Genomic DNA, 57529 nt, shown 5'->3' on the forward strand with positions numbered 1-57529 from the left:
GCTAATAAGAATTAAACTTATTTTAAAACCTATCATGATTCTATCTCATCTTCGCACGCTACTTCGACAGGTTTAAAAGTAATTTTCTAATAAAATTGTAAAATATGACGTGTTTGACCCAAATATAGTCGTTTTAATATTTTTAATGTTTGGAAAAAGGCGGAGTAAATAAATGATTAGTAAAAATCCATCGTTAAAGGTGTAGGTAGAAAACGACATATTGAACGGGGTCGTTTTTATTGATTGAGTGGAAACGAAGAAATTAAACACAGGAAATGGTGAAAACAGTATTTGCTTCCAACTTCTGTGAGATCCATCCACCTGAAATGGGTGAAGCCATGCATTCAGATCTCACTCACAAACTCTAATCTCCCTCTGACCCAATCCCTCTCTTTCTGAGATCTCTTCCAAATTACACGAAAAACCAAACCGAAATCAAAGAATTGACAATTCAAATTAAGAGAAACAGAAGCAGAAGGGGAAGAAGAAGACGATGTATATGGCATATGGATGGCCGCAGGTCATCCCACTGGAGCAGGGTCAATGCCCTTCTTCCCAAAAGGTCGTATACCTCAAGGTCATCAATCGCTTACTGCTTGTTGTCTCTCCCTGTCACCTTGAGCTCTGGAGCTCTTCCCAGGTATATTTTTTGTGCATATATGTGTGTATTTTCAGTATAGTTTGTGTGTTTATGTAATTGTATGGGGTTTTTTCTGTGTATCATTTTAGTGAGATGGGTATTTGTGGTTATTGGGAATTGGGTGGGTGTTGGGAAGATATATATGTGCAGTGTTCAAATGGGTAGTGTGCATTTTTATTTAATTGAGATGGGTTTTTGTGGGTTTTGGGTCTATGTGAATTTGTTAATTGTTGACGTGAGTATTGTGAATTTGGGGGGTACTTGCATGCATTTGTGAAACTATACATGCATATATCGAGATGTGTATGCGTGTGCGTATATTTGAGCTTTTTTGTGACATTGTTTTTTTGCGTTTTTTGGCCGGTGGGATCCAGCATAAAGTGAGACTGGGGAAGTACATTAGGGATTCGGATTCAGTGCAGAAGGAAGGTGAGAATTTGCAAGCTGTGTGGAGCCCTGATACAAAACTGATCGCCATTCTTGTAAGTATTCCATTGATTTCACATGTAATGATGTACCAACTTCACATGCTTTCTTCTGTATGCATGGATGTATGTATGTATGAGAACAAGTGCTATAATGTGTCTATTTAAGCATACATGTTTGCAATGTGAAAGGTCCATGTTGAATGGTCGCTCCTTCAGGATCGTCACTACTTGTGCAGTGACCACGATTTGTTGAGTGTGCATGTCCACATTTCACCACCTAATAGGAAATGAACGTTAAGTAGTTAAACTGATCAATGCCAATTTTGTGGTGGACTTCAGTTTCTATGTAGTCATCAAGTTTCACTAGACGTATTAGGATATGTTGAGCTGAACTTGATTCCATTTCGGAAACATGTTTCTCATATGCGCAATTTACTTTTGTCTTCTTTTAATGTCGTTTAGCTTAATCTTTTAGGGCAAAGAATTATTGATTATGATTATAAGATAGCTGTCAATGAGAGGCGTGAAGAGTGATTTATGAGAGTACTTTAATTTTTTATGCACCATTTCCTTTTTCTGCGTTGAACTCTGAAACTACATTTAGTTGTTTAAGCTTATATATATGCTTATTTTTTTGTTGGCAGACATCGTCTTTTTTTCTTCACCTTTTCAAGGTACAGTTTACTGAGAAAAAGATACAACTAGGAGGGAAGCAACCCTCTGGTTTGTTTCTTGCTACTATATCTCTTCTTCTCAGTGAGCAGGTGCCATTTACACAAAAGGACTTGGCAGTGTAAGTATTATTCTGAATTTTATTTTGGAAAAGTTGAGTTATCAATATTAATGTGTGAGTGTCATTTGGATAACATATAAATTTAGAGTCCATATAGTTATTCACCAAATTTAAAGGATTTAGGTACTGATCAAATGAAATGAGTCAGGTAATTTCTATTGTCATTTTAAATAAATGCATGAAAATACCCTGAGGAAGGTTCTAGTCTCCCAGATGTTTGAATACAGTTAACACCTTTCACCTTTTACTCCCAAAACAGAAGTTTGAATAAGAAATATGACTTTTCTTGGAGATAGATGCATGGATAACTCAAGAATCTGCATCACTAAGGAGCTCATGTTCAAACATGCTGAAGTTGTATTATAAATAAAGATATTTCTTTGTCAGTTGATGAGTGTCATAGTTGTCAACTTATCCTTGAATGATTATGTAACATCATTGTTATATCATGATTCCAGCCTTCTTTCATAATAGCCGACTCTGTTTTAAAATTCGTTCTGACCTTATTTCTTAGAGTTACATTTAATTTTGCATTTAGGTTTGGGTGTATGATGTTGCCTATAACAACACATGAAGCCCTTTATTATTATTATTATTATTATTATTATTTTTGTTGAGCAATCTTGCAAGCTATTCTTATTGTTGGAACTTGGAACCATAATTGTTTTTCTTCTAATGTGTCTTTTTGCAGGAGCAATATTGTAAGTGATAGCAAGCATATGCTACTTGGACTTTCTGATGGATTATTATATAGCATCTCCTGGAAAGGGGAGGTAAAAGAAATATGCATTAGCCATCCTGAAATGTGACAATTTTTGTTTAGGGAGTTGATAGTTACCTTCTTTTTGAACAAAGGTTTTGAGCAAGATTTTGTTTTTATGTACAGTTCTATGGGACTTTTGAACTTGATCCATTTCCGCGCGATGGCAGTGACGTTATCTCATCACCACATTCTTTAGATAATGGTGTTGCTTCTAAAGGGGTTTCAGGAACTGTGGTTTCTAATCACAGCATCTCCCGGAAGTCTGCTATTATCCAGCTGGAGCTTTGCTTTCCAATGAGGTTACTATTTGTGTTATATTCTGATGGACAACTGGTGTCATGTTCTATAAGTAAGAAAGGCTTAAAGCATGCTGAATCTATTAAAGCTGAGAAAAGATTGGGGGTGGGTGATGCTGTCTGCGCTTCAGTAGCTGCAGAGCAACAAATCCTTGCTGTTGGTACCAAAAGAGGGGTTGTGGAGTTATATGACCTTGCGGAATCTGCATCACTGATTCGATCTGTGTCTCTGTATGACTGGGGGTAAGTATAGGATCTGAGTATAGCCAGGGGTGGAATATTTTGGTAGGTTTGAGTTTCACCTTATCAGTGGCCACCATTTTATTTTTTGAATAATTCTGACTGGGGGTAATTAAGGTACCAAACTGTTAGAAGTTTGATGGTAATGTAAATTTCAAATTTAAATATGTGTAGTAGATGACCTGACCTTGTTATTTTTCAGATATTCAATGGAAGACACTGGTTCTGTCAGTTGCATTGCTTGGACACCGGATAATTCTGCTTTTGCAGTTGGGTGGAAGTTAAGAGGACTTACTGTTTGGTCCGTCTCTGGTTGTCGTTTGATGTCAACAGTCCGTCAAATAGGTTTAAGTTCAGTATCTTCTCCAATGGTTAAGCCAACCCACGAATGTAAATATGAACCTTTGATGGCTGGCACCTCACTGATGCAGTGGGATGAACATGGATATAGGCTTTATGCTATTGAAGAACGATCTTTGGAGAGGATTATTTCATTTTCCTTTGGCAAATGTTGCCTTAACAGAGGAGTTTCAGGCATGACATATGTTCGCCAAGTGATATATGGTGATGATCGATTGCTTGTTGTGCAGTCTGAAGATACTGATGAGCTTAAAATGCTACAGCTTAACCTTCCAGTTATGTCTTTAAATCACATTCTTGATATATTATCCTCATCTGATGTTTTATTAATTGGATGAAATATTATGTCTTTAGTCTCTGATGAGAGTTTATATATTATTATTATTATTTTACATTGGTCCAGGTTTCGTATATCTCCCAAAATTGGCCAGTTCAACATGTAGCTGCTAGCAAGGATGGAATGTACTTAGCAGTTGCTGGTCTCCATGGGTTAATCATATATGATATACGATTGAAGAAGTGGCGAGTGTTTGGCGACATTACTCAGGAACAAAAGATTCAGTGCAAAGGTTTGTTATGGATGGGGAAGATTGTTGTTGTCTGCAACTACATTGATTCTTCTAACACGTGAGATTCCTACCCATATTTTCAAATGATAGTATAGCCATACGAGATTGTTTTGGTTTTCAACTATGTCGTAGTTTGTTTTGGTGGTTGAAATGCCCATGGACCTACCTTGGTGGTGTCCCCTGCGTTGCCTATTATGCCATTCATAAGTTGTGTCTGGGTTCATCTCTAGTATACTTTTGTTTTTCGTTTTTGTTTTTTCAATTATGTGCAGCTGGATATAAATAATGTAAAAGTAATGTACAATTACAGGTATGAATTGCTTTTTTATCCAAGATATCACCTTGATCAGAGCTCGCTACTTTGTCGAAAACCATTGCTTGCTAAGCCAATGGTGATGGATGTCTATCAAGAGTATATACTTGTCACATATCGCCCATTTGATGTACACATATTCCATGTGAAATTATTTGGTGAATTGACACCTTTCAGTACTCCAGATTTGCAGGTAAAGGAATGCTTTCTAGTTGTTTTTTTTGGGTTCCATTGGATACGGTACTATTTAGAGATGGTTGGGCACACATGATTTGATTTGCACACTAAATGAGAATAATTTAGTGAAATTTATTCTTCATACATTTTTAAGTGATAAAATGACAAACAGCTTTCTACAGTACGAGAACTCTCAATTATGACTGCAAAGAGCCATCCTGCAGCAATGCGTTTTGTACCTGATCAGCTTCCAAGAGAGAGCATTTCAAACAATCACACTTCTAATTCAGATCCTTTATCAAAGGAGCCTGCAAGGTATGTGCTCTTCAGAATGATTTATAGAGTTCTCTGTAGACACATGCCTCTGAGTAAATGCCTGTTTTTCTAGGTGTTTGATACAGAGAGTTAATGGGGAGCTTTCACTTCTTGATTTGGATGATGGGCGTGAGAGGGAGCTTACTGATTCTATTGAATTATTTTGGGTTACATGTGGTCAATCAGAGGAGAAAACAAATCTTATTGAGGAAGTTTCATGGTTAGATTATGGCCACCGAGGAATGCAGGTGATGAACTGCTATTATGGCTTTCATACCATACTGTGTTTAGCTTGATCATTTTTGAGCTCTCTTCAGAGTAATGTACTACTCTGATATTTATTCTGGTTGGAAGTTTCTTTTTTCAGGTGTGGTATCCATCTCTGGGGGTTGATCCTTTTAAGCAGGAGGATTTCTTGCAGGTACATATGTATAAGAAAAGTGTTCTCTATGTTGTGGATTGTTGGCAGATAGTTATACTATTACCAGATATATGGAATTGGTGCATAGAATGTTTAGGTATTTATTTATTATTATTAAAAAATAAAAATAAAAATAATATCTTTCCATTTCGTTTCAATGCCCGTTTATGCGTCCTAAGTCTTTATATTTGATAACTTGTCTTGTTCATAAAAGAATTCAGAACAAAAAGTTGGGTTGCCTTTGTTTCTTGAAGATATTGATTTTTATTTCTGATTGGATGAAGCTTAGTGGAACTTAAAATACTCTGGCCTGTCCTTTTTCTCTGATTGTTTAAATGACTCAGCATCGTTTTTTCAGTTGGATCCGGAGCTTGAATTTGATCGTGAGGTATACCCTCTGGGACTTCTTCCAAATGCTGGTGTTGTTGTTGGTGTTTCCCAGAGAATGTCATTTTCAGCCTGCACAGAGTTTCCCTGTTTTGAGCCAACTCCTCAAGCTCAAACTATATTGCATTGCCTTCTAAGGCACCTCATTCAGGTACTAATTTTCCTTTTTCTTTGATTTTGGGGTGACCTTGAATTTCTAGACTCACAGGCTACTTTTGTGACCTCAAGCCTTTGGCATTATCTGATTTTCTAGAGGAAGGTTGCTTAAATCTTAAAGTACTTTTTTGTGTAAAGTTTTCTCTGCAAATAGGTTGTATTGGGTATATGATTTATGTTTGCTATGCACTTCTGAACTTTTGTTGACCAACTAGGAAAATAGGTAGACTTTATGAAATCCGCACGGTTGGTGCCTCGAGCCTTGCAGTTTATCATTTCATAAGCTATAGGAAAATCGGAGTTGTATATTTGATACTGGTTGGTGTTATTAGACTTCTTTTGAGCATTTGTGAGATATGTTTGATGGAATATTCTTTTGACAAGCATGGGTGGAATATTCTTTTGACAAGCATGTGATGGATTAAGTTCTGTGCTTGGTTTAAAATATTCTTCTTGGTTATTTTGTTTCTGTATGCTAGAGGGACAAAAGTGAGGAAGCTTTAAGGTTGGCCCAATTATCAGCAGAAAAGCCTCATTTTTCTCATTGTCTGGAGTGGCTTCTCTTTACTGTGTTTGATGCAGAAATATCCAGGTATGTCTTTTGAGGGAAAACAAAATCAAAACTGCATCTAGCTTAAGGACTTGCATCAAGTCTCCTGTCAGAATGACTAATTAGCTTTCTTGGAACCCAAAATTACTGGGGATTACTTTTTACTTGGTTTCCTAAGAGAACCATCTTAGAGTGGGTATAACTACTGCTTAACTGAAAGACCTATAACAGTGGGTCACATAGTGGGAAGCAGCCCACTCATCCCTAGCTAAGGTAGGAACCAGGAAAAAGAGCAAGTTATGTGGTATGTTTATTATCAATGACTTGATGGCCTTGATGAGATGTTTTCCTCCTCTTGAATCGATTATGTTTTGAAGAAAATTTAGTAGAGTGTAAGCCCATTGAACTTGGTAAAATGAAATGATTGATAATTGAGAAATGAATTATTCTAGCTGAATGAGTAACTTGCAATTGATTGTATAAGGTGTTTTGGTGACTGGGGTACCTGGGTTTGTTCCCTAGTGTCCTTATTTTCAGATAAACTTCGAGTTCCTTTTGCAATACATTCATGCTTTCGATGTGTCATGGTCACTTGCTGAAGTTTGAATTCCACTATATATTCTCATTAGTCAATTTTATGTTTTTATGTAACTATTTGATCTATTTTTGGCCATTAACTATTTTATCTATATGTTAGTCACTTTGCATGTCTATTTGCAGTCAAAACGCAAACAAGAATCAGATCTCTGTCCCTAAATATGCAAAGAATTCCACTCTCTTAGAGAAGACCTGTGATTTGCTCAGAAATTTTCCAGAATATTTTGATGTGGTTGTCAGTGTTGCAAGAAAAACTGATGGTCGACATTGGGCGGATTTGTTCTCTGCTGCTGGGAGATCAACAGAGTATATTTGTTTACTTATCTGTTTTTATTCTTTCCTTTTCTTTTTGCTTTTAAGTAACATTACTTTACAAGCAGTGTTTATTTACCTAGAACTTCTGTAACAAAGAAGATAATGTTGAGGTAAAGCACTTCTGCAAAAACATTTCTTTTCTTTTTTCTTTAGAAGTGAAAAAGGAAAAGCTTCCACAAATTATAGATGCCCTGGAAAATGATTTATATATTCTTTTGTTCTTTCTTTTTTAACCCCGTTGGTCTGTGAACCAAATAAGATTTGATTTGAAGATGATGTTTGAAATTTATTTGGGTAGGTTTTTTACTATCATATTTACCAACTGCTGATCTACTGCCTGGAAGCTTTTTAATCATTAAGTTGTGACTGTCTTTATTCTGTTTTTCAATTTCCAGGTTGTTTGAGGAATGCTTCCAACGTAGATGGTACAGGACTGCTGCCTGCTATATACTTGTAAGATATTGGATGGATTAATATTCTGCTTCAGTTTCTTTTTTTTTCCTTTGACGTTTGACATAAGTTTTCCCTTATTAGGAGGATTAGTTAGAATTTTCCTCAGTATAATTATGAACTTGCACACTTTTTGTTATGACTGGGAGTGCAGTTTAAGTGTGACAACCGATCAGTTCAATTGTATTTGCCTCGGTGTTGTTGAAGAGTAGAAAAATTTGAAACTTGCTGCTCATTATTGATACCATTTTTGTATGGGAAGAATATACTAAAAAGTGGCCAACCTGTGATGCTTATGCGGTTCTATTAATTCATATTATTTTGAATGTCCCAGGTGATTGCTAAGCTTGAAGGTCCTGCAGTCAGTCAGTATTGTGCTTTGCGTTTATTACAGGTAGATGTTTGTAGTAGGTTACTTCTTTGGAAGTACTTCTCTTACTATTGAGTGTGTATCTCCATGTGGTTTCTTACAAAGGTTCTCAACCCTATGCAGGCAACACTTGATGAATCGTTATATGAACTCGCTGGGGAGCTGGTATCTATATGGTCAAGTTTATGTGCTACTTTTTAGTTGCAGCAATGAAAGCTGTAAAAGGTGTAACTAACTTTGTTTGACTCTTAGGTGAGGTTCTTGCTAAGATCAGGAAGGGAATATGAACAACCATCAACAGATTCAGAAAGACTATCTCCCAGATTCTTGGGCTATTTCGGTTTCCATTCTACTTTCAGAAAGCAGTCATTGGATAAGAGGTTGGTGCACACTTATGTAATGTTTTGCATGTCGTGTACCTAGCTTGACCATATGATGGAGACTAACCAGGCATTCCTTTGGAGCAGCACCTCATTTAAGGAGCAGAATGCACATGTTGCGTCGGTGAAGAACATCTTAGAAAGCCATGCTAACTATTTGATGTCAGGCAAAGAGCTTTCGAAGCTAGTTGCATTTGTGAAAGGCACCCAGTTTGATTTGGTGGTAAGATAAGCTTGCAGTTATTATTAGGATGATTTTGTTTTTATTGTCAAGTGGTTTTAAATTCTAACAATTTATTACAGGAATATCTTCAAAGAGAGAGATATGGAAGTGCTCGGTTGGAGAATTTTGCTTCAGGGCTGGAATTAATAGGACAAAAGGCATCAGCATCTGAAACTCCCTTTGTTCTAATTTTTTTTTCACTTTTTTGTTAAGAAATGAAGCCACATTGTCACATCTTACAGAAGTTGCCTTTTCACCACTTACTGACTGAACAGTCTTCTATGTTTCCAGCTCCAAATGGGTACGCTGCAGAGCCGGTTTGATGCAGAATTCCTTCTGGCACATATGTGCTCTGTCAAGTTCAAAGAGTGGATTGTTGTCCTTGCAACTCTTTTAAGGCGAGCTGAGGTATAATTCACTTTATTTCTCACAAATCTCTGACATATGATAAGCAGGCCAGCATCATTGGTATGTGTGTGCTCATTTCATTCATTGTGAATGTCAATGATGGGAAGGTCATTAAGAAAAAGTCATTTTTCGCTTGAACATTGATACATTCTACAAACTAAAATAACCATAATAGCTAGTTCTGAAGTAGTCAGGGTACTAAGACCCTTTGACCGTGAGTGATGCCAACTTTGTAAATTTTCCTCGATCTGCCTTTTATTTCCTTGTGAAATTTGTACAGGTTCTATTCGATCTTTTCCGGCATGATATGCGGTTATGGAAAGCATATAGCATCACCCTGCAGGTATTTCTTGGTTAAATGCATTGTCCACAATAATTGCCATATGTGTCTCTTCATTGATGATGTCCTCTATTGATCTATGCTTTTCAGTCGCATGCCGCATTTTCTGAATACCATGATCTTCTTGGAGATTTGGACGAGCAACTTTCATCCATTGCTTATGAAGAGAAGTGAGGTTACACTTGTACCTGTAAATCTGTTTTCTGCTTGACAACAAATTGGTGCTCATTCAGTAGCTTTTCTCCATGAACATCTTTGTTTGCGGAGTAACATGTCGATCAGATCATGTAAAGATCAATAAGCAACTAACTCAACCTGCTGAAGAGCCAGATGAGGAGCACTGAGTAGACGCCGAAGGTCTACCCAAATACAATTTTTTTATTTATTACAATAATCAAATTACTGGCCTCGCTGAAATTAGATATTCTTGTAGATAAGGATGGCTGGGAACTTCTTGTTAGGGAGTTCCATGCAAAGTCTTGCTCGGAGGTTTTTGTTTTAGTTTTCTTCATTTATCACATTTTGTATATTTTTTTTGGCTAGTATTACAAGGCTATTTGTATGAGTTTTTGTTTTGGTAAACATATGTATGAGTTTTTTTTTATTCGGTAAACATTTATGAGTTACTTGTGTAGAACCCGAACCCACGCTCAATATTTTGCATTTTTTTTTTTTTTTGACAAAGTGCTATTCTAAACTACCCTAATCTATGAGAAGTAGAGAGAAGTAGAGGGATTCGAATTTGGATGCAAGAGGCGAGCGTATTTTCCCAGCCAATTTGCCTAACTCATGATATTTTGCATTTCTAAGCAGAATATTTTTGAATACTTTATACCTTAATGTCCAAGAATTTAATGTTTTAATTTCTAAACGGAAAATGCTAAACCTTGCTTGGCCTCTGGAGTCCCAAAAAGTTGGCGATTGTTTGAAATTGAATATAAAAATTATCTTGGGATAGGCCATGAAACTCGGAGTCCCACGCGTATCTAAATTTACTACTATGTTTTGTTCATGTTAAAATATCCTCCATTTTCATGCAATTATTCTTTCAAAGAATAACTTGTGAGTCAATTATCCGATTTGTTGAAGTTGAGATTTTCAGTTTTGAATATTCAAGCAAAAGAACGACCAATAAATAAATAAAGCCAGAACACATTTGCACTAATTGCATTTTATTGCTGTACTGCCAATTTATAAATTTACAACTACCATCATGAAAACTAAGAAAAAACAAAAGAGAAAAGAAATTAAAAAAGAAAAAGAAAAAAAAAAAAGACATAGGCAAGAAAAAGAAAACACAGATTTCACTCATACATTCATCCCTTGATGATGAGTGAATCACCAGCTAAAGCTGATGGACTCAAAATGCACATTTTCTACCAAACCAGATGAGCAAATGGTTGCAACCTCATGCCTCAGTTTCTTAGGGCCACTCACAAGAACTCCAACACTTGATCCTTTAAACTCGAATATCATCTCTGCAAAAATAAAAGATTTCAAAAATAAATAAATCAAGGATAATTTCTTCAGCTCAGAAATAACAAATATAAACCCTTTATTTTTTATTTTTTATGTTGAAGTAAATATAGGTGTTACAATAAAATGACTTACTCTTGAGGTCTGGTCTTCCACCATAGTGCACATTGGTTGCTTGGGCAAGAGACTGTTGGGGAAGGCTCTCCAATTCTCTGTCAGCATTATAAAACTGTGATTCTGGTGTCCCCGTTGGTGCTGGCCCTTCCATGTTCTGAATCTGCTTATTTTGCATAGCATTCTTTTTCTTGTTCCAAAAAACTACTGCACTAGCTGTTGAGGCTATGGCTACACATATAGTCAACATGTTCAGCACAGATCTTAACCAATTCGCAAAAATGGCGTTGGAGTTGTGATCGATTGGGTAAATGTAGTAGCGCGTAATGATACCAATCAAGATTAGGAACATGATGAAGGAGGATGCTATTATGAGGGCAAGACAGAGCCAGTGATTTTTGCCTAAAATGGGTGACATGGGTGCATCAGTTGCCAGGGGCTTGAACCATATGGCTCTTAGGGGCTTTGAGCCATCTGTTTTTGGTTCTGTCTCTCTTGTCACGTAGGCCTCAATTTGGAGCTCCAGGTTGGACATTTCAATTGAGGTGCTGGACATGGGAAGAATGAGGTCTAGCATGGTGAGGTCCAATGAGCTTTTGAAGGCACAGATTAAGACCACTTTTGGAACTCTGCATTTGAATGCTGTGCTCAACAAGAGGAGCTCTCTGATTATGGAGATGAAGGGGGTAATTCCACTGCCTCCACTCACCATCACAAGGGTGTCATGCCTGCAAAAAGATATCATTCCTTAAGTGTTATGAATTGGGATTGTTCCATATTAAGTATCTAATAAGAACGCGACTTTTGAAGTATGAAAGATAGTTAAGTTGAGGATAATATCAGTCCAACATAAGGAAATAACTATTATGTTTCATTATGGTGCAAACCTTAGAAAATGAGTTGAATCAGGTCCATAAGGCCCTTCAACAGCAACCTCAATCCGATCAGTAGGAGAAGGGGTTGATACCATTTGGTAAAGCTTCTTGGTCCAGCTTCCTTCAGCTTTGATGACGACGCTAATATTTTCGGGTTCCAAACTACTGTTGGAAGTCACAGTGAAAGGATGCCATTGCATCTTGGAAATACTAGGCACATTTATGAACATGACGCTTGTAGGATTATATTTCAGACCTACCAATATAAAACACAAGAAAAAAAAAAACATTAAGTACAGGATAACAAATCATCATAATTCATAATAAGTATAGCCCATTATAGATGTTGATTTAGTAATATCTTATGTTGTTAGATCGTCAATTTAGTAATACCTTATGTTGTTAGATCGTCAATTTAAACTACACATTCAAATGAAAGTTTATATTGTCTCGCAACATAACATGTCAGACTCTCAATTTAGAAAGGGACGTATCAGTACTTCGAAATCTTTTACCTGGGCTCTTGGCGAAGTTGAGTTCTAGGGTTTCACATGGCAAAACTCGTGAGCAGATTAATCGAGCTCTTGTTCCGGATTGCAAGAATCTCAAGAAACGATCAACCAAGAAGAGGTAGAAACCAGGGAGCATAATGAAAGCGTAGGACATGCCCACATGAAGGATGAAGAAGATCATGAAGAGGATGTAAAGGTAATGAGTGTAGAAGAAGAGCTCAAAGATTTTACGCCTAATGCGAGGGATGGCAGTCGCCCACATGATCAGTCCAAAGAGCAAAGATAGCTCTCCAGCTATATTTGATATCCCAGTTTTGTCCCATTGCACCATCTGCATTAAAACAAACATGTAACACTTTAATTATGGTATATATAAAAAATCTACATGAATGGAGGAAGTCATAAATCGGGAATCAGGGAACTAGGAATATGAGAATTAAGGAATTGGAATATTGGATCAACTACTCCCCTAGTTGTTCAATTCCTAATTTTAAAGATATTGAATTACAGATTTTAAAGTGGGAAGTAAGAATTAGAATAATTCCAATACTCATTCCTGATAAGTAAAGGTGCTAATAGTTTAATTATTTACCTCCGAAATTTGACCTGTGGCGGCCCAATAGATGATGTAACAAAGGCCATGAGCTGTGAAGAGGAGCATGACTAGGTGTCCAAGCCATATATGGTATTTGATGCTGCCCTCGGAGGTGAGGCCAAACAGTGCCAGGATTGAAGACCCTCGAGCCACTGGGAAGAAAAGAAATGCAAGGCATATGTTCCCAACAAGGCCTAGCCTCAGTGCTGCACTGTCCAACTTAGATTCCCATCTGCCAAACAAAACCAAAACACCAAATACAAAATGAATTAACTAATTAAACCCTAATTGTGCTATTTACTTAATCTCAAGTTTTAGGAAATTATAATGTTACATTTTTTCGTGGTTCTTTGCTGCTGATTTTGGGGTGATTTTGGCAAAACTGTTGTGCAAGTATGTTGAGAATGACCAAATTAAGAGTGCAATGAACATGATGAAGAAGGCCAGCTCTATGCCGGAAACAATTCCTAGGGGGCCTTTTACCAGCATAGGCTTTTTCCATACGGCAAACCGATTCTTTGTGCCATTGCTGCTGCTGCTGATAATTAAAATCCGACAACGAAAGGAAAACAACGTTATACATAATCGAAACATATCGAGTCCCAGACTATGAATTTAAACAACACATTCATGCAAGAACAATAAGCTTCGATTAATAGTCCAAATTCACAGTCTGATAAAATAAACATTTTCCGTGCTTGGCACATGCCACGCACCTTTCCATTTTATAATCGTTCAACTTCTTTCCCAGATGGAGAAAGACACAACCCAACAGCGCAAGGAACAAAATGGGAAATGTGAACATCACAATATTTGAACCTGCAGCAAGTAACACACAGATACGGTATGATTATAAGCAACCTCCACCTAAGAAATTAAACCAAAAGCATGCAAAAAGATAATAATTAAGATTTTAATCACAACCTTCTGACCCCAGATAGGTACTTGTGTTAGTCTTCTGTCTGATTTGAAGCCGCCAAATTTGAGAATATGTGTTGGTGGGCATCATGAACCAAACAAAAAGAGACCCCAAAAACACTACAAAAACTGCTAGCAGCCTTATTGCTGCCCTCATAACATGAATTCCTACATGGGAAGGAGGTGATGAACTTTTCACAACCTGAGCATCCATCTCTCTCTCTCTCTCTGAGTGACTCTTAGAGAGCTCAGTGACTTAATTAAACAAGTTTAATTCTATATTAAGAAATGTCACTGAGAATGGCATGTATTTATAGGAGAGAATGTGTTATATTATAGAGTAATGCAGATAGAATCTAAGGCTTTGGATTTATGGAAGAAGGCATGGTTCATGTCCCTGGCTAAGATAATCCGCTGTTAAATTTGTTTACACTAAATTGCTGACGTGACACTTCACAAGTTGGGGTGGGGTGGTGATCAAACTGATTTTATTTTCAAGTCAACCATATCTGCAAGGGTCATGCAGCTTTTGACGATTGGTTAAGAAACCCTAAAAGGCAAAACACCTTGTGTTGGGTGTGAAAGGGGTGTTGTATTGTAATTTGCAAACACGTTTTTTAATGCGATATTATTATTTTTTATTTAAAAAAAGTCTAAATTTGTAATTGAAAATAGTGCTCTCAAAAGGCATTTTTTGGGTTGTTTCTTTTTGTTTTGTACATTATTCGTGTACCAAAAATTGGTTAAATTCCTGACCAAAACAAGAAAAATTTGTGGTTGGAATGAGGTAAGATGGGGTTGAAGCAAGAGGCAACGTGCCTTATGGTAAATTTCGTAAGGCAGGCTTGTGTCTTATGTGTGTATTGAATGTTTCAGTGGCTGATGTGTGAGGCTGTGAGAGGGGGATGAGTAAAACTCCTGTGTCACACACATTTTCTTGATAACTATTACTATTTTTACCTCATGTTTATCAGTAATCCAAGTGGTTACAAAAATTAGGTATGAGTTTAGTAACAATAGCACACATATCTCGGAATCTTTTAGTTACGAAAACATGGATTACCAAACCAAAACCCTCGATTTGTAAAGGATCTCCAATTTGATTGGATTTTTTTTTCTTCAGAGATTATGTTTCAATAGTGATTCATAAAATGAATGAACAGTTCCGATTGTAACATGTGTATGGTTTCGTGAAATGGTCCGGTTAAAACCGGGTTGATCTGATATATTCACTGCATAAGCAAACACACAAGTATCTTTACATTTCATACTATTTCATACAGCCTATAGAAAAGCAATACAACACAACTCCTTTTCAAACTTAAAACTTAAGAATTACAAAAACATCAGCTGGTACTTATTGATCCTATATTGCTGTCCTATTTAAATTGATGGCTGTGCATTGCCATGCTTGGCATTAGCTTCTGAAACATCCATGGGCAGTCTCGACCATGCCACAAACCCCTCGGCATTCATCTTCCTTCGCATAACCAAAGATATACTTAGCAGCAAACAGGCAGCAGCAACCAGAGGAACCACAAAACCAACATGTCCACTTGGCCAGTTCCTCAAAACCCACCCTGCACAATAATCTCCATCAAGACTCCCCATTGAGTTATTCAGCTTCATGATCTCAATACCATTCAAAACACCATCAATGGCGTAAGGCACGCTCATATTCGATGGTCCTACACTTACCCTCAGAACACCCGAATCGTCTCCATCAACCACGAAATCGGCATAGAACGGAGAAGCCAATACGTAGTTGGCAGCCATAGATAGATCCAGATTCTCATATGCCAAATTCCCATTCACATACACATTGAAATACAACAAACCGATGGAAATACTAGCAATGTCACAGAAATGCATCCTAACCAGATACTTATATCCTGCAACGGCAGGAAAAACCCATGTCATATTGACCTTGGGGATTGAAGCATTTGTGCTTTGAATCACTCTGGCAGAGTTATACACATTATCAGGGCCAACTTCCCGGCTAGCCCCTCCATCCTGATAATTGATCCGGCCACCAAAATACACCCTTTTCGACCCTGAATTCGGTTCCAAATACTCATCATCAGTAACCCAAGTCCTCCATACAGAATCATTAAATGGCGTCACTTTAGAACCCCCCACATTGACCCTATGCACAACTTGAAGCGCTTGCTTAGCTAAGCCATTAAAATCCTCAACTTTATCAGAACTCACAAACTTTGCCGTATCAGCAACAAGGTCCTTAGGCGCAGATATAACCTCAATCGCATTCACAAACGCAAAGTTTGATTTTTTAGCAGGAACAAACTCAATTACAAGCTTTCCGGTACTAACCCAGATCAAGAACTCCATAACCATGGGGCTTTCTACACCCCCAGCTTTAAAGTCGGCCAAAGCCACAAACCCATTAACCAAGACATGAAATTGAGTGTTGTTCCAATCGAATTTCAAAGAATTAAAGGTCTGGAAATGGAGGCGTACCATGTGGGTCCCTTCGTCCCGTATCTGGAACTTGTACTTGGAAGGTCGCCTGAAAGCCCTAGCCGTGCTGTAGATTTGGGGCGAATTGGGAGGTGGGTTTTCATTTCTGAGTGTGATGGAGCGGGTAGAGGAGGACAGAGACAAGTCGCGCTTGGCCGAGTCGGGAACGAATAGGCGATTGTCGACGGTGGAGCCCACGGTGGACCCGCAGTCGACGAGGAAGTTGTCTACGGGAGAGAAGGAGGAGTGAGAGAGGGCCGAAAGGGTGGAGAGAGAGAGTATTGTGAGGGAGAGGATGAGCTTTCTGTACGGGAACTCCATGGTAGGAGGGTTTGAGCTTCAGAAATGAAAATGGTGTGGAAGACCGAGACTTGAGTTTCGGGTTCTTGAGGAGGGTGGGAAGAATCCTAGTCGTTGGCGGGACCCACGCGTTCGGAGCTGATAGGCTGGACCTTTTTTGGGGTCGGCTTGTCCATGTCGGATGATGGTGGTGCGGTACAACTGTGTATGTGACCAAATTTTTGTCGACATCATTGATTATTCCTGCCTGGAATTTACAAGGTGTAAAATTTAGGCAGTTGACTCATCCTTGTTTCTAATAGCTACCCAAATTATATACACATCATTGCTAATTTGAAAACAATTCCTTTTTTCTTTTTGAGCTGAAAACAATTCTCTTGCCATTGCAATGCTTGTTTCAGTCGCCATGCCGGTCTTAAGTTGAGCATGTATGTTATCTCAAGGTCAGCTTCAACGACTTTCAACTGTTTATGCATGTGAAGTACACAATGCATCAACGGTTGAAAGTCACACATACATGCATTAGTGATTGTTATTAGCAAAATCTTTATAATACTATATATTATATATCTTTGGCACAATATATAACAAAAGAATCACAAGTAGTAATGTCATTAGCCAATTTTTATTATTATTTGTGAGACATTAAAACATATATATATATATATATATATTCCAAATCGGTATTCTTGTTGAACTCACTAATGTAGGGGGGATGCTACTTTCGTTTTAGGTCACAAAGAAGACAAGATAGAGAGGTAAAGAGATTCCAGCTTTCAACTATGAGTGTGGTGCTAAATACAACCCTTAGGCCTTAGTGAAATTTCAAAACTCCACCCTCATTTCATTGGATAATATGAGCCCATGATAAGCTGATCACTAATCTCATAAAGTTTTTTTTTTAAAGAAAGGTAAAACTGCCGATTTGATTGTGAAAATGAAGTTTCATTGAAAGTTGAGAAATCATTCAATTTGCCAACCTACTTATTTAGACTAAAACTCAAACTTGGTTGAAGTATGCAAGGGTTTTAGATGAGAAAATGGTTTTCCTCCTACGACAAGAAAAATTATTTTTCTAGAATGATCACAATCGAAATGTGTTGTTATTTTCATTTAATCTCCATAAAAAATGCACAAAATTGGCAATATTTTGGCTTCTTCTCATTCAATCCTCTCTTTTTTTGGTTAATTTACACTAACTAGTTTCTCTAATCAACATCCAATATTCGGATACAAAGGGATGTATGCTAGTTAGTAAACTTTTCTGTTCTTTGCAAAGAAAAAAAGAACAAAATTGTATATACTCTACCGCACTTCGACCACTTCATCTTCATTGCATACTCCTACATCAATGACCATGGTGCCGTTCTTCTTGGTATTTGGCAAAATTCTGCAGCAATTTCTCCTTGGAGACTGCTCAAATTACAAAATTGTCAATGTATGAACATAATCCATGAAAAGATTAAATGTGAATGCTACTTGTACCAAAATAATAATAATGTGCAAATTAGCAAGGTATGACGAGCAACTCATGAGACATTAATTGGTGTAAGAATCAGTACGAGACTCACATCAATCAACGACTCTCAGTTACTCGCTAGTTCATGCTAATATTTAGATTAATTACCTTGTCCCATAAATGTGGATTGGGTGCTTTATAGACTTGCACTTTCTTAATCCGGGAGGGATTTGCCATCTTCCAGTGGCATTCTGGGTCTGGTACGCGATCGCGAACATACTCAGTAGCTGTGTGGCTCGCATTTTTATTGTATACGACGTTAGAAAAGTAATACACAAATGGTTGTTGACACGGGTTCCTACCGAAACGGCGCGTGTTGAATTCGTAGGTAGAATAGTCAGCTTTCTTGTACCAATTGAGGAACGTCCTAGATGGCATTTCAATTTCCCGGGGAGAAAAAATGCCTCGAAATATTTGAATCGTGTATCCCCATGAAACGGATACGGTCCAGGATCGGGTCTTGTCGTAACAAATGGATTGCTGTAGAAGCCCGGCGGAGTCGATCTTCATCGGGGCCTGGAGCCTTTGTAGGGCATGGACCCGGTCCATGTTGGGGAATATGGGCTCAAAGACATCTAGGTGGTGGAGGGAGACGAGGGGTGTGAGTGGATGAGCTGCTAGAAGTCCAAACAAGCTCCCATAGACATCAAACTGAGTAAAATTAGAAGAAGAAAAACTTGGAATTAGAAAATGACAATGACTTTGCACTATATATGGTCGTGTGATTCATGCAACCCTCATGAGAAACTTGACAAGAAAATCAAAGAAAATTCAAGGACATTGGAAATTTGTGTACAGATCAATTGGATTTCCAAAAGCTTAGGTAAATTAGTCCATCTGGTGGTTGAATTTTGAAATGCTACAAAGACACCACAAAAAGGTATGCAACATAAGTCAATGGTCAAATATGTATTTTATTGGACGGTGGTAAGACTAGGTCACCAAACACCACCAAATCTAGTCCATTTCATTAGAAAAATAAATCTAGAATAATATGCACTATAATGAAATTGAAGTTACCACAATCTAGGATATGGATGGTTGGTAATTGGGATAAATAGGCTGAAACAAACTCTTGGAAAAGTGCAAGAAACGTTAAGAATGTAATCTGAAAAGTCCATAAACAACACTCAAAGAAAATCTGACCTATCATCAGTCGCATATAATTATGAATCTATACAACCGGTTATACCTAAGATTTTCTCGGAGATTTAGATTTTCCTTTGCTTTCCTCTGTTTTCTCAGTAACCAACCAAAAGATAAAGATTTATAACCAAAACACAGACAGAGAACTAACCTGGTGAAATCCTTTTTCTCTGGTGAGAGGGACACCAAGCTCAGCCATACAAGCCTGAAGCCTATCGTCTGAGCCGTATAATCCAGTGTATCTTTCTATGCACCTGTCCTGCATTTTCTCTAGTGCTTTGGCTAATGGGTAACTTATGGCAATCCCCCCTCCACCGTAGGCCATGTTGTATGAAAAATAAATGTTCTGCAAGTGACTCTCTGATGAGCTCCCAATATAATAAAACTGGTTATGGTCATATTTCTGCAAAACCCTGACCAAATTTTCAGCCACAAAAACTGTGTCATCATCCCCCATCACAAACCACCTCACATTCTCCATGCCTAGCCTGAAATTCTCTGAAACTATGCGCGACAAGCGTATCGCAGACCGATGGCCTTTCGGGTGCTTGTACTCAAACTTGGAAGTATCACTGGAAATCTTTATAGGTGGCAAAAGGTGATCATGCTCAGGCTCCATTTTTACAGGCTGATCCAACCAAACATTGCCCCTCATTTGGTCTGCCTTCCACCATAGCTTGATGTAGTTTTTCCTATGGCCCCACATATTGGCTGAGGCTGCAATGCCAAAGACTATATGGGATATGTTTGTTTTGGGCTCTTGGGGTTTTTCTGGGGTTGTAGCTGTAATTGGCTGAGGAATTGGAGGCAAGGAAACCTTTGGTTTTGGTTGTGATTGGACATTGGCAGTGAAAGATAGCTGCTGCCTACAAAGATTGGAAGGCGAAACAGATTGTAGAGAGTAGGAGATGTAGAGGAAAGAGATCAAAAGCAAGAAACATAAGGTGATCTTTTTGGAGGTCCATCCTTCTGCAGGGTCTTTTTGATTGCTTTTCATGGTGAAGAAGAGAGGCTGAGTGTGTTTTTGGGTTTGGTTGATCATAATTTCCAAGAGATGAAAGAAGGAAGAAAGGTCACGTAGTTTTGTTTTTGGGATCAAATTGTGATACCCAAAAGGCAAAGGTGGGACAGTCCAATTCTAATAGAACTAGCAGAGAATTAAAAGCCATGTGGTTGGTTTAGTCTGAAAAGAAATCTAAACACACTATTAAAACACTAATGACTTGTGTTCATAATTTCCGGCGTCTTTCTATCTATCTACACTTCTGTGTTCTGCCAAGATTTTTATTGGTCAAAGAGTCCTCCCACTTTCATGGTTCTGTCTTTTTCTCTCTCTTTTTTTTAAAATATATTTAAAAAAAAATATATGTATATATAATTATTTATTTTTATTTTCTTGTTTTAGAAAAAGGTAAATAAGTTTTCAGTATTTGTAGAGTTATTTTTTTATTTTTCTAACAGATAATGATTATGTTTTGTCGATTGGGTCTAAAAGTTTAAGGGCAGGTTTGACAATGCTCTTGGAAGGTTTAAAAGGGTTTTGGAAAATGTTTGGTAGAGAAGCATTTGGACTAAATTTTCAAAGTGCTTCTAGTAAAAAAATTTCGGAGCAGAAGTGCTTCCTATAAAACGAGTTCCAATCGAGTTATAACTTAAACGTACTTTGGTAAATTCCAAAGCATACATAATATAGGAGACTTGTAATTCGAGTGGTACAAGATGTATCATCCTCACTCAAACACACAATGGTACCCAATAAATTACGGACCCTTTAACAATTGAGTAACATACAATATTCCGATCCATTTTCAGCCTAATCTTCCACCGTCAGATTGTCATACTAATAGGCCAGTCAAAGGCATCGGACGAGCACGAAACAGACGGAGGCTAAAGCGACGCGTGCTCCTCATGCTTTCATATTTGGCCTCAGAAATGAGCCTTCTCTTTCATACGCTTTGAGCTCCGAAGCTCTGTCGGCTTGTCTTATTTCCCAAGCAAAGTAAAGAAGCTCGCTCTTTGGGTCTCTCAGAATTTTCATGTGAACCGCCAAATTCAACCATAACAGGTAGGTAGCTATTTTAATTCCCACTATAAAGCTCTGTTTGGTTGCCGAGAAAGCGACTGAAAGCAACAGAAACTAAATTACAGAGTTAAAAGATCATTTTACCTTTTCTTTTTTCAAAGGGGCCTCAAGTGTATGTTTTAGTTGGGTGAAGTGTTTGATCTTTGGAGACCAGCTTGTAAGAACAAAATTCATTGATTCGCTGTTTGGTTTTTGTTTTCTTCATTTTTCTCGGCATCCAATCAGGGGTCTAGGGTTTATGTATAGATGTTTATCAGCATTGTTAAGCGTGAGTTCATATTTTTTATACCTATGTTTCATTATATTGTCATTGGGTTTTGCATTTTGTATTTATAATCACTTATTATTAATTTGCTTTCTCCTTCCCCCTCCCCCCAATTTGCAGATTAAGATACCATGAAAGAGTTAATTAATTTCAACCAGGTCCTCTTAAGCATTTAGAGATTGAAGAGTGCCTTTAGTATTATAGAATAGTCTGGTATACTAAGCTTTCTCTAATGGGTGGAGTTAGGCTTTCCATTTTGAAATCACTTTGCAAGTCTACCAGTTGCTCTTATGCAAAATTTGGCAGTTACCAGCATATAAGACCAGCATATGCTTTTCTAAATCGCAGTTACCATTCCAAGGAAACACAATCTCTTAAAACTTTTGCGAATACGCATTCTAGAGCATTGGGTTCTGAATCACTTGCCAACATCCAATCTTACAGAACCAAACCCATTTCAGCTTTTTCACCCACATTGTCAAATTCACATATTAGGAGTGCTACTCCTCTTTTTTTGGTAAATCCAATTTTGAATAGCCGTTCATACTCATCATCTGTTGGTAGCAATGCTGATAAAGCTGGGCAACCAGGACTAGGAGTTCCGGCTGCTTCTGGTGGCAGTGAAGTGGATATTGGTAATAGTGGTATTGTTGGCAGTGATTGGGTTGCTAAGGTTAAGGATGCATGGCAGAGTGCTGTGGATGCAGCAACTTATTCTGGACAGAAGGCTAAAGAAACCTCTGTTGAGCTGTCTCCTTATGTTCAGCAGTTGCTGGATTCCTATCCACATCTTAGAAATGTGGTTGTTCCTGTTGGTTGTACTTTGGCAGGTACTATATTTGCTTGGCTGGTGATGCCGAGGCTTTTCAGGAGATTCCACAAGTACGCAAGTCAAGGGCGCACTGCGTTACTATCAGGAAGCCTATCTGAGGTGCCAGTTCCTTATGAGAAAAGTTTTTGGGGTGCTTTGGAGGATCCAGTGCGATATCTAGTTACTTTCATGGCATTTTCACAAATGTTAGTGGTTTCAAGTTCAAAGATATGCTTCATAATCACCCTATCTTTATTTGTATATATGCATTTTTGTTTTCCACTGTTAAACAACGAGGAGGAATTTTATTTGCAGTGGCATGCTGGTAGCACCGACCACTATAGCTTCTCAGTATCTTGGACCGGCATGGAGAGGTGCAGTTATCCTTTCATTTGTGTGGTTTCTGCATCGGTGGAAGACAAATGTGTTCACTCGTGTATTAGTGACTCAAAGTTTGCCTGGTCTTGATCGGGACAAGTTGCTAGCTATAGATAACATTTCATCCATTGGTCTTTTTGTGATTGGGATAATGGCTTTAGCTGAGGCATGTGGGGTGGCTGTGCAGTCAATTCTTACAGTTGGTGGCATAGGAGGTGAGGATTAGCTCCTAATTGCATATTCTTTTTCATATCTATTTCATCCATGACAGTTAGAAAAGTCTGCAAATAAAATTAAGGTTGCATCTTTTGATTTTTGGTCATATGGTTATGTGTATCACCCACACCACACTAAAGATTCATTTTTGGATGCTCTTGTTTGGATTGACCTCGTCTTATTAAGATTTGACTTTTTCACTGCCGCACTTAATGCAGGAGTTGCAACTGCTTTTGCTGCCAGGGACGTCCTTGGAAATGTTCTAAGTGGTTTCTCTATGCAGTTTTCAAAGCCCTTTTCGCTTGGGGATACAATAAAAGTATGTTATCATGTATTTACGCTATGTGTTCCTCAATTCCATTTGTTCTTTGTCATAGGCAAAATGTTTCTCAAGCATACGTTTCCTTTCTTGTGATTCTAGTAAGAGATCTGTGCCATGGGTATCTTTGTTTCTCCAAATTTGTAGTAACATAATGAAATTAAGGAAATATTCAAGGTTGTATGAATTACCATGTCAGCACTGCATACCCAGAGTAGAGTTGCATAGTTAATTATCTTTATTTGTTAACTGTTACATAATTGTGTAATCTTTTCTTAAATCTAAGTATCGGGCATCTTTCAGTGATCCCTTGGTTGGCTACACCGTACATTGTACAGTGATCTCAAACCCCTCATTGATTATAATAACACTTGCTTCTGGAAATGAAGATATGATACTTTCCAGATTGCAATTCAACCAATTAATTTTATTGCTTATTTTGTTATAACTTCCTCTGCAGATGTATAAATTATTAGCCAAAGATTATCATAGACTTATATAATATAAGTAATAGGAGCTGTCATTCATTGGATAAACGTTATACCTTCTGTGTAATTGTTCTGACTCAATGATTTCAGGTCATTTTTGTGATATCTAATGTATTATCTGCTTCCTGTTTTTGATATTTCTTTTCTTCATGATGTTAAAATTTTGTACTTATTGCAGGCTGGAGCTATAGAAGGTCAAGTGGTGGAAATGGGACTGACTACCACTTCGTTATTGAATGCAGAGAAGTTCCCTGTCATAGTTCCAAATTCACTGTTTTCGAGTCAGGTTGGTGCTTCTCTTTTGTGCATAACACTTAAACATGGGCACCCATTATACTGAAAACCACCAATCCCGTTTTAAAGTTAAAATCACCTAAGTTCATTGTACCACTATCAGCCTGGGTATGGTTTAACATTAATATAATAGTGGCTTGATTTATCCATTTAGAATGTTTTGTCAAAATATATCTCAGAAAGTTTCGTGTAAACTTTGTAGGTAATTGTGAACAAGTCACGTGCGCAATGGCGTGCCATCGTCACCAAAATTCCCCTGCAAATTAATGATTTGGATAAGATTCCCCAGATATCAAATGATATAAAGAGCATGCTAAGGTCACACTCGAAGGTGTTCTTGGGAAAGGAGGCCCCTTACTGTTTCCTGTCTCGTCTAGAAAGTTCATTTGCCGAATTGACTCTTGGATGTAACCTCAAACAAATGGTAATTCCCGCTCCATTCAATACTCTTATCATACTGATTACTTAAGCATCCGCTTTAATAGTCATTTTGTGATTACAGAGCAAAGGTGAGTTATACTCTACCGAAGAAGAGATTATTCTGCGGTCAGCCCAGATAATCAAGGAGCATGGTGCTAGGTTGGGCAGCACCTTCCAAGATACGACCACCCAATAGTCTCACGAATTATATGACTGCTATCATACAGAGAAAAGTTTTTGATGAATATGAGTCACCACACACAACACTAGTTTGTCATAGTTTTGGTTGTCTTGACAAAGAGAGGTGCGTATAGGATCCGTTGTGTAATATCCATAGCTGTGTCTATTTCAACACAGATGTCAAGGTTTAATCTTTTGTGTGCTAAGATTGTATGGGATCCCCCCATCCACTCTATGGTGGGTGGGATTGGACCGTTGCACGAACCGGGTTTCATATTTGAAATGTGGTTGCAGGCTCAACGCCATTTGGTTGAGAAAAAGATTGAGCAAGTGGCATATAACATATTAACATATATCGCATATCAAAGCTTACCCAAAAATTGAAACCGAAATTAAGATGATCTGGTGATCTTGTAACATTAACCAAGAGTTTTGTTGTTTGTTTTGTTTGGCTGAAAACATCAAGAGTTGAAAACCCAACATTATCATTATGGCAAAAGATCTTCGAGTTGTGATGCTTCCTGATCTGCCTTTGGCCATATTATGCCTTATTTTCAACTTTCCATAACCTGGCAAAAACCAGAGTTCATGCCCATTCCATTTCCAGAAGGAGCTGAGGCCTCTGTGGCATATGATCTGCTGCAACAACCCATTATGTAGTTCATGGAACGCGATCAGAAGCTGCATCAAGAAGATCATTTAGGATATTGGGAGCACTTAGACATGATGGAAATGATGACGTCAGCACATATTGGGAGCTGGCTGGAAGATACACGACGGCGTTGACTGTCTGGTGGGCTGGGTTGATTGCTGGTGTTTGGGCTTGGTTTAGGATTCGCCTGTTCTATCTTCCATGGCTTTCTTTCTCTATTGTCTATTCTCTCCAAAGCCACAAAATGGTTTTCGTTGGACCTGCAACATTTCTTATTGGTGGGGAAAGACGAAGAAGACTAGAAACAGAGATACTGAGAGAAGAAATAATTAAAAAAAGGGAGAGGGAGGAAACTGAGAGAAGAAAGAGAAAAAATAATGGGTAAAAATAATTAAAAAGAGAGAGAGGTAGGAAACCGACAGAAGAAATAATTAAAAAGAGGGAGAGGGAGGAAACTGAGAGAAGAAAGAGAAAAAATAATTAAAAAGAGAGAGAGGTAGGAAACCGAGAGAAGAAATAATTAAAAAGAGAGAGAGGTAGGAAACCGAGAGAAGAAAGAGAAACAATAATTAAAAAGAGACAGAGCAAGGCAATCGAGAGAAGAAAGATAAAAAATAATTTAAAAAAGTAACGTGAGTTTGTGTTTCCACGTGTTTTGAGCAACTGTGAATAGCATTCCTCTTTGGGTCGCATAAAACGGCATGAACACTCTTACTGCTGCAAATATACAAAATATGGGGAAAAACCTTCATGTAGTGATGCTTCCATGGTCTGCCTTTGGCCACATGATGCCTTTTTTCCAGCTTTCCATGGCCTTGGCAAAAGCCAAAGTTCATGTCTCCTACATCTCCACCCCAAAAAACATCCAAAGGCTCCCCAAAATCTCCCCTGATTTGCAACCCTTTATACATCTAGTCTCCATCCCATTTCCTGCTTTCGCTTCTGGGTTCTTGCCAGAAGGTGCTGAGGCAACTGTGGACATACCCTTTGAAAAAATTGACAACTTCAAGATTGCATATGACCTCCTGCAACAACCCATCAAGCAGTTCATTGGGGATCAATTGCCTGATTGGATAATAGTTGATTTTTCTGCTCACTGGGCGGTAGAGATTGGCAAAGAGTTTGGTGTTCCACTTGTGTACTTCTCTGTTTTTTGTGCAGCTACATGTGTTTTCCTTACTTCATTAGAAAGTATCTCCAAAGCTAATACAGAAGATCATGATGTTCTGCCATCACCAGAAAGCCTCACATCACCGCGGGATTTCGGGACTTTTCGGTCAACGATAGCATATCGGAAGCATGAGGCAGTTGATACGCATGCAGGCTTTTATGAACTAAATGATTCTGGGATAAGTGATTCTGACAGGCATAACAAGATTTTATTAGCATGTCAAGCTGTAGCCGTGCGCAGTTGCAATGAGTTTGAAGGAGAATACTTAGAGGCATACAATAACAAAATTGGAAAGCTTGTGATTCCCACAGGTTTGCTTCCACCAGAGCAACCATCTGCCAAAAGAGAAATCAGTTCTGATGGGTCACCAAACAATGTGATCTTTGACTGGCTTGATAAACAAAAACCCAAGTCAGTTGTGTTTGTTGGGTTTGGATCTGAGTGTAAGCTGAGCAAAGAACAAGTCTTTGAGATTGCTCATGGGCTTGAGCTATCAGAGCTTCCATTTCTCTGGGCACTTAGAAAACCCAACTGGGCTAACAGTGAAGCTGATGCTTTGCCTCCGGGTTTTGTGGAGCGCACATCAGAGAAAGGGCTTGTTTGCATGGGATGGGTGCCCCAGATGGAAATTTTGGGGCACCCATCAGTTGGGGGGTCTCTGTTTCACTCTGGATGGGGCTCAGTAATTGAAACTCTGCAATTTGGGCATGTTCTTGTTGTTTTGCCATTCATTATTGATCAGCCTTTGAATGCAAGGCTTCTGGTGGAGAAGGATCTGGCTGTTGAAGTAAAACGCAGAGAAGATGAGTCGTTTTGCAAAGATGATATAGCCAAAACACTGAGACATGCAATGGTGGCAGAAGAAGGAGAGAAACTAAGAAGCAATGCAAGGAAAGCTGCCAAAGTTTTCGGCGATCACAAGCTGCACCAAGACCACTACCTTGGCCAATTTGTCCATTACCTTAAAAACAATGTCACAAGAAGGTCATTTTAGAAGCTCATTATTATTTTTATCTAATAAATCTAGAATGTTACCCGAATTAATTTCAGATCATAAGCATTGTGGAAGTGGATATCTTCATACTTTGAGATTCTGGAACTTGGGTTATTGCCATTCTAGTATTTTTAGTGCATCTTGTGATCTAAAATCTGTCTAGAAAGTTTTATGTTTCTGTTGCTTGTGAGTTCATGACTATGTCTGAAATAATAATTGTGAGATATTTTACAAGTCTCTCTCTCCCTTTAAGTTTCGATTAGCTCCTACATGAAGCACATCCACATAAAAAAATAAACATTTTTTGCATTCAATTGCATGTCACCATAAAAAAATATACCCTTTGAGTTTCATCTGTAACTTTCAAGTATATGGACGTTTCTTGGGATATCCATATATCAACAATTATGGAGAACATCACTCTTTCTTTCTTGCTTTCTTTCCATGGTCTGGTTTTGTTTTTCCCCTTTCAGGAAAAGCTTACCCAAAAATTGAAACAGAAATTAAGATGATCAGGTGATCTTGTAACATTAACCAAGAGTTTTGTTGTTTGTTTTGTTTGGCTGAAAACATCAAGAGTTCAAAACTCAACATTATCATTATGGCAAAAGATCTTCGAGTTGTGATGCTTCCTGGTCTGCCTTTGGCCATATATTTTGCCTTATTTTCAACTTTCCATAACCTTGGCAAAAACCAGAGTTCATGCCCATTAATTCCATTTCCAGAAGGAGATGAGGCCTCTGTGGCATACGATCTGCTGCAACAACCCATTATGTAGTTCATGGAACGCGATCAGAAGCTGCATCAAGAAGATCATTTAGGATATTGGGAGCACTTAGACATGATGGAAATGATGACGTCAGCACATATTGGGAGCTGGCTGGAAGATACATGACAGCGTTGACTGTCTGGTGGGCTGGGTTGATTGCTGGTGTTTGGGCTTGGTTTAGGATTCGCCTGTTCTATCTTCCATGGCTTTCTTTCTCTATTCTCTCCAAAGCCACAAAATGCTTTTCGTTGGGGCCTGAAACATTTCCCATTGGTGGTGAGAGCCAAGGAAGACTAGAAACAGAGATACTGTAATATTGGTGGTGATTGCATGCTCTCACTCATGCTTTTCCAACGCCGCCAATATTACGTACGCTGTTCAGCTTCAGCACATGCATGGTTTGGTTTTTTGTGTTGTTCTTTCTTTTCCCAGTTACATTATTTTGGGAACATTTCAATTTTCAAGACAGATGCGTAATCATTCGGTGAAAAAAAAAAGAAAGAGAAGAAGATAAAAATTAAGATCTTGAAAGTCATTACAGGCAATTCTTGGGAATGTGCATGCTTGGGTACTCTGGTTGAATGTTTAGCCAGAAAATGTGGATCATGTGTTTGGACGTTTGGTTAGCAAGAAACGCGTATTTGCCTTTTTATTTATTTTTATATAAGCGATATTGGGGAGGGAGAATTGAACTTAGAACCTCGGATGCATGGATAAATATTCTTAACCACTTAAGAGCTACAAGCTCATTACTTACTTTTTCTTTTTATGGTTAAAAGAAGTGGTATTTTTTAAGTGTTGGGTTAATTGTTTAAAGAGCTTTAAAAAAGAAGCGTCTCTATTTGTTTTATTTGTCTATATTAGGTGAAGAAGGGGGTCATGATTAGCGAGGAACCAACTATTGTCCGATTGTGTCTGTTATATGATTTCCTCTACTTAACGACATTTCATAAATTTACAGTAGAACTATTTTTTATCATATTCAATGACCTGAATAACATGGTATCAACTAACACATCGACATACTGCATGTATTGATTACATTGTTAATCACATCTTAGACATATATATCATGTTCAATGACCTAAATAGTATTGTACAATTGCATCTGTTATATGATTTCCTCTACCTAATGAATAATTATACGACGAATTAGGATAGGGTAGGTCAGCCTACTTCCTTGTATGACTGTCAAAAGTTTTTATTTATTTATGCAAGATCTAGTGTTCAAAAACCCTACTTCGCAGTATATTTTTTTTTGGTCAACTCTACTTCGCAGTATTTATGTAGTCCCAACTCATCCACATAATGCATGAACAAAAGTCATTCTTATTGCAAATTCCGTACCAGCAGAAAATATTACAATGGCAAGATCATCTTCATGTTGTGATGCTTCCATCCATGGTCTGCCTTTGGCCATATGATGCCTTTCTTTCAACTTTCCATAGCCTTTGGCCATATGTAAATGTGAATTTTCCAACATCAGAGAAAGGGCTTGTTTGCTTGGGATGGGTGCAATTTTGGGGCACCCACTGCCACCACCCTTACTCCCACCTCCACCACCACTGCCACCCCCAATATCATCCCCATCGTCACCACCACCACATATCATCACCATCACTGCCACTGCCACTGCCACCAACACCACCACCTCACTCCCACCTCCTCCACCACTACCTCCCCCACAAACCACCATCACCATCGCTATAAAATCCAATAAAATCAATAATAAATTCTAATAAACTTAGTTAAAATTTATACACGAATTCAGTCAAAATCTACGTGGAGTTCGTAGAATCAGTCAAACTCAATTAAACTCTATCAACTTTATAAACCTTTTTAAATCATTTAAAATCTAAATTGAATACACTCTCCTTATTCTTCTTCTTATCTCCGTCAATCTCTCTCTCTCTCTTTTAATTATTCTTCTTCTTCTTCTCACATCCCTTTACAATCCCCTTAGGGCCTTAGCCTCCTCCTCCTCCTCTCTTTATTGCTTTACTTGGTTAACTAAATAGTTTGAATTGGTTTTTGGGTTCTTCGCTTGTTTTTTCATCTGGGTATCTCAGGATTATTGATTTTGCTATGGTTGTTTTTTATGGGGATCGGGGTTCGGACATAGGTCACCAACCACACACACGAGCACCGAAATCTAGAGCTAATGCAAACTCACATATATCGTAGCAAATCCATGCCACAAATAAACTGTTTCATTAATCATCAACATCAACTCCTCTACAACTATTACATTAGCCTTATTTATAGTCTTTACAAGACTTGGGCACCAAGGCTACTTGGTCCAAAAGTAAACTCATTAATTATAAAATCACACATAAATAATAAAGGATATCCTAAAATTACCTAAATAAGAAAATACCAATATATCATGAAATAACTAATTAAATGGCAAATATCTATCTTAATCCACCCCTATGCTCCTGCATCAGTGTTGGGTCTGTGTAATTATAAGATTTTAGTTTTTGAAAATGCTGTAAGGGAGGCTGCTGTTGGACTTGTTTCTCTTGTCTGATATTCTTTTCTATTTCTTGCTGCCAAAATAGATACAAACCTCCTATTCAAAATTAATTCTTAACAGGTTGAGAGAAGAGAGGGAGAGTGATGGAAAAAAATAAGAGACGGATGGAGAAGGACGAAGAGAAGAAACACAAGAGAGAGAAAAAAAAAAGAATTAAAAAGAGAGAGAAGAAAGAGAAAAAATAATTATAAAGAGAGAGATGTAGGAAACCGATAGAAGAAAGAGAAAAAATAATTAAAAAGAAAAGAGTGAGAGGTAGGAAACTGAGAGAAGAAAGAATAAAAATTATTAAAAAGAGAGAGAGGTAGGAAACCGATAGAAGAAAGAGAAAAAATAATAACCAAGGTGATTGGTGTGAGTGTTTCAGTACTCTCATTCCTTAAGAGAGATCAGGGGTTCGATTCCTGCTCTAAGCAGAGATTAGTCTAGATTGTGGTTAAAGATTAAATGTGCCACTCATAGTTGGGGATCAAGACAACATTGTTCTTCATACCCAAAAAAAACAAAGAGAGAGAAAAATATTTAAAAAGAGAGAGGTAGGAAACCGAGAGAAGAAATAATTAAAAAGAGAAAGAGGTAGGAAACCGAGAGAAGAAAGAGAAAAAATAATTTAAAATAGTAACGTGAGTTTGTGTTTCCACGTGTTTTGAGCAATTGTGAATAGCATTCCTCTTTGGGTCGCATAAAACGGCATGAACACTCTTACTGCTGCAAATATACAAAATATGGGGAAAAACCTTCATGTAGTGATGCTTCCATGGTCTGCCTTTGGCCACATGATGCCTTTTTTCCAGCTTTCCTTGGCCTTGGCAAAAGCCAAAGTTCATGTCTCCTACATCTCCACCCCAAAAAACATTCAAAGGCTCCCCAAAATCTCACCTGATTTGCAACCCTTTATACATCTAGTCTCCATCCCATTTCCTGCTTTGACTTCTGGGTTCTTGCCAGAAGGTGCTGAGGCAACTGTGGACATACCCTTTGAAAAAATGGACAACTTGAAGCTTGCATATGACCTCCTGCAACAACCCATCAAGCAGTTCATTGGGGATCAATTGCCTGATTGGATAATAGTTGATTTTTCTGCTCACTGGGTGGTAGAGATTGGCAAAGAGTTTGGTGTTCCACTTGTTTACTTCTTTGTTTCCTGTGCAGCTACATTTGTTTTCTTTACTTCATTAGAAAATATCTCCAAAGCTAATACAGAAGATCATGATGTTCTGCCATCACCAGAAAGCTTCACATCACCGCGGGATTTCGGGACTTTTCGGTCAATGATAGCATATCGGAAGCATGAGGCAGTTGATATGCATGCAGGCTTTTATGAACTAAATGATTCTGGGATAAGTGATTCTGACAGGCATACCAAGATTTTATCAGCATGTCAAGCTGTAGCCGTGCGCAGTTGCAATGAATTTGAAGGAGAATACTTAGAGGCATACAAGAACAAATTTGGAAAGCTTGTGATTCCCACAGGTTTGCTTCCACCAGAGCAACCATCTGCCAAAAGAGAAATCAGTTCTGATGGGTCACCAAACAATGTGATCTTTGACTGGCTTGATAAACAAAAACCCAAGTCAGTTGTGTTTGTTGGGTTTGGATCTGAGTGTAAGCTGAGCAAAGAACAAGTATTTGAGATTGCTCATGGGCTTGACCTATCAGAGCTTCCATTTCTCTGGGCACTCAGAAAACCCAATTGGGCTGATAGTGATGCTGATGCTCTGCCTCCTGGTTTTGTTGAGCGCACATCAGAGAAAGGGCTTGTTTGCTTGGGATGGGTGGCCCAGATGGAAATTTTGGGGCACCCATCAGTTGGGGGGTCTCTGTTTCACTCTGGATGGGGCTCTGTAATTGAAACTCTGCAATTTGGGCATGTTCTTGTTGTTTTGCCATTCATTATTGATCAGCCTTTGAATGCAAGGCTTCTGGTAGAGAAGGATCTGGCTGTTGAAGTAAAACGCACAGAAGAGGGGTCGTTTTGCAAAGATGATATAGCCAAAACACTGAGACATGCAATGGTGGCAGAGGAAGGAGAGAAGCTAAGAAGCAATGCAAGGAAAGCTGCCAAAGTTTTTGGAGATCACAAGCTTCACCAAGACCACTACATTGGCCAATTTGTCCATTACCTTAAAAATAATGTGACAACTTGCAAGTAGGTCATTTTAGAAGCTCATTACTAATTTTTATCTAATAAATCTAGAATGTTACCCAAATTAGTTTCAGATCATAAGCATGGTTGAGGTGGATATCTTCATGCTTAGAGATTCTGGAACTTGGGTTATTGCCATTCTAGTATTTTTAGTACATCTGGTGATCTAAAATCTGTCTAGAAAGTTTTATGTTTCTATTGCTTGTGAGTTCATGACCATGTCTGAATTAATAATTGTGAGCTATTTTACAAGTCTCTCTCTCCCTTTGAGTTTCTATTAGCTCCTACATGAAGCACATCCACATAAAAAAAAATAAACATTTTTTTGCATTCAATTGCATGTCACCAACAATAAACCTTGCGGTTCCAAGGAAAGCATTTGTGGGTTTGGGGCACCCAACAAGAAACCTTGCGGTCCCAAGGAAAGCATCTGTAACTTTCAGGTATATGGACGTTTCTTGGGATAGCTATAGATCAAGAAATGGATGAATTTGGATTCTCTGTTTTACTGGATATTCCTTCATTCTGAACTTAAACTATAGTTTAGGGTTTGAAAAACCAAGAAGTGATATAGAAAAAGAAAATCCAAATCCCAAACATCACCAATAAAGTTTCGTGCCATGAAGTTCGAAATAAGACTACTAGGAAAGGTGCCCAATGAGCCCTTAAATACCTCCATGATATGCTATTTTTCTAATATAGGATCTTGAGTCCGAACAGTTACACCTTTCGTATTGGAATTTATTGAAACGCATGACATGCAATAATAACAATAACGTAGATCAAGAACAGAACTTCATAAACAAAATTCTCTCAAATGCCCTGGAAAGTTTTATTGGATTATTTTGCCAATATAACAGGGAAGATCTTGATAAACAGAGCAATGAAGAACACACAAAGATCACTCTCATACAGCCTCTGTCTTTTAGAAGAACAAATCAAGAGCACACAACAACGAATAGAATGGAGCACAACAGACTAGTACCTGGAATGAGTTCTAGAAAGAAAGGAGGAAATGGATGATCTTTTTGCAACATTATTTTTCAGAAATGGACAAACTGGCCAATGTAGCTTTTCTTGCATTGTTCTCAGCTGCTCTCCTTCCTCTGCCACGGAAGAAAAGAAGTTTTCCTCATCAACCCACCCCGTCAGACAGACAGTAAACACTTTCAACAGCATGGTAGCTAGCTACTAGGGTTGGTTGGTGGACAACTATCATCTTTATTTGTTCTATTATTTCTACGTACAATTGCTACATCTTTTCCATGTGTTTTTTTTATAGAGCATTAAAAGAAGTATTCTTTTTTAGGTGTTAGGTTAATTGTTAATGTCTTTTCATGTTTTATTTTTCTATACTAGGTTAAGAAGAGAATCATGCTTAGAGAGGAACCAAGTATTGTTCAATTGTGTCAGCTGTATGATTTCCTCTACCTAACGATAGAGATATACCACATTTATTGATCACATTGCGAGTCACATATTTAACATATAGGGTTATCTACTGTAGACGTCCCTGAACTTGGCCTCCAGTTGCAATTGGGTCCGTGAACTTTTTTTGTGCCAATTACATCCTTTAATTGGACAAATAGTTGGAATTAGGTCATGCCATTCAACTCTGTCAATTTATCCGTCAAAATGAGGGGTAAAACCGTCCTTTCGAGTCTGAAGAAAAAATCTGAAAAAAGTGAAAAAAAATAAAAAATCTTGTACCACTAAACTGTTGTCACTTCCAATGGTGCTGGGCCTTTTACTGTTACCTTGACATACAGGAGTTCCAAGAGGAACTCTCAAGCTGAAGATTACGCATAGTGTTGCGTAGATACAGCTGCACCAAAATGGATTCAGTTGCATCCTCAACTTGTGATACTCGCAAGTGCACGAGCCGTTTGGTAGTATAGCATATGTAAGTGCGAGGTCGATCCCACGAGGATTGGTGATTGAATGATCCAATTCATTTTCCCTACACAAAACAGAAATGAAAAAAAAAGGAAATAAATAAAACAAGGAAGAAAGAAAATAACTAACTCAAGTAGATAAGTTCCCAAGTTCAATTAGATTAATGGATTGATTCTAGCTAAAGTATGATTAAGCCATGGTGTGTGGTCATAACCTTGTGTTCCTAATTCCCTAATTTGATCATTTGTTGTCTAACCTAAAATTAAGCATTAGGAACCCATTAAGCATAGAAGAACAATTTAAACAACCAAGCATGTATCTAATCCCTGTTGTCGAATGTCCATACATACTCTTCCTATTCATAGTTCAATTCGAATTAAAGCATGGTGTCTACTCTTAATTCAAACCAAGATAGCTAACATGCAAGCCTAAATGGTGATCAATCATTCAAACTAGCATATTAACTTATAAGCATAATGAATAAGAACAAAAACCATAATTGAAACTTGGAAACTTATCAAACTTGAATACTTAAGAAAGAATGTACATTACAAGAAAAATAAATTACAACTAAGAAAACATTAAAGAGAGACTAAGAGAACTTTGAGGAAGAAAGGAGAAGTGTTTGGGAAAAGTGTTTGAGGACATGGAGGCTTTTTGGAGAAGAAAGTAGAAGTAGAGAGTTGTTTGAGAAAGTGTTTGGAGAACATGGAGAATGTTTGTGAACTTGGAGACTTTGGGAACTTAGGGAGTGGAGAGAAAGGTGTTTGTGAAGTGTTTGAGACATGGAGACTTTTGGAAGAGAAGGGAAATGTGTTTGGGAAATTTGGAGAAGGGAGGAGAAGTGTTTGGAGAAATTTAGAGATGGGAGAAGTGTTTGAGAGATTTGGAGAAGAAAATTTAGTAGAATGATCTTATTACAACAATTGAGAACTACAAAGGAAACTAAGAGAATTTGAGGGAGAGAAGGGAAGGGAGCTCTAGAGAAGTGTTTGAGAGCTCCCCCCCTTGGGGTGTTTTTACAAGCTTGGGAAACCTCACTATATATAGGCCTAAGGAAGCTGAAAATCTGAATTAAGTATGGCTAATGCATACAACACTTGTTTTATAAAATCTGAAATGGTTGATGCACTTCACTAATGCATACAACACTTCCATTATAAAATCTGAAATGGTTGATGCACTTCACTAATAAATCCCACCAGCAGCCCTAGCTCATCTTCATGTCACCATGACTAAGCTTCCAACCAGAAATAATAGCTCATCCTGAGGTCAGCATGACCAGCAACTTCAAGGGCTTACGAATTGGGCTTCCCTTAAGCAAATTAAGACTTTAAGCACTCAAACTTGAAGTTCAGAATGTCTTCTTTCCAGCCATATATCATTTGGGCCAATCCAAGGTCGGAGGAGGAAGTTAAGGCCAAAACAAATTGCTAACTCATTTTGCGCGCTGATAAAATCCATCCTGAGCATGGCTCTGTGTTTGCTAGGTAACAGACTCCACAATTATCCAATGGGACTGAATTTCGGATATGTTATAGTATACACCCATTGGAACAACTTTCATGAAGAATGTGGCCTCATCCGAGCTATGTAGGTTGCTGAAACAAAGCTTGCAATATGACCTACGAAACTGGGCTGACAGGGGACTGTAGCCAAAATTGAGTTTGTCTTTAAGCTCTTCATCCATTCATCCAAATTAGGCCCTAACATGCATGGATTGCATCATTTACTATCCAAAGCCCTCATTATTACCTAAAGCTCAATGAACTGAAAGATAAACACAAAAAGGATTAAAAGCACAAGTTTAACTCAAAAACATAACCAAATCATAAGCTAGAAGGGTACAAAATGATATACAATTATGAACCGATCAAATACCCCCAAACCTAGATTTTGCTAGTCCTCGAGCAAAACAACACAAAACAAAGTTAAAAACAAAACAAGAAGTTAACTAGACCACTTTCGTAGGTAACTCGATTGCATTGAGCGAATGCAACAAGCCTTTAAACCTCTAGGCATCCCTAGTAGGAGGAGTTGTGTCTCCTGAGGGTTTAACAGATACGATACCCACAAACGTTTTTCTAACTCTACAAAACAAAATGGTTAGAAAATTTAATAGATTTGTTAGTCCTTAAGCAAAAACAAAAACAAAAACCAAAACAAAAATAATTACAAAAACAAAAACAAAAATAAAAGAAATAAAAATAAAACTCAAAACAATCTTTCCGAACATTTTCTGAAGAGAAATGACTCATGCACATGACTCAAAAATTTTAACAATAAAAACTCAATTTTAGACATTATTTACAAGGCGGCAAAGTTCAAAACACAACATGCTCAAAGTGTGGTAGTGTGATAGCCAAATGTAACAAATTCCCCAATCTTAGTTTCCACACAATTTCAAAAATCATACCAAACACAAATTCAACTTCAAATCTCACCAAAGTTGTCCTCTCACAAATGAATCACTCAGAAGAGGGCTATAATGCAACACTCAGTTATAAACATGAGATTAGAGTTAAACCATAAAGACTTAACTCGAAATAGAAAGATGAAGAACTTGCATTAATATGATCTCAAGAAGGATGCCAAACACTTAAAAGTAGAAAAATGAATGCAATTCAACCACATGACATTTAAGATCAATTTAGGTCTTTATTATAGGTTGTAATGGGGCCAAGGGTGTAAGGTGAGTGAGAAATGAAAGGTATGGATAATACAAAGTCCAAGGAACTCACAATGTAAGAGCATAAAAAAAATTGTTTACAAGACTTCGAATCATCACGATTAGATTTTTTTTTTCTTTTACATGATCAAAACTCCTTATACCTTCATTTACAATGATTTAAACTCCTTTCCAAACACCAATGAAACCCAAAAACAAAATTTCATTCAACTACCATTTAATCATAACTTTTTTCTTTTCTTTTCTTTCACCAATTGTGTGATTTTCTTTTTTTTCTTTTTTTTTGAAATGTAACACCCATTCCCAAACTTAGTATGAAAAACATATCCGAATTAGAGCTCATGAGTTCCTTAGAAAGGTAAATTCTTGTTTTTCGGGCTAAGGCGAGGAAATATAATTGGTAAAATGAAAGAAAAGGTTTACATGTAGGCTCAAAATGGTTAACAATGGAAAATCATGCTTAAGCATGCATAAGGTTAGCTTGAAAGGCACAAACGATCCAAAGAGGGCCTTAATATCACTTCTTAAAATGTCATGAAGTCAAATTGCATAAGAATGAATGACTTTTAAGTGATCAACCAAATCAATGAATAATGAGATCAAACAACAACTTTGATGACAAGAAAATAAGAGTATGTATATAACACTCATGAATTGACGTACAAGGCTCAAAAGCTCACTTTATATAGTTGGTTAAATAAGTCTAATTTATGATTCATACAATTCTTTAGATCATGCAAATCCTTTAATTGGAAAATTATGAAACAAATGGCAAGTGCAAAGAAGGTTTCGAACATGTCATGCTAGAACGATGCCAAATTAATTAATTAATTAATTTTTTTTACAATAAAAATTTACAAGGAAAACAAAATAAATAATAAATAAAATTCAATTTTCATTTAAGTCATGCAAACATTTATCACAATCTCATCAAATGTGTTCGGAAAGTGAATAAAATCAAAATCAAAATCAAAATCAAAATAAAAGCAAGACTTAAAAAAAAAAAAAAATAAAAATAAAAACAAGCAAATAAAAAATAAAAAAAAATAAGGAAAAACCAAATTTACATGCTAAACTCCAATACCCCCAAACCTAGAAATGAACATTGTCCTCAATGTTTAAAAATTAGCCACAAACAATGTCATAACAACAAATGAAAGGTATTAAAGCAAATTAAAAAAAAAAAATCACAAAATCACAAAAGAAAACAAAAACAAAATAATTATAAAATAAAAATTACAACACAAACAAACAAACAAACAAACAAAAAAAAAGAAAAAAAGAAACAGTAAACCCTAATCACACAATTCTGAAACCCAAAAAAATTTTGAAGCCCAAAGCCCACAATTTCGAAACACAAACCACGGTAAATTTAACCCACTTTGAAACCCAAACTAAAGTGAAACCCGACCCACAATGAAAACTGAAGCCCACACGTTTGTTATTATTTTTATGTTTATTTTATTTATTTATTTATTTATTTATTTTTTAAAAAAAACGTGCAATGGGAGCGCAAAGAGTGTGATTTCTGAAAGGGAAGAGCGTGGTCCCTGATGCCTTGGTTCCTGGGAAGTCACGGGTGAAAGGGGTGAGAGACGTGTCGCCGCGCAGAAGCAGCTGTCACATCCCTCAAGCCAGAATTATTGGCTTCTTGGGTGAAGCGGGACGACTTTTTCACTAGAAGGTGGTGAAAGGTGAAAATGCAATTAAGGGGGGTTGGGAAACGGGTGCGGCGACATATAGAGATAAGCCGTAAGGGCCGCACAAAACTCAGAACCGCAGCGGCTAGGGTTTAGCAGACTAAGTCTATAAAAGGTAAAAAGAAAGGGTAAAAAAAACACAAACTCAGAAACACACAAAAGAGAAAAGAAAGAAAGAAGAAAAGAGAGTGAGAAATCAAATGGCCTCTAACTACCCATTTTCGTTGGATCTCAACCTAGCTCCACCGACTCAGACACGAGGCCAAGCAGCGGCACCAGTATGGATGCCCTACTTTGCTTCCGCACGGGGGCCTGTGACAGTAACTGACTCAATACTCCTGGACAACGATGTTGCCATTGGAGTGGCTAGAAATTTAGTGACTCCTAAAGATATACGTGTTCTGGGGACAAGGGATGACAACCGGGTCGTGAGCGATGCCCTGGCACTGAGCGTGCAGAGTACGGCAACAGTCGCAAGTTTGGGTCATCGCCTACTTGCGAAGTCCCATGAGGTAGAGGTGCTGAAAGGTCAGTTGGCGGCGGAGCGAAGTATGGTTGAGGAGTGTCAGACTGCTATAAAAAGCTTGAAAAGGGAGAGGTCAAGGATAGTGGAGGTGAATCGACACCAGCTAGAAGTATTGCGGGACGAGAATAAAAACCTATCAAAAATGGTAGAGTTGTACTCTCGCGACATGCGAAAACAGCTGGAGGACCTAGACCGACCGGGTAAACGCAAACAAGCAGATCGCGAGAGTAGTTACGCTCAAGCTAAGATTGCGATCTTTGGGAGCTCAAGTGATGAGCCCCAAGAAGCTGTGCGTGAAGCCCCGGAAGAGGACAGCCAGAGGGCCAAACTCAAAGCTCCAATGGTCGAGACACCAAGCACCGAGAAGAAATGATTTCCTACTGCATTATTGTTGTTTTTATTTTATTTTGTTGTTTTTGTATTTTCGTTATTTTGTTTCGGAATTAAAAGAGTAAGGTTGCAGAAAGAAAAAGAAAAAGAAAAAGAAAACAAAGACGACAAACGGAAAAGAAAACACATTTCCCTAACTAAAATAAGATAAAGATGATAGCCGAAAGGGAAAAGCAAAAACACAAAGCTCTAGAAAATGAAAGTAACGGGCAAAAACATTAAACACCAGAAAACACGGAGGAAAAAAAAAAAAGTAAAGTAAAGTAAAGGTGCTCCCCCTTGAAGCGATTAGGTCGAGCATGCCCGGGAAATCCGAAATGGTGTTTGCTCTCTCTCATCAACATATGTCTATTTAAACCACACCTCTGCAAGCGGATGATACCCAGCATTTCTTCCTGCAAACTCAAGGAAAAACATCAAAAAATTCAGAAGCAAAACAAATGGCATCCTCATGCACTCACCTTGATGATCTCAACCTTGAGCTCTCACTTGCACCACCGAATGCCCAAACAAGGGCTCCTCCAAACACTGTCTTTCCAAACTCTTCATATCATCACGGCACGGCCTCAAACTTTACTGAGGCAATACCGAACTTTTCTGAGGCACTGCCGAACAGAGCAGCGCTGCTGGGAGGCATGATTGGCAGCAAGCTCACACCGACAGATCATCTGCATGTGGCACAGAGGTCTGATAAGGCAGCGGTAGAGGAGTCCCACAATTTAACTGTGCTCCACGCGGTCTCCGCTACCAATTTGGGCATGCGATTACTGGCGAGGACAAGGGAGTGTGCCGCGATGAGCGAGGAAATAGCTTCCTTGAAGGCTATGGTGGCAGACTTGCAGAAGCGGCTCTACTGTGCCAATCGGCACGTGGAAGCACTGCAGAGAAAAAATGAGGACCATGTGGAGCTGCTGCAGATTCTACAAGTGCGAGAAAATAGAGGCAAGCCATGATGATGATGGAGATGAAGAAGATGAAGAAGATGATGAAGAAGATGATGATGATGATGTTTTTTTTTTTTTTTTTATAATTGTTTTTTTTTATTTTTTTTATTTTTTTTATTTTTTTTTATGCAATGTTTGAAATAAAAATGTGTTTTAACACTCATAAATAAACTAACTAACCATACCACGTAAATAAATAAATAAACTAACATAACAACACAAAAACAGAAACAAAACAAAAACAAAGACTCAACAGAAAAGAAAACAAAGAAAATAAAAAAAACTTAATTTAAAAACACACAATATACAAGCAACTCACAGATGACCAGTTAAGGGCCTCAGAAAACACAGCCAGGGGATCCGGGAAGGTTGGAGGGGTCACAATGGTCCCGCTTAAAACCCAAACTTCTTAGACACCGAAGGTGTCGCCTAAAGAACTCCTAGACACTGTATTAACGGAAGTGCTCACTGGGGTTACCATAAGTCGGCTCATATGAAAAATCTTTTTTTTTATAAAATTTTTAAGATAAGAAACAAAAACAAATTAAGATAAAATGGAACAACAAACCATAAACGAAAATGAACTAAGTACTCTAAACAAATTCAAACAAACAACATAAATTGTTGTACTAAAAGAAACAAACCAAGAAACCAAAGAGAAAAAAAAACAAACAGCACTTTCTATCACCCGTTTATCACCATTTGGACAGATTCGTTTCTCTGTTTTTCAGCTTCGACCTGTGTTCAGTTTTTAGGCTATAACTTTCCAACCGTAAGTCCAAATTTCACGTTCTTTATATGGTTGGATTCAGCACAGAAAAACAAAGAACTCAACGCGGACCCAAAGGTAAAAACAATGACGGAAATAAACATAATTCAAAGAAGAGAAAGGATTGAAATGCTCCCCCTTGAAGCGATTAGGTCGAGCATGGATGCACTTGGAGGTCGCGACTTCTCCCACTGCTCCACACTTCCCATTCTTATGATTGAGGTTGCCATCTCTCTCCATTTATTATTGAGCTATAAAAAATTGCTAAAACAAACATAGAAAACTTGAAATAGAATTAAAAGGATGAGGAAATAAAAACTAAAATGAAAAGGAAAATCAACACACATCCAATTCCATGTTTCAAAGCAACAAGCACCAATGGGTTGTGTAAGCTGGGACTTAAACCCAGTTCTCTTGCTTGTTGGGCAATTGTCCTTTTCTGTTGGACTACAAACACAACTTGTCCATTAACGTCATTAACTTTAAAACAAGAAATTGTCCAGTTAAGAAAAAAAAATAAAGTAGGATAGCCAAATAGAATCAAACAATGTTACCGATCCCCGGCAACGGCGCCAAAAACTTGTTGCGTAGATACAGCTGCACCAAAATGGATTCAGTTGCATCCTCAACTTGTGATACTCGCAAGTGCACGAGCCGTTTGGTAGTATAGCATATGTAAGTGCGAGGTCGATCCCACGAGGATTGGTGATTGAATGATCCAATTCATTTTCCCTACACAAAACAGAAATGAAAAAAAAAGGAAATAAATAAAACAAGGAAGAAAGAAAATAACTAACTCAAGTAGATAAGTTCCCAAGTTCAATTAGATTAATGGATTGATTCTAGCTAAAGTATGATTAAGCCATGGTGTGTGGTCATAACCTTGTGTTCCTAATTCCCTAATTTGATCATTTGTTGTCTAACCTAAAATTAAGCATTAGGAACCCATTAAGCATAGAAGAACAATTTAAACAACCAAGCATGTATCTAATCCCTGTTGTCGAATGTCCATACATACTCTTCCTATTCATAGTTCAATTCGAATTAAAGCATGGTGTCTACTCTTAATTCAAACCAAGATAGCTAACATGCAAGCCTAAATGGTGATCAATCATTCAAACTAGCATATTAACTTATAAGCATAATGAATAAGAACAAAAACCATAATTGAAACTTGGAAACTTATCAAACTTGAATACTTAAGAAAGAATGTACATTACAAGAAAAATAAATTACAACTAAGAAAACATTAAAGAGAGACTAAGAGAACTTTGAGGAAGAAAGGAGAAGTGTTTGGGAAAAGTGTTTGAGGACATGGAGGCTTTTTGGAGAAGAAAGTAGAAGTAGAGAGTTGTTTGAGAAAGTGTTTGGAGAACATGGAGAATGTTTGTGAACTTGGAGACTTTGGGAACTTAGGGAGTGGAGAGAAAGGTGTTTGTGAAGTGTTTGAGACATGGAGACTTTTGGAAGAGAAGGGAAATGTGTTTGGGAAATTTGGAGAAGGGAGGAGAAGTGTTTGGAGAACTTTAGAGATGGGAGAAGTGTTTGAGAGATTTGGAGAAGAAAATTTAGTAGAATGATCTTATTACAACAATTGAGAACTACAAAGGAAACTAAGAGAATTTGAGGGAGAGAAGGGAAGGGAGCTCTAGAGAAGTGTTTGAGAGCTCCCCCCCTTGGGGTGTTTTTACAAGCTTGGGAAACCTCACTATATATAGGCCTAAGGAAGCTGAAAATCTGAATTAAGTATGGCTAATGCATACAACACTTGTTTTATAAAATCTGAAATGGTTGATGCACTTCACTAATGCATACAACACTTCCATTATAAAATCTGAAATGGTTGATGCACTTCACTAATAAATCCCACCAGCAGCCCTAGCTCATCTTCATGTCACCATGACTAAGCTTCCAACCAGAAATAATAGCTCATCCTGAGGTCAGCATGACCAGCAACTTCAAGGGCTTACGAATTGGGCTTCCCTTAAGCAAATTAAGACTTTAAGCACTCAAACTTGAAGTTCAGAATGTCTTCTTTCCAGCCATATATCATTTGGGCCAATCCAAGGTCGGAGGAGGAAGTTAAGGCCAAAACAAATTGCTAACTCATTTTGCGCGCTGATAAAATCCATCCTGAGCATGGCTCTGTGTTTGCTAGGTAACAGACTCCACAATTATCCAATGGGACTGAATTTCGGATATGTTATAGTATACACCCATTGGAACAACTTTCATGAAGAATGTGGCCTCATCCGAGCTATGTAGGTTGCTGAAACAAAGCTTGCAATATGACCTACGAAACTGGGCTGACAGGGGACTGTAGCCAAAATTGAGTTTGTCTTTAAGCTCTTCATCCATTCATCCAAATTAGGCCCTAACATGCATGGATTGCATCATTTACTATCCAAAGCCCTCATTATTACCTAAAGCTCAATGAACTGAAAGATAAACACAAAAAGGATTAAAAGCACAAGTTTAACTCAAAAACATAACCAAATCATAAGCTAGAAGGGTACAAAATGATATACAATTATGAACCGATCACATAGCAAGCCAAAAAATAAAGGTAGCCAGCATAAGGCCAATTCCTCTCTCTTTCGCTCTGTCTCTCCCTCTCTCTGGCAACCCATTCCCCCCTCCTTATCCCACCCCCCTCAAAACCCAGATCCGAACCCAACTTGCAACCAACCCCCCATCTCCCCGAGGACAACATAGAAGAGGCCAGCAGTGGGACCACCACAGAGGAAGACCAACAACAGCAGCAGAAATTGCAAGATCATTATACGTATAAGTGTAGTGACCTCAACTTGGATCTTTCATTTGGCATAATAATTACAAGGTTTTTGGGACAGTGCAGACGACGGTGGTGGCTCAGGCGGTGTGTTTGTGTTGTCAGGTTGGGTTTCAAAGCAGTGAGGCTTGTAGGAATTGTCAGTGCACATTAGGTTCTACATATTTCACAGACCTTTGAATTCATAGCATGGTTTGTTCTCTTTTATGTGGTTTCTACCAATCACAAACTGTTTGATATGGATTTGTATTGTAAACTTGTGAAGATGGAGGTGGGGTTGTTAGGGTTGATGATGGATGAAGAAGGTGGAGTTGGGGTCAATGATGGATGAAGAACCCGAAAGGACGCTTTTATGAAATTTTATACCAGCCGAAAATAATACAATGGCAAAAGATCATCCTCATGTTGTGATGCTTCCATGGTCTGCCTTTGGCCATATGATGCCTTTCTTTCAACTTTCCATAGCCTTGGCAAAAGCCAAAGTTCATGTGTCCTTCATATCCACCCCGAAAAACATCCAAAGGCTCCCCAAAATCTCACCTGATTTGCAACCCTTTATACATCTAGTCTCCATCCCATTTCCTGCTTTGGCTTCTGGGTTCTTGCCAGAAGGTGCTGAGGCAACTGTGGACATACCCTTTGAAAAAATGGACAACTTGAAGATTGCATATGACCTCCTGCAACAACCCATCAAGCAATTCATTGGGGATCAATTGCCTGATTGGATAATAGTTGATTTTTCTGCTCACTGGGCTGTAGAGATTGGGAAAGAGTTTGGTGTTCCACTTGTGTACTTCTCTGTTTTCTGTGCAGCTACATGTGTTTTCCTTACTTCATTAGAAAATATCTCCAAAGCTAATACAGATCATGATGTTCTGCCATCACCAGAAAGCCTCACATCACCGCGGGATTTCGGGACTTTTCGGTCAACTATAGCATATCGGAAGCATGAGGCAGTTGATATGCATGCAGGCTTTTATGAACTAAATGATTCTGGGATAAGTGATTCTGACAGGCATAACAAGATTTTATTAGCATGTCAAGCTGTAGCCATGCGCAGTTGCAATGAGTTTGAAGGAGAATACTTAGAGGCATACAAGAACAAAATTGGAAAGCTTGTGATTCCCACAGGTTTGCTTCCACCGGAGCAGCCATCTGCCAAAAGGGAAATCAGTTCTGATGGGTCACCAAACAATGTGATCTTTGACTGGCTTGATAAACAAAAACCCAAGTCAGTTGTGTTTGTTGGGTTTGGATCTGAGTGTAAGCTGAGCAAAGAACGAGTCTTTGAAATTGCTCATGGGCTTGAGCTATCAGAGCTTCCATTTCTCTGGGCACTTAGAAAACCCAACTGGGCTAACAGTGAAGCTGATGCTTTGCCTCCTGGTTTTGTTGAGCGCACATCAGAGAAAGGGCTTGTTTGCTTGGGATGGGTGCCCCAGATGGAAATTTTGGGGCACCCATCAGTTGGGGGGTCTCTGTTTCACTCTGGATGGGGCTCAGTAATTGAAACTCTGCAATTTGGGCATGTTCTTGTTGTTTTGCCATTCATTATTGATCAGCCTTTGAACGCAAGGCTTCTGGTGGAGAAGGATCTGGCTGTTGAAGTAAAACGCAGAGAAGATGAGTCGTTTTGCAAAGATGATATAGCCAAAACACTGAGACATGCAATGGTGGCAGAGGAAGGAGAGAAACTAAGAAGCAATGCAAGGAAAGCTGCCAAAGTTTTTGGAGATCACAAGCTGCACCAAGACCACTACTTTGGCCAATTTGTCCATTACCTTAAAAATAATGTCACAAGAAGGTCATTTTAGAAGCTCATTATTATTTTTATCTAATAAATCTAGAATGTTACCTAAATTAGTTTCAGATCATAAGCATTGTGGAGGTGGATATCTCCATACTTTGAGATTCTGGAACTTGGGTTATTGCCATTCTAGTATTTTTAGTGCATCTTGTGATCTAAAATCTGTCTAGAAAGTTTAATGTTTCTGTTGCTTGTGAGTTCATGACTATGTCTGAAATAATAATTGTGAGATGTTTTACAAGTCTCTCTCTCCCTTTGAGTTTCTGTTAGCTCCTACATGAAGCACATCCACATAAAAAAATAAACATTTTTATCACAAAACGTCCCTAACGTTTGCAAAACTATCAGATTGCATCCTTAAAGTTTTTTTGTATCACTCATGATCCCTAACGTTAATATAGGTGCTCTTAAATAGTCCCTCAGTCAAAAAATCTGTTAAATCCAGAGATATAATCGTCAAATCAATCCAAAATTATAAAATATATATATTTTATTTCCCTTCCCTCACGTTCAAAGTCAAAAGTGCTATCTTTTGTGGCTGCTGCACGCGATTTGATGGCCAGGCACGCCTTTCTTCCTTACTGCATTTTAATGAACACACTTCATCATCTGGGTAGGTGGGCATTGAATGAATGAAATCAACCAAAACATCTCGCACCTTACATTATGGCTGCCATTTATCCAGTCGCAAACAGATCTTGATATGGGTTTTGAAATCACCATTTTCTGTCAAAGGTATGATTGAAGGAGGCTTAAATGGGTATTTCCTCGGAAATAGGACACGCCCATGATAAATCCCACCCTCGAATTCAGTTCCGCTAGCGCCTCTGACTGCAAATTGCCATTGAAATTTTTTCGGCTCGAGCTGGCCGCACATGAACTCGATCCACCACAAACACCTCTTCCAATTAGCAAAACTTCAAATATATACAATTATTCTCACAATACGAGCGAAGAGATGAGGAAAAATGGCCGGTTGTGTTTGTATGCAGGGCTCCTCATGCAGAGTAAATATGCAGATCTTGTTGCTGTTTCTTTAGAGCAAATTCAAAAGCTTAGATGGATTTGAAGTTCAAGGCTCTCACAACTTACAGTGACAGAGAAGAAGAGGCAAAGCTTTAACTGTTTGAGAGTTGGACAGAACTAGTCTAGAGATGTCTATTTGGCTGGGGACATCTTTATTTTATACGTAAAAAGGAGAGAAACAGAGAGAGAAGAGATGAGGAATCTGGCGGAGAGAAAGAAGAAGAAGAAAAGAAAGAGAAAGAAGAAGAAGGAAAGAGAAAAGGGAAGGAAATTTAATTTTTTATTTTTATTTTTATGATTTTGGATTGATTTGACGATTATATCCCTGGATTTAACAGATTTTTTGACAGATGGACTATTTAAGAGCACCTATATTAACATTAGGGACCATGAGTGATTAAAAAAAAATTTAAGGATGCAATCTGATAGTTTCGCAAACGTCAGGGATGTTTTGTGATAAAAAGCCAACATTTTTTGCATTCAATTGCATGTCACCAACAATAAACCTTGCGGTCCCAAGGAAGCATTTGTGCGGCTTTGGACAGAACAGACAAAGCCCAAGAAGGATAACTGTCATCATTGTTTGATTTTGATCTATCATTTCCGACGTTCGACCAAACAACAAAAAAGATCTATCATTTCCAACTACTCCCTTCAATTCTTGAGGATGAAGGCCCAGCCATGCAATTCAACAAAATCTAACCCCAAATTATTATTGAGAATAAAAGGCCACCCATGCAACAAAATAAAGTTTTGAACCGTACAATTGCCACATCTTTTCCATGTGTTTTTTGAGTCGTTCTATACTAAGTTCCGTATATATGGTCTTCAAGTTAGGACCTAGTTTTAGCCGTTAGATTACTTGGATTTTGTCAAATTTTTCACTATCAAATACACTTTTTGGGAGATGTGTGGTCTACTTTTAAGGTCCATGTAGGCCTCATTATAGAATTCCGTGTTTTTTTATTTTAGACAACACATCTTATCCATACAATTTACGTATAAGAACCGTAAGATGTTGGATTATTATAATTCCCTACTTAAAAGTGGTCTTCTTGGGCTCAATATTTGATTAAGGACTCAATTACTACTTGGCCCGTAATCTTTGTATAAGTGTTTTAAGTTACATAGATGGACTACATGGATTCCTAATTAATATGAACTAGAGGGATTCCTAATTAATATGAGTCAAGCTAGAGGTAAATTTGCACGAATATGTGTTGAACTTGATTTGTCGAAGCCTCTTATTCCCTTCATTGAATTTGCTGGTCGATCTTATGGTGGTGTTTATAAAGGGATTAAGTTGGTTTGCTTTGAATGTGGCAGCTATGGGCATAGTAGGGATACTTGTCCTATTATTTTGAAAGCCAAGGCTCAGGTTGCTGAAACTGGAAATGCTAAGGATATGGAGGTTAACACTCCTGCTAAGGAAGATGATTTGGATGCTTTCAGTCCCGAGAAGGTTGGTGAGGGGAGTTCTACGAAACTTCATGATTAGTAGAGGTTGTTGCAGCCGAAGAATTTTAGGAAGAAGTTTCAGAAGGAGTAGGGACCTTCTATGGAAGAGCTCTTGTATATGTTCTTGATATTTCAACAATTTCTATGACAAACCAAAGATATATATTCTACTTATATGCAATCAATAAAGTTTACAAGAACATCTCAAGAATTGAAGGCTCTCCTCTCTAGTGAGTGAATATAACATAATCGTGTGACTTGTTACTGTTTTTAGCCTCTATATTAGCTTTTCGGATGTTCTGGGCTGCAAATATGAATTAGTCTAGTTTATTAGATTTAACAACATTGAATTTCATATTGATAAAATCGAAATTTCAAGATTCATTTCGATAATGACTCCAAACACATGTAGTGGGTAAAATATCGTTAGCCCAAAAAAAACAAACAGATGCATTTTGGTGAGAAACATGTATTTACCTTTTTCTTTCTTTTTCGTATTTTGCTTAAAAGAAGTATTTTTTTTAGGTGTTTGGGTAAATTGTTTAGGTTCTTTAAAAAGGAGTGTCTCTATACATGTTTTATTTGTCTATATTAAGTTAAGAAGAGGATCATGCTTAGACAGGATCCAAGTATTGTCCAATTGTGTAGGTTATATGATTTCATTTGCCTAACAATATTCAGAACTTTAAACATATAGCCGATACAATTGGCTATATGCTTCCATCCATGGTCTGTCTTTGGCCATATGATGCCTTTCTTTCAACTTTCCGTAGCCTTTGGCCATAGGTAAGTGTGATAGTGACCCTCCACTAACACGTTCATTGCATAACCTCCTCCCCTTCTCTCTCTCTCTCTCTCTCTCTCTCTCTCTCTCTCTCTCTCTCTCTTATAATCAATCCACTTGGATTCTTTACCAGTTGTAAATAAATCATCTTGAGCAGATAAGACTGGTGGTTGAGGCTTGTGAAGATTACAGGCAAGAAAAGCTCTTCTTTTTTCCTTTTGATATAATTTTCAGAATCTTGCATGTTTTAATTCCAAGGCTTTGTTTTTCAAGGTAGATTTCTGGGTCTTTGACTTATATCATCATCTGGGTGTCTCATCAGTCTGATTCCAATTCGCGTTTCGGTTTTACTTTTTTGGGTTCGGATGGCTTTGTTTAAATCCAGTGTTTCATCTCTGTGGTTTGTCTTGGGAGCTAATGCTTTTGGAGGGTCTAATACAATCTGATATCCACTTTTATTTGATCTTCATGCACTGCAGGATACTGAGTTTTCAATTTTATCATAATTATTTAAATAATAGGATTTTATTATTTTAGATTTGACCCATTCGAGACGCAATGTCTCTTAATTACAATCTCTTGTTTCAAGAGAACACCTTTTGATTCCATCGTAAAGAAACAGAACATGTGTGTTTGGTTTTGCAGTTGCTCCTAAGTCCAACCTTAGGGTGCCTACATATCCCTCGTGGGAATCAAGCCACTCGTAGTTCAAAGAATCACAATGGATAAATGACTCATTGCAAGGAAAATTTGGTTGAAATTGTATTGAGAAGTGTTTGAGAGAATGTAGCTGAATAAACCAAGGATTCGATATGGAATTGTGTTTGGGGCGAATTTGGTTAAGAATAAACCAGGGTTTCTGTTTGGATTTAAGATTTGGGCGGTTGCATCTAGAATGAGTCTCTAGATTGCCGACGTACCATTTCGAAGGAATCAAACTAACATAGTTCGGAAATTTAGAAATTAATGGGTAAGTGTGGCTCACTAATTTAGAAATTGTGTCTTTGAGACAATTTGAAGATGTTAAGATTTTCTTAGGTAGATGACCCATGGGAAAGATTGGATGGTTTTATTTCGTTTTCTTATTGTTAATGTCCAAAAATTAAACTAATGGGCAATTTTAATGAACACACTAATTTAATTTGATCATTGATACATGCATTTGTATCCACGCACGATTTGGAGGATTTGGTATTAATGGGTTCTTGTGATTGACAAACCCGTTAATCCATATTGATGCTCCTTTGGTATCTTTTGAGAGTGAGCTTGATGTTCAGAGCATGACCAATCATTTACTTGGATTGGAGTCACCGTCATGGCATGGTTGAGTGGCTTGGCACTCCTTTCTGAATAGCTTCCTTGCCCGTGATTAATTCCCATATTTCTTGTTGGGTTTTTGTGGGTGTGTTTGGTTGCCATCTTGCATTTGAGAATTGAGGTAGATAGACTCGAATGTCATCAGCATTTTATTGAGCCTCTTTGACCATCAATTGATTTAATTCTCGTGAACATTCGTTGACACTCTTGTGCACTTGCTTAGCTTGGTGCTACAAGCAGTGAACTCACGTCTTTGTCCCTTGGAACACAAAGGGGGCACAAATGCCTAGACACTTTGCTTTCATTTGTTGCTGGCACCAAAAGTGATGTGAGGGACTTGAAAAAGCCTTGGTTTCAAACCTTCGCTTGGAAGAACATGGAGGTTCGCTCGGCAGAGCATGGAAATTTGCTTGGCAGAGAATTATTGATTTGTGGGTTGCCACCCAACATGGATTACCATCCATTTGTTTGATTTGCGAATTTTATACCTAAGCATGAAGGTTCGCTCGGCAGAGCATTATTGATTTGCGAGTTGCCACCCAACATGGATTGCCATGCATTTGTACCCAAGCATTTTATAGCCAAGCTTGGATGAACTCAAGAGAGGAGCTTTGTTGTAGATGCAAAATGTATCTTTGATTGCCGTTGTCTGTTTTTCTTCAGCACGATTGTGCTCCATTCTTCCGCAAGCCTTGCGGCTTCTCCTTTTATCTTTTTTTGTATCTCTGCAGCCTGCCGGCTGATCCTCCCCATTTTTTTGTTCCTGTACCCGTGCTTTTCTAGGTTAGGCGTGAGAGATCTCTTTTGTGAAGGATTCTTCATTCAATAATCAGCTCCACCAAAACAGGAACCGCCAACCTCTCTTGAGAGTTTTCATTGGTTGGTCAAACTTCCCTTTTTTTTTAACTCTTTTCTTATATATGGATTATCAAGCTGCAAAGGAGTGAGGAGATTTGTTGAAGCACACCACTTTTGAATTGCATATCTTTTGGCCATGCAATTTGAAATGCCCACAGGATATATCATATATGTGTAAAAAATCACTTGTAATTTAGCTGAGGAATTGTGCTTCACTTGTGCTATGTTTCTGCCTTCAATTTGAGGCTTGCTGGACGTGGCACATAACCAAAGACAATCCATGCATTTTGTTTTTCTAACAAATGACCTTTTTTTGTGTGTGAATTTTTTTGGTTCAACACTTAGAAAACCCAATAGGGCTGATAGTGAAGCAGATGCTCGGCCTCTGGGTTTTGCTGACCGTACACAAAGAAAGGGCTTGTTTCTTTTGGATGGGTGGCCCAAATGGAAATTTTGGGGCACCCATCAGTTGGGGGGTCTCTGTTTCACTCTGGATGGGGCTCTGTAATTGAAACTCTGCAATTTGGGCATGTTCTTGTTGTTTTGCCATTCATTATTGATCAGCCTTTGAACGCAAGGCTTCTGGTGGAGAAGGATCTGGCTGTTGAAGTAAAACGCACAGAAGATGGGTCGTTTTGCAAAGATGATACAGCCAAAACACTGAGACATGCAATGGTGGCAGAAGAAGGAGAGAAACTCAGAAGCAATGCAAGGAAAGCTGCGAAAGTTTTTGGAGATCACAAGCTGCACCAAGACCTTAAAAATAATGTCACAAGAAGGTCATTTTAGAAGCTCATTATTATTTTTATCTAATAAATCTAGCATGTTACCCAAATTAGTTTCAGATCATAAGCATTGTGGAGGTGGATATCTTCGTACTTTGAGATTCTGGAACTCGGGTTATTGCCATTCTAGTATTTTTAGTGCATCTTGTGATCTAAAATCTGTCTAGAAAGTTGGATGTTTCTGTCTGAAATAATAATTGTGGGTTATTTTACAAGTCTCTCTCTCTCTCTCTCTCTCTCCCTTTGAGTTTCTGTTAGCTCCTACATGAAGCACATCCACATGAAATTAAAATAAACATTTTTGCATTCAACTGCATGCCAGCACCAACAATAAACCTTGCGGTCCCAAGGAAAGCATTTGTGGCTTTGGAGAGGACAGAGAAAGCACTATGAGGGGCATTAAATTTTTATATTTATTTTATTCTGTAACTAGTGGATCATAAGATACTTTCAAGTAGTGGATTTTCTCAATTATATGGATGTTTCTTGGGATTGCCATAGATCAAGAAATGGATGAATTTGGATTCTCTGTTTTGCTGGATATTGTTTGATTTTGAACTTAAACTATAGTTTAGGGTTTAAAAGGGTTTAAAAAACCAAGAAGTGCTATAGAAAAAGAAAATCCAAATACCAAACATCACCACTCAAGCTACGAGTAAGACTTTCCTATCCTCGTTGCATTGCCTCTGTTCTTCCAATTTCTATGTCCTATAAATGACATCGAGAGAGAGAGAGAGAGAGAAAAAAAAGGGCAACGAAAGGATAAGTTTTTTCTCACCAAGCCAACCCATCAGACAGTCAACACTTTCAACACCGGAATGGTAGCTACCAGGGTTGGCTGGTGGACGAGTATTCATTATTTCTTCTGTCGTTTCTAACCCCCAACTATTATTGAGCATAAAAGGCCCATCCATGCAACCAAATAAAGTTTTGCACGGTAGAATTGCCACATCTTTTCCGAACACATCGTATCATGTGGGGCAGACATGAGCTTAGTTAAGTTCATTATGGTGGATGTGCTCCCCATTCTATACCCAAGTTTGAATCTCCCTTCCTGTAGTTTAGATTAGATTAAAGTAGACTATTATTTGTATCAAAAAAATGTTATCTTATAAAAATCTAATTTAGCATACTTCTAAGGTAAAGTTAGAAAAGTCAGAAAAATGGAGATGGATTTTCTCACACACACTCCTAGGGTATCATGATGGTTTGAACCTAAAATCACTGCTTTGCAATTCAAGTTCATTTTCCATTGGACTAGACCTTGTTGCGTTGGCGACAATTAGTTTTCTACCACAAAATTTCTAAATTCATGTCAGTTTAGTATATTGCTTTTTTTTTTTCCGGGTGAGGGGAAATGTAATGTATATTACTCCTGATGATAAATAATTGTAAGGTATCAAATTAATGGCACGTGATTTAATCGATGCATGAGAAATTATTGTACAATATTAGAATAATTTCACATGATGTAATAAATAAATGGACGAGGATTTTATACTTTGAGATATTGTATTAATTCATAAAATACTTATTATAACGGATCCCGAACCTCTACATTTAGTTTCGGTGTATTTATACGTATTTAAAGGAATTTTAACCATTTGATTAATCTTTTGGCTAAGATTAAACCACATCAGCAAAATTGTATTCAGTTAAAAACTCACTTTATGTATTGTATCAATCACCAGTGTCATCAAGATCTTCCGGCAAGCATATATTTCTGTATAATCTGAATATAGTGATTATTGGTGAATAGCGGTGGACAACGGCAAGTTGGCAACTGCTAAACACGTGGGTGACGAGGGAGGAGAGGATAGGGTGGGGCAGGTGAAGCAATGTCATTTAAAAGGAGAAGATAATTGAGTATACGCATGTGGGTAATTGAAACAATACATAAGGGGAGTTTTCAATTTATTCAAACGCTAATATAATAATACCAACCAGAAACATCACTCTCGTGATAAATTTTATTCAAACGCATGACATGCAATAATAACAATAACGAAGATCAAGAACAGAAATTCATGAACAAATTCTCTGAAATGCCCTGAAAGTTCGGTTTCCATTCTTGGGTTATTTTGCCAATCTAACAGGGAAGATCTAGGATGATCTTTTTGCAACATTATTTTTCAGAAACTGGACAAACTGGCCAATGTAATGGTCCTGGTGCAGCTTGTGATCTCCAAAAACAGCTGCAGCTTTTCTTGCATTGCTTCTGAGCTGCTCTCCTTCCTCTTCCACCATTGCATGCCTGAGTGTTTTGGCTATCTCATCTCTGCTAAACGACCCATCTTCCTTGCGTTTCACTTCAACAGCCAGACCCTTCTCCTCCAGAAGCCTTGCATTCAAAGGCTGATCAATAATGAGTGGCAGCACAACAAGAACATGCCCAAATTGCAGAGTTTCAATTACAGAGCCCCATCCAGAGTGAAACAGAGACCCCCCAATTGATGGGTGCCCCAAAATTTCAAACTGGGGCACCCATCCAAAGCAAACAAGCCCTTTCTCCGATGTCCTGTCAGCAAAACCCTCAGGCAAAGCATCTGCATCACTATTTGCCCAGTTGGATAGTGCCCAGAGAAATGGAAGTTTTGATAGCTCCAGCCCATGAGCAATCTCAAAGGCTTGCTCTTTGCTCAGCTTACACTCACTCCCAAACCCTACAAACACAACTGACTTGGGTTTTTGCTTGTCAAGCCAGTCAAAGATCCCATCATCAGTGGTAATTTCTCCTTTTGCCCTCTTTGGAGGTTGCTCTGGAGGAAGCAAACCTGTGGAGAAAACAGGCTTGCCAGTGATTTTCTTGTACACTTCTAAGTAGTCTCCTTCAACCTCATTGCAAGTTCTAATTGCTAAAACTTGACTTCCTGAAACAACTTTGGCAAGCCTCCCAGCACCACTTATTTCTCCATTATGTGATCCAAAAAATCCCCTTGGCACATAAACAGCCTCATAGTCTCTGTATGCCACCTTTGAAGGAAAAGGAACCCAATCTGGGGGTGCTGTTAGGCTTTCTGGTGTTGGCAGAGCATGATTTCTCTTTGTACCCAAGAGATTTTCTGGTGAGCCAAAGAAGACACTGGTAGCAGCAGAGAAAGGAGAGAAATACCCAACTGGAACACCAAACTCGTTACCAATATCAACCACCCAATGAGCAAAAGAATCAGTTATAATCCAATCAGGCAAATGCTCCCCAATGAAGTGCTTGATGGGTTGCTGCAGCAGATCATATGCAGCCTTCAAGTTGTCAATTTTTTCAAAGGGTACATCCACAGATGCCTCAGCACCTTCTGGCAAGAAGCCAGGGTCCAAGGGAGGAAATGAGATAGGGACTAAATGCACAAAAGGCTCTAAATCAGATGAGATTTTGGGGAGCCTTTGGATGTTTCTTGGTGTGGATATGAAAAAGACATGAACTTTGGCTTTGGCCAAGGCTATGGAGAGCTGGAAATAAGGCATCATATGGCCAAAGGCAGACCATGGAAGCATCACAACCTGGAGATGATCTTTCGCCATGATATGTTATGTTTTTGCTCAAATGGGATTTGCCAAAAGAGTGAACTTGTTTATATATCAGTAGATGTGTCATGTGTGTGTGTACTGTCTTGATTTTGAATGGTCACCTGCATTTTACAAGGGTTAGTAGAAGGAGTGGTCACAATGAAGTTGCAATTAATTGTCTTTTTGAGAAGAATAAATTGTCCAATTCATTTGAGACACAACCATTAAGATGCGCAGGAAGATATTTCCATATTTTTTTACATTGCCTCTGATCTGAGGAAGATATTTCCAGCATTTTTGCTCACCACTTTAATCATAGGTGTACCCTCATCACCATCCTCAATGCTTGACAAGTGTCCATAGACATAACCATAGTTAACTTTTGCTTTGTATTTACGGAATCATGATTATACCTATGGACACGTGTCAAGCATTGAGGATGGTGGTGAGGGTACACTTATAGTTAAAGTGGTGAGCAAAAATGCTCCCATAAAACAAGGAGTAATGTCAGAAGTGTCATTTTTTTTTTCTTTTACAAAATTAGCTGGTTGTGTTGAATTCAACCTCTCTGAATTGGAAGCCTCCTCTCCATCTTAAACTACTTTTTTTGTTTTTTTTTAATAGTTGGAACACATTTTAAGTACGAACGGGACAAATGATCAGTTATATGATGTATTATGTCCTTGATGTGATGCTACTTCACTTAACGAGTCAAATGTGCCACTTAATGAGAATTTTTTTTGGTCAAATCACTTAATGAGATATGATGACCCAACGAGTATGATATTTTCAGGTATTTATATTACGCAAGAGTTCATACTATCAATGTCGGCCTTGGATATATGAAATGAATATCTTTATCTTGCAAAAAAGAAAACTTCTAACAATGAACCTATAGTTTGACACTTCAACCACTTTTGTTTTAATTTCGTCACTTTTGACCATGTAGTTTCAATTTCGTCACTTTTGACCATGTAGTTTCAATTATCGCGCCTTGGGGAAGAGGTAGAGACCAGCTTTTAGCGTGGGGTTTTGGTCTGACAAAATTGCCCCTCCACGTGGTTTCTCCATTAAAGAAATTGACAGAAATTTCATGTTGTCATTGAATTGTTACAAATATTAAATTACGGGGAATGCTA

General features: G+C 38.1%; 5 protein-coding genes and 4 pseudogenes across 8 annotated transcripts; 5 read left to right on the plus strand and 4 right to left on the minus strand.

The window, feature by feature from the left end:
- Positions 1-268: 268 nt before the first annotated feature.
- Positions 269-10104, plus strand: LOC110751801 (uncharacterized). The gene is made up of 23 exons (XM_021952321.2): positions 269-640; positions 1015-1122; positions 1713-1861; positions 2553-2634; positions 2748-3163; positions 3363-3795; positions 3924-4147; positions 4400-4595; positions 4752-4894; positions 4968-5142; positions 5262-5315; positions 5674-5853; positions 6338-6450; positions 7129-7311; positions 7716-7773; positions 8105-8164; positions 8264-8305; positions 8393-8520; positions 8608-8743; positions 8824-8901; positions 9035-9151; positions 9432-9494; positions 9582-10104. The coding sequence occupies exons 1-23, from the start codon at positions 494-496 to the stop codon at positions 9663-9665; spliced, it is 3369 nt and encodes a 1122-aa protein (XP_021808013.1). The 5' UTR covers positions 269-493; the 3' UTR covers positions 9666-10104.
- A 290-nt stretch (positions 10105-10394) lies between these two features.
- LOC110751835 (ferric reduction oxidase 2) lies at positions 10395-14195 on the minus strand. Its single transcript, XM_088249599.1, has 8 exons — positions 13988-14195; positions 13780-13882; positions 13398-13601; positions 13061-13295; positions 12472-12799; positions 11969-12212; positions 11103-11809; positions 10395-10969 (listed from the first exon to the last, which is right to left on the minus strand). The coding sequence occupies exons 1-8, from the start codon at positions 14193-14195 to the stop codon at positions 10830-10832; spliced, it is 2169 nt and encodes a 722-aa protein (XP_088105725.1). The 3' UTR covers positions 10395-10829.
- Positions 14196-15167: 972 nt separating this feature from the next.
- LOC110751793 (receptor-like kinase) lies at positions 15168-16838 on the minus strand. The gene has a single exon (XM_021952308.2). The coding sequence runs from the start codon at positions 16778-16780 to the stop codon at positions 15365-15367; it is 1416 nt and encodes a 471-aa protein (XP_021808000.1). The 5' UTR covers positions 16781-16838; the 3' UTR covers positions 15168-15364.
- Positions 16839-16844: 6 nt separating this feature from the next.
- Positions 16845-20659, minus strand: LOC110751772 (uncharacterized). 2 transcript variants are annotated; one of them, XM_088248944.1, is made up of 4 exons: positions 19576-20659; positions 18387-18929; positions 18069-18172; positions 16845-17006 (listed from the first exon to the last, which is right to left on the minus strand). In XM_088248944.1, exons 1-4 carry the CDS (start codon positions 20464-20466, stop codon positions 16997-16999), a joined length of 1548 nt encoding a protein of 515 aa, XP_088105070.1. In that variant the 5' UTR covers positions 20467-20659; the 3' UTR covers positions 16845-16996. The 2 variants fall into 2 exon arrangements, with proteins under 2 accessions (XP_088105070.1, XP_021807970.1); XM_021952278.2 differs by lacking the exon at positions 16845-17006 and having other exon boundaries at positions 17899-18172; positions 19576-20658.
- A 657-nt stretch (positions 20660-21316) lies between these two features.
- On the plus strand, positions 21317-25198 carry LOC110751839 (Mechanosensitive ion channel protein). 3 transcript variants are annotated; one of them, XM_021952369.2, is made up of 7 exons: positions 21317-21489; positions 21893-22789; positions 22899-23176; positions 23396-23496; positions 24163-24270; positions 24481-24702; positions 24781-25198. In XM_021952369.2, exons 2-7 carry the CDS (start codon positions 22005-22007, stop codon positions 24892-24894), a joined length of 1608 nt encoding a protein of 535 aa, XP_021808061.1. In that variant the 5' UTR covers positions 21317-21489; positions 21893-22004; the 3' UTR covers positions 24895-25198. The 3 variants fall into 3 exon arrangements, with proteins under 3 accessions (XP_021808061.1, XP_021808063.1, XP_088105724.1); XM_021952371.2 differs by lacking the exon at positions 21317-21489 and adding an exon at positions 21508-21775; XM_088249598.1 differs by lacking the exon at positions 21317-21489 and adding an exon at positions 21508-21664.
- An 818-nt stretch (positions 25199-26016) lies between these two features.
- On the plus strand, positions 26017-27944 carry LOC110751773 (putative UDP-rhamnose:rhamnosyltransferase 1 pseudogene; annotated as a pseudogene).
- Positions 27945-31725: 3781 nt separating this feature from the next.
- LOC110751858 (putative UDP-rhamnose:rhamnosyltransferase 1 pseudogene) lies at positions 31726-33153 on the plus strand (annotated as a pseudogene).
- A 12081-nt stretch (positions 33154-45234) lies between these two features.
- LOC110751862 (putative UDP-rhamnose:rhamnosyltransferase 1 pseudogene) lies at positions 45235-46665 on the plus strand (annotated as a pseudogene).
- Positions 46666-54817: 8152 nt separating this feature from the next.
- LOC110751788 (soyasaponin III rhamnosyltransferase pseudogene) lies at positions 54818-56536 on the minus strand (annotated as a pseudogene).
- Positions 56537-57529: the final 993 nt, after the last annotated feature.

The sequence above is a fragment of the Prunus avium genome, chromosome 2 (genome assembly GCF_965620075.1).
Source record: "Prunus avium chromosome 2, drPruAviu1.hap1.1, whole genome shotgun sequence".
NCBI lineage: Eukaryota > Viridiplantae > Streptophyta > Magnoliopsida > Rosales > Rosaceae > Prunus > Prunus avium.

Excerpts from the sequence above, each read along its gene's own strand:
- LOC110751801 (XM_021952321.2), top strand. The coding sequence starts at position 494 with ATGTATATGGCATATGGATGGCCGCAGGTCATCCCACTGGAGCAGGGT. Across the intron at positions 6,451-7,128 it reads TTTGATGCAGAAATATCCAG|TCAAAACGCAAACAAGAATC; the intron begins GTATGTCTTTTG and ends GTCTATTTGCAG. Across the intron at positions 7,774-8,104 it reads CTGCTGCCTGCTATATACTT|GTGATTGCTAAGCTTGAAGG; the intron begins GTAAGATATTGG and ends TGAATGTCCCAG.
- LOC110751835 (XM_088249599.1), bottom strand. The coding sequence starts at position 14,195 with ATGGATGCTCAGGTTGTGAAAAGTTCATCACCTCCTTCCCATGTAGGA. Across the intron at positions 12,213-12,471 it reads CAACTTCGCCAAGAGCCCAG|GTCTGAAATATAATCCTACA; the intron begins GTAAAAGATTTC and ends TTATATTGGTAG. Across the intron at positions 10,970-11,102 it reads TGGAAGACCAGACCTCAAGA|AGATGATATTCGAGTTTAAA; the intron begins GTAAGTCATTTT and ends TTATTTTTGCAG.
- LOC110751793 (XM_021952308.2), bottom strand. The coding sequence starts at position 16,780 with ATGGAGTTCCCGTACAGAAAGCTCATCCTCTCCCTCACAATACTCTCT.
- LOC110751772 (XM_088248944.1), bottom strand. The coding sequence starts at position 20,466 with ATGATCAACCAAACCCAAAAACACACTCAGCCTCTCTTCTTCACCATG. Across the intron at positions 18,930-19,575 it reads GAGAAAAAGGATTTCACCAG|TTTGATGTCTATGGGAGCTT; the intron begins GTTAGTTCTCTG and ends AATTTTACTCAG. Across the intron at positions 18,173-18,386 it reads ATCCACATTTATGGGACAAG|TCTCCAAGGAGAAATTGCTG; the intron begins GTAATTAATCTA and ends TAATTTGAGCAG.
- LOC110751839 (XM_021952369.2), top strand. The coding sequence starts at position 22,005 with ATGGGTGGAGTTAGGCTTTCCATTTTGAAATCACTTTGCAAGTCTACC. Across the intron at positions 23,497-24,162 it reads CGCTTGGGGATACAATAAAA|GCTGGAGCTATAGAAGGTCA; the intron begins GTATGTTATCAT and ends TACTTATTGCAG. Across the intron at positions 24,271-24,480 it reads ATTCACTGTTTTCGAGTCAG|GTAATTGTGAACAAGTCACG; the intron begins GTTGGTGCTTCT and ends TAAACTTTGTAG.